Source organism: Macrotis lagotis, chromosome 1 (genome assembly GCF_037893015.1).
Source record: "Macrotis lagotis isolate mMagLag1 chromosome 1, bilby.v1.9.chrom.fasta, whole genome shotgun sequence".
In the NCBI taxonomy this organism is placed as follows: Eukaryota; Metazoa; Chordata; class Mammalia; order Peramelemorphia; family Peramelidae; genus Macrotis; species Macrotis lagotis.
The window spans coordinates 840,989,219-841,061,307 of record NC_133658.1 but is presented as its reverse complement, the minus strand read 5'-3'; the positions used below and the strand labels follow the sequence as shown (position 1 = coordinate 841,061,307).

The 72,089-nt window shown below is 35.0% G+C and overlaps 4 protein-coding genes and 1 pseudogene across 4 annotated transcripts; 2 read left to right on the top strand and 3 right to left on the bottom strand.

The window, feature by feature from the left end:
* Positions 1-20,512: 20,512 nt before the first annotated feature.
* On the bottom strand, positions 20,513-21,472 carry LOC141489803 (olfactory receptor 51L1-like). The gene has a single exon (XM_074190217.1). It carries the CDS (start codon positions 21,470-21,472, stop codon positions 20,513-20,515), a length of 960 nt encoding a protein of 319 aa, XP_074046318.1.
* An 8,194-nt stretch (positions 21,473-29,666) lies between these two features.
* On the bottom strand, positions 29,667-30,626 carry LOC141489792 (olfactory receptor 51G2-like). Its single transcript, XM_074190216.1, has one exon. It carries the CDS (start codon positions 30,624-30,626, stop codon positions 29,667-29,669), a length of 960 nt encoding a protein of 319 aa, XP_074046317.1.
* Positions 30,627-45,664: 15,038 nt separating this feature from the next.
* On the bottom strand, positions 45,665-46,844 carry LOC141489780 (ruvB-like 2 pseudogene; annotated as a pseudogene).
* A 6,737-nt stretch (positions 46,845-53,581) lies between these two features.
* Positions 53,582-54,532, top strand: LOC141489770 (olfactory receptor 52A5-like). The gene has a single exon (XM_074190209.1). The coding sequence runs from the start codon at positions 53,582-53,584 to the stop codon at positions 54,530-54,532; it is 951 nt and encodes a 316-aa protein (XP_074046310.1).
* A 10,717-nt stretch (positions 54,533-65,249) lies between these two features.
* On the top strand, positions 65,250-66,200 carry LOC141489760 (olfactory receptor 52P1-like). Its single transcript, XM_074190207.1, has one exon. It carries the CDS (start codon positions 65,250-65,252, stop codon positions 66,198-66,200), a length of 951 nt encoding a protein of 316 aa, XP_074046308.1.
* Positions 66,201-72,089: the final 5,889 nt, after the last annotated feature.

Below are 72,089 nucleotides of genomic sequence, written 5' to 3'. Positions count from 1 at the left end.
GTTATTATATTTATATCTATGCCCCATTAGAATGTAAGTTTCTTAAGGGAAAGATCTGTTTTTGCCTTTCATTTTGTCCCTAATTTTTACCCATTTTTGAATATTGTGGACAAGTTCACCTAATTCAGCAGTGTCCTTTCCAGGGAAATACACATTGACAATGAGGTTGACACACATATTACCAGAACTAGTTCAGTATTTGAGAGGCTTGAGGAAAAATATGGGAGAGAAGAGGTATTAGAATAACTACCAAACTGAAGATCTACAAAGCTGTTGCATTGACCTCATTGCTCTATGTCTGTGAAACCTCAACAGTCTACCAAAATCATGCCAGAAGACTGAATCACTTTCATTGAAATTATCTTAGGAAGATTATGGAGATCACCTGACAGGAGAAGATAGCAGACACTGAGGTCACTTTTTGAACTAAACTGCCAAGCATTCAAACATTACTACAGACAGTGCAACTATGATGGGTTGGACATGTTGTTAGAATGTCAGAAGTACCATTGCCAAAAAGACTACATTTTGGAGAAATCATATAAGGCAAGCATTCACAAAAGAAATGAAACAGGGACACCCTGAAGGTCTCTCTTAGGAACTTTAGAATTGATTGTACAGAATGGGAGAGATTGACATAGAACTATGACATGCCCTTCATTAGTGAGGGTACTGCACTCTATGAGGAAGGCATCACTGAAGCAACTCAAAGGACACATGGCAAAAGTAAGTTTAGAGTAAGCAGACCAGGTGTTCTTATGGTCTGTTTTTGCCTGACTTGTGGTAGAGCATTTGGAGATTGTATTGGACTAATCAGTCACAACTGGACACAATGTAATTTGTCTCAAGCATAGTGATGTCGTTTTATTCTTCTTTGAAAATAAAGGATAGGGGCAGCTAGATGGTGTAGTGGATAAAGCACCGGGCCCTGGAGTCTGGAGTACCTGGGTTCAAATTTGATCTCAGATACTTAATAATTACCTAGCTGTATGGCCTTGGGAAAGCCAATTAACCCCGTTTGCCTTGCAAAAAAGCAAAACAAACGACAATTTTTACCCTAATGCCAGGCACAAAGTAAGGGCTTAATAAGTACTTGTTAATTAATTTAAAAGTAGATAACTTCCTGCTATTGTCATCCTTTACTTCCCAGAGAAGAGATGATTACTATTTCATTATCTATTGCCTGGAATTATTTAATGTTTTTAATTGAAAAATGCTCAACTTCTTTTTACTGGTCTTTTTGTTTTTAACTGTTGTGGTCACTGGTTATTTTATTCTTTGGCTCTGTTTGTTTCATTCTGTATCAGTTCATTTAAATCTCCCCAGGGCCATCTAAATTCTTTAAGCTCCTCAGTCTTTCTTGAAAAGTAATATTCTATTGTATGCCACTATCACAGTATTTTCATTCAGCTTCCAGTTACAGGACACACCTGATTTCCAGGTTTCTGTTACCACAAAAAGTATTGCTATGAATATTTTATTATATATTTGACTTTTGTTTTTGTCTTTGACTTCTTTGAAGCATATACCCAAGTCATGGGATCGCTAAGTGACTGGATATGAACAGTTTAGTTCCTTTTCTTATGGAATTTCAAGTTCAACATTTTATCCACAGTCCATAAAATTGTACTTCCATAGATAAAATTACTGTTTCCTAATTCCCCACAGAAGTTCTTGTGTTAATTCATGTTTTATAATTTTTGTCAATTTGATAGGTACCAGATAAAGTCTCAAGAGTTGTTTTGATTTACATTTATGCCATTAATAGTGATTTAGAACATATCATGTAATAGGTAACTTGCATAAAACATTTCCTATGTTCTAGGTATAATGCTGACCACTTCATAATTATTATCTCTTTTTTGTTCAAATAATCATGAGAGCCAAGTGCTAGTATTATTTCCATTTTATATATGTAGAAACAGGCTTGGAGCTTAAGTGACTTGCTTAGAGTCACCCAACTAATGAGTTTCTAAGGTTGGATTTGAAATTAAGTCTATGTGAATTAAGCATCAGTGCTCTATCCACTGCAACACCTAGCTGTCCCCTATTTTTGGGTTTCTTAACAAAGATATTAGAGTGGTTTGCCATTTCCTTCTCCAGCTCAATTTTGAAAGGAGGAGCTGAGGCACATAGGATAAAATAAATTGACAGCAAATAATTGTCTAAGACCATATTTGAACACATGAAGTTGGGTCTTTTTGATTTCAAATACAATGCTCTAGTCACAGCACCACCTAGATTCCTCTTATGATCCCTTTTCTATGAGGAAATGACTCTTAAGATGATAGAATTTTACCTTGACATTATAGATTCTTTTACCTTTTTACATTTTCCATAAATAGATGTATATATATATATATATATATATATATATATATATAGCACAACTATTTTATCATTTTACCTTTATCCATATATGCACAGATTTACTCATTATTTGTTTAAGATTTCTTCTTTAAATATTTCTGTGATAGCCCCCTTTCTTTATCTGATCTTTTATTCTCCACTCTTTATTATTCAGAAATAGGAAAAAAGTGGTATATCTAGTGAATCTTGAATTATAAGAAGACTTAAAAGATAGTGTGATATAGGGGAAACCAAGATGTGTCCAGAATCAGAAGACTGGATTCACATTTCAACTCTATTCCTTACTGGCTGTGACCATAGGCAAGTTACTTAAAGGCTTAGCTCTCTGATCCTCAGTTATAAAAGGAGAAGGTAGCCAAATAATGTTAAGTATGTATTTTGTGCTAGGCACTCTCCTAAACTTTGGGGAAACTAAAATATGCAAAAGAAAATCCATGATCTCAAGAAGCTCACACTTTATTAAAGAGAAAATTTGCACGTAACCATTGAGCGTCAAATCAGGTGGAAGAGAATACAACTGAGATGGTATGGAAAAATTTCTTGCAGCTGTGGGATTTTAGCTGAGACCTAAAAGAATCCAAGGAAGCTCAGAGACTTGAAGTATGAAGAGATAGGGCATTTATAGGTATGGTTGTAAAGTCAGGCTAATTGGATAAGTTCTAGAAAGGTCCCTTACAGCTCAAAATCTGAGATCCTCCCAAGGCTATTAATAATGACAGTAACGATAATAATAATGCCAACACATCTATTTATCACTTTAAGACTTAGTAAGCTTTTTCTATGCAGCAATCAACTGCAAGCAATAGATCCAACTACCAACTAACATAATATTTTAACCCAGATTTCTCACTCCAACACCATTTTTAAGTTTCTTTTCTACAGAATACTGTGTAGTCTGAATAATTTGATGATCTATTAAGAGATTGAGGAATTTGTGAGAAGACTAAAGAAAAAAATACATGAAATGTTTTTGTGCTATACTTTCAATTGAAACCTTATCTTTATTGATGGTAGTAGAATATTAATTCACTATTAATGGAATGTCCTATGCCATCTTCTAGAAAGCCTCAGAAATTATTCTGTTTTAGAACCTTTAACTTCCTTTAGATTGGGAAAGGAAAAACTTGTGGTGCAGCAGAAGAAATGTAGTACTTAAAATGGAGAAGATGAGAACTTGAATCCTGCCTCAGATATATTTTGTTGTGACTGAATAATCCAAATAAGGATTTAGTTTCCATATTTATAAAAGGGGTATATATAACAAAATTTTCATGAACATCAAATAAGATAATATACATAAAACACTTTGCAAATCTCAAAGCACATACTGATACTAGTGATTATTACATGATGATTATGACTGGGATGAAAGAAGTTGGAATTAAAAGAATTAGCTTAGGACACATTCATCATAATGAATATATTTATGTCATTACCCTTACCACAATGGAAGACAAAACACAGGAGAACATAACCATGAAAATACTCTTTCTGGATTACTGCCTTGTTGGAATAGAGGGATTGAATGGGACAGAGGGGAATAAAACTATGAATTATTCAATGCAGGGGAACCCAAGATGGATAGGTCATAGTGATGAGTTCTGACTAATGGTGACCCATTAGAGACAGAAAAAGCAAATCAAGCCAATATCTTTGCCAAGAAAATTTTAGGGACCTATTATTTTAGCTAAAGGGTCAAAAATAGACAAACATGGGTTAGCTACGTGGTACAGTGGATAAAGCACCAGTCCTGGAGTCAGGAGGACCTGAGTTTAAATTTGGCCTAAGATCTTAATAATTACCTTGGGCAAGTCATTTAACCTCATTGCCTTCCAAAAACCAAAAGAAAAATAGACAGATTGGGCTGAACAGCTGAACCACAACAAATCATTACTAAAGAGAAGGGAAATGTTTGGTTGACTAATGTCTTATATAAGAAAGGAAGTAAAATGACAGGAGACAGAGTATGGGCACCACCAGTCAAAGCTTTGAATGGTGGATGGCAGGGAAACTGGACATCAGTTTTAAGATTGACTATGATGATTGAAATAAATATTCTTGTTTGTTCACTGGAACCTTAAGTTTTGAAGATACTAATATTCTTATCCTGCCTTAGGTTTAGTATAATGTCCTCTCAGGAAAATTATCTCCACAAAGTGTCTCCAGTATTTACTGGTAGTCACCAAGATGAAAGAATGGAAAGTTAATCCCTAGGATTAACTGTAAACTGGGTTTGAATGTACATTTTGCTACTGTCTAATTTGTGAACTTGGTCTAGTCACATCCTCTCTGGTTAACGGTTTTCTCCTAGGAAAAGGGAGATGGTTAACTTTGAAGATATTTTTAACAGGCATTAATGCTATGAAACCCCTAAAATAATTCTTTATGATTTGCACAAAAGTGGGTGAGAGGTTTTTGGCAACATATATTTGGGAAGGTCTGAACATGGATTAGGAAAGATAGAGATTCGCAGGTTTTGAGTGATTTCAGATTGGAGGCAAATCTTATATTCCTCCTGGACACAACCATCATTTTTACTTTAATGTATTTGATTTCAAGGGAGGTGGGGACAAAGTGAGGGAGATTTTTGTCTTTGATATGGCATGATCCCAAATGGATCTTCAGATTGAATTGAGAACCAAAAATGTTCAAGAGTACAAGTCCTACTCTTCCTTTCTCTTAGTCTACAAGACTAACTCAGGATCCCTAGTTTACTTCTCTATGTCTGAGCACACCTTTCCAACAACTTTGTCTCATTTTTACCTTCCAAAAACTCACACAGAAGCTAGAGGATATCTTCTTCTCACACGCTCCTTCTTGTTTGTAAGTTTGCAAGGCCAGTTCATTTAAATTCATCCCTAAGAATCTCTTGTTGGTCAGTGAACTATGCAAATCCCAAGGAAGGTAAGGCTCAGCCAAACATTTGAAGTTCTACACTTAAGGGACCTCATAGGTCCCTTGTGGTGGGAATTATACTCTCACTGAAATATAATTGAGAAACATTTGATAAAATAGAATCCATATTCTAATTTTCTTGTGCTTCATTTTTTAAGAACAATAATAACAATAACAAAACCCGAGTCAGTAAATCACAATCTTTTAATTGAAGTATTGCAAAAAGGCAACTATTGATCTTCCTGCTTTGAATGTTTCCCTCTATTGTCCATCCACCACAGAGTTGGTGAGCTGATGTTGATTCTAAAGCAAATTTTTTATTATTTCACTTTCATGAGCAAAATGCTTCAGTGATTCCTCTTCTGTCTAAGATAAACTCAAATGACGTTGATATATGTCAAACCTTACATAAACTGACTCCCAAGCTTGCCAAAGGCCACGCAACTAGGTAATTATTAAGTGTCTGAAACCAGATTTGAACCCAGGTACTCCTGACTCCAGGGCCGGTGCTTTAACCACTGCGCCACCTAGCTGGCCCTATTCAATTCTTTATATACTTAAGGAAATAAGATTGGATACAGGGAAATTTTTACTGATATTAAAAAACAAATTTATTAATAAAATCTATTTTGAAAAAAAAACATTCTGAGGGAAGAAGAAATTAATTTGAAATTAATTTTAGCTTCATCAAGAATAGGTCAAGCCAGAACAACCCAATTCCTTCCTTCCTTCCTTCCTTCCTTCCTTCCTTCCTTCCTTCCTTCCTTCCTTCCTTCCTTCCTTCCTTCCTTCCTTCCTTTCTCCCCTTTCTCTCATTTTGTATTTCTCTTTCCTTCTTTTAGTTTTTCTTTATTTCTCTCTCCCTTTCTCTTTCCCTCTTTGCTTCTCTTTTCCTTTCTTCTTTCTTTCTCTATTTTTGTCTTTCTTTCTTACTTCCTTCCTTTCTCTTTTTCACTCTTCTTATCTCTTTACTTCTTTCTTTATTTCTCTCTTCCTTCCTTCCCTCCTTTTCCCTTCCTTCTTTCTTCTTCCTTCCTTCCTTCCTTCCTTCCTTCCTTCCTTCCTTTCTTTCTTTCTTTTTTCCTCTTTCTGATAAATGATTGTTGATTGACTGCTTTATTCCTTCCTCCTTCAAGATTCAACTCAGCTGTTACCTATATGTATATAAGTCATTTGTGATTAATTCTCTTTGAATCTTCTCATTTCCAAGTTAAACATTCCAATTTTTTATCCATTCATTCAGCATTTCACAAATACTCAAGCTCCAACACTATAATATTTTCCATACTCTATATATTTTTCAGCTTATAAAGCCCCATCTGAAACTGGAGTATGAGTATTGAACATAACACACCACATGTGTTCTTCAGAGGGTTGCAAACAAAGGGTCTATGACTTCCTTGAGTGAAAAATCTACCTCTTTTCTAGCATTTTTTTTAGTTTATTTAGTATTACATTTTCCACAGACACATGTAAAAACAACTTTTAACATTCATTTTTAAAAATCTTTGAGTTCTAAATTATCTCCCTTTCTTCTTCCCCTCATTACACCCACCTTGTTAAGAAAGCAAACAATTCCTTATAGACTATCCATGTGTAGTCATGCAAAACATATCCATGATATTCGTGTTAATTAAAGAAAATACAGAGCCAAAAAACCCTCAAGAAAAATAATGAAATATTCAGAGCCCATGAGTTCATTCTCTGGAGATGGATATCATTTTAATTCATAAGTCCTTCAGAGTTACCTTGGATCATTTTATTGCTGAGAATAACTAAATCATCTACAGCTGATCATCTTACAATACTGCTGTTATTTTGATCACTGTGCATCAGCTCACATACACCTTCCCAGGTTTTCTGAGAACATCCTCTTTTAGAGCCCAATAGTATTCCATCATGTTCACATGGACTAACATGGCCTAATATGCCTAACATGGGGTAAAACATTCTGACTTTTATTGGTCTGATCAGTCACAGTCAGATATACTGCAACTTGATTCTAACATAGTGATGTTATTTTGCTTTTCTTTGAGAATGATGGATCCATCAAAATTACATAGTGTAATAGTTTTTCCAGTCATTTCTCCAATTGATTTTCATTACTCCCTTTCCCCTTTAATGTTTCATTTTCATTTTAACTTTACTTTTACTTTTGCCTTCCCTTTTATCACTCCCTTCTTCCCCTTTCTTTCCCTTGCCCCCTATTCCCCTGTTTTTATTTTTTGCAAGGCAATGGGGTTGAGTGGCTTGCCCAAGGCCACACAGCTGAGTAATTATTAAATGTCTGAGGCTGGATTTGAACTCAGGTACTCCTGACTCCAGGGCTGGTGCTATATCCACTGTGCCACCTAGCTGCCCTGAAGTGTAATTCTCAAAACTTGGTTGAATGCTAAGAAACATTCCATCATAGTCATTGTCCAGGTACACTCCCCTCTTTTGTCCCTTTAAAAATATAATTCTCAAGGATCATAAATAATATCATGGCATAATTAATTTATTCCATACTCTTTTCAAGTACCCTCTATAGACATGCAATCATAATGAGCTAAATTATCATGTAAAGCAAAATCACTTGATGAATTATTTATATCCTAACCTCCCAAGTACACTTCCTCTAATATGGGTAAAGTATCATGTAAAGCAAAATGATTTTGTGATCTCTTCATGTCTAGTCCCCTTAAGTACATTCTCTCCCTCTGGTCCTGTAATACTACAACCCTCATTAACTAAAGTATGCAGTAAGGCAAGGTCACTTCTTGATTTATTTCTGGCCAGTTTTTCTGAGTACACACACTCTCTCTCTCTCTGTCCCTATTGCCCTTATGTATTGAATACACTCCCTCCCTCTGTCCTTATGTTACTTCAACCCTAATCAACTAAAGTAATGAGTATATTCCCTCCCTCTGTCCCTATAGTAATAAAGCAGTCATTAACTAAAGTATCAAGTAAAGCAAGATAACTTTATGATTTAATGACGTACAGATCCTTTAAGTAAGCTTCCTCTCTCTATCTCATTATGAATCCAACTCTTCTAAGTATCATCACTTCATGAGCCATTTATATCCATACCCACTAAATACAATTCTTCCAATTATATACAACCCTCTTTATCTAAAGTATGGGCTCAACACTTATATGATCATCCTATACCATATCCTCTCTCTCTCTAAGTAGGTTTCTTTTAACTATCTTAAGAGAAATAAAATTCTCAAGAATTAAAAATATTATCTTCCCTTGTAGGGAGATATATATATATATATATATATATATATATATATATATATATTTCTACATTATTAGATAGATGTAGATATAGTTATAAATATAGACATAGATATAGATATATAGATATAGATGTGGATTTATAGATATATATGTATTATATATAAAATTCTATACATGCAGTTTTTTGATTTACTATGAAACACCTCCCTGCCCTTAATTTTTTTCTTTAATTCAAGTTTAAAATCTTATATTGATCTCTGATTTCAACTTACTAGATTCAATGTCTTGTTCTGGCTGCTCAAGATATTTGAAATACCAATCTCATATCAAAAATATTACCACAAGTTTTTGGAAACTTGATGACTATGTCATCTATGCCTTTATCCAAGTCATTGATTGAAAGAAAGAAAAATGGGAAGGCTTAGTGGTTCAGTGGATAGAGCACCCGCCTTGGAGTCAGGAGTACCTGAGTTCAAATCTGACCTCAGACACTAAATAATTATCTAGCTGTGTGGCCTTGGGCAAGCCACTTAACCCCATTGCCTTGCAAAAACTAAAAAAAAATGTTAAGTAGAATAGAGGCAATAATTGTACTCTGGGGAGTTACAACAAGTACATTACATTATATTTTTAAAGGCCACTCTGAGTTCTGTGCTTTAACCAATTCCAGAAACATGTAATTTTATTACATATTCTTTTCTGTTTTCCATAAGAATAGTGTGATTTTTTTAAAGTCTAGGAAAATTATACTTAAAGCATTGCCTAATTTTAGTGTCTAGTAACTATAAAAAAGAAATTACTAATTTTTTATGATCTGTTCTAGAGAGAACTATATCACCTTTTTGTAATCACCACATGCTATTCTATATGTTTTTCAAACATTTAATTAATGATCTATTCTAGAATATTCCCAGGAATCAGAGGCAAGTTCACTGGCTTATAATATGCAAGCATTATTTCTTCCCCTTTTACAAACATCAGAACAGCATTTATCCTTTTGAAATGCTATTAGTCACTATATACAAACACTACAAATAGTGGGATATTAATGATAACTACCAGTGCTTGAAATATATAAAAATGGAGTGATTTTTGACACAGATGACTTGAATTCATCAAGTACCCTTGTTACTTTCTTATGGAACCTGTCTTTAGCTTAGAAACTGACTCCATTTTAATCATATTTGTTCCATCATTGCCATTGCAAAGTTCATATTTCTCTTCTAATAATGCCAAATCTACAAATGAATTCAAGATTCAACTTTCCCTTGAAAGTTCATTTGTAGACTTTTAGCCAAGATGGTGGAGAGAAGACAGGCACAGTGCTAAAAATCTCCTTATATTCCCTGATATATAATATGAAACAAATCCCTTAACAGAAACCAGATCTATGAAAGTCAGAAAGAAAAGCCAGGAGAACATCTACCTCAGGATTTGTCTTCCAAGATTGTGGGTGAGTCCGGGCACAGAGGGTGGACTCTGATGGGAGCACAGAGCAGGTGAGAGCCTGGGAGCCTGGATTAGCCTCACATTAGCCTGATTAGCTGCTGGACTGGAACCTGGGAGCCTGAGGGTCTGTCAGTATTCAGAAACAAAATACTGGGGAATATGAATAATGTGAAAAGAGGTGGGGAATACAATCACAGGGAAGATAGCATGGAGGACAATAAAGAGTTATTAATTATGACTTTGAATGTGAATGATTTGATCTCTCCCTTAAAACATAAACAAATAGCAGAATGGGTCAAAAGCCAGAATCCTACAATATGCTGCTTACAAGAAATTAATTTGAAATAGAGAGATACATATAAAGTAAAGGCAAAAGGTTGGAGCAAAATATATTTTGCTTCAGCTGAAGTGAAAAAAACAGGGGTAGCAATCCTTATCTAAGAAAAAGAAGCTGCAAAAACAGATATCATTAGAAGCAATAAAGAAGAAAACTATATCCTCCTAAAAGGTATTATAGACAATAAAGTAATTTCAATACTCAATATGTATGTAACCAATGGAATAGCATCCAAATTCTTAGAGAGAAGTTGAAAGAACTACAGAAAGACATAGACAGCAAAAACTTTACTAGTAGGAGACCTCAACCTCCCACTCTAAGATTTTGGTAATTCTCTTCATAAAATAAACAAGAAAGAAGTTGAGGAGGTAAATAGTTTGTTAGAAAACCTAGATATGATAGACTTATGGAGGAAATTGAATGGGGCTAGAAAGGAATATTTTTTTCCTGCAGTACATGGCACTTACATAAAAATTGACCATGCACTAGGGCATAAAACCCTAATGATCAATTGCAGAAAGGCAAAATACATCTTTCTCAGATCATAATGCAATAAAAATCACATGCAATATTGGGCCAGGGAGATATAGACCCATAAATAATTGGAAACTAAATAACATAATTATAAAAAAATGAGTGTGTCAAACAACAGATTATAGAGAGAATTAACTATTTCATCCTAGATAATGACAATAATGAAACAACATACCAAAGCCTATGGGATTCATTCAAAGTGGCTGTCAGGGCATATATTATATCTTTAAATGCTTACATGAATAAATTAGAGAAAGAGGGAATCATTGAACTTAATATGCAACTAAAAAATTTGAGAAAGTACAAATTATAAACCCCCTTAAATACCAAATTATAAATTCTAAAAATTAAAGAAATTAATACAATTTAAAGCAAAAAACTATTGAATTAATAAATAAAACAAAGAATTGGTTTTATGAAAAAACAATAAAATTGATAAACCTCTGGTTAATTTGATTTAAAAAAAAGAAGAAAATCAAATTGCTAGTATCATAAACGAAAAAGGTCACCTCACCACCAATGAGGAGGAAATTAAAGTAATAATTCGGAATTATTTTGCCTAATTCTATGCCCCAATAAATTTGACAATCTAAGTGAAATGGATGAATATTTACAAAAAATAAATTGTCCAGATTAAATGAAGAGGAGATTTAACATAATTTTTCAAGGTTCAATGAAGAGGAGATTAAATACCTAAACAACCCTATCTCAGAAAAAGAAATTCAACAAGCCATAATTGAATTCCCTAATAAAAATGTTACAGGGCCTGATGGATTCACAAATGAATTCTATCAAACATTTAAGGAACAAATGGTTCCAATTCTATATGAAATCTTTGGAAAAAATAGGTGAAGGCAGAAACTCTGCCTAAATCTTTTTATGACACCAATATGGTGCTGATATCTAAACCAGGAAGAGTTAAAACAGACAGAGAAAATTGTAGACATACCTCCCTAATCGTTATAGATGCAAAAATCTTAAATAAAATCTTAGGAAAATGTTTACAAGTTTCCACTAATATAATAAATTATGAACAAATAGGATTTATCCCAGAAATTCAGGGTTGGTTCAATATTAGGAAAACTGTTAGTATAATTAATTATATCAATAATAAGCCTATCAGAAATCATATGACTATATCAATAGATGCTGAAAAAGCTTTTGACAAAATACAGCACCAATTCCTACTAAAAACACTAGAGAGTATAGGAATAAATGGACTTTTCTTAGAATAATAAGGATCAACAAGCATTACATTTAATGGGGATAGGCTAGAGGCATTCCCAATAAGATCAGCAATGAAACAAGGATGGCCATTATCACCTCTATTATTCGATATTAGATTTGAAATGGTAGCTTCAGCAATAAGAGAAGAAAAATAAATTAAGGGAATTAGAAGTGGGAAGGAAGAGACAAAACTCTCACTGTTTGCAGATGACATCATATTATACCTAGAGAATCCCAAAAGATCATCTAAAAAACTACTGGAAAAAATTAACAACTTTAGCAAAGTCACATGATATAAAATAAATCCACATAAATCCGCAACATATATATATATATGTATATATATATATATATATATATGACTAGCAAGATACATCAGGAAGAGCAAGAAAGAGAAATCATAATTCAAAGTAACCTCAGACAATTTAAAATACCTACTTGTCAAGGCAGACTCATAAACTTTTTGAAAACAATTACAAAACACTTCTCACACAAATAAAACCAGAGTTGAATAACTGGGCAAACATCAACTGCTCATGGATAGGTTGAACTAATATAATAAAAATGACAAAAACTAAACTGCCTGTTTAGTGCCCTGCAAATCAGAATTCCAAAAAATTACTTTAATGAGTTATAAAAACTTGTAAGTAAATTCATATGGAGGAATAAAAAGTGAAGGATTTCCAGGGATTCAATGAAAAAAGTGCAAAAGAAGAACTTAAAATAACTCAATACCAGCCTACCTGATCTAAAATTATATTATAAAGCATCAATCACCAAAACCATTTGGTACTGGCTAGGAAATAGAGTAGTAGACCAGTGAAATAGACTAGGTGCAATAGCAGGAAATGTTTATAGTAATTGGCTGTTTGATGAACCCAAAGAGTCCAGCTATTGGGATAAAAACTCTTTCTTTGATAAAAACTGTAGGGAAATTTGAAAGTTAGTATGGAAGAAACTTAGATTAGACCAACACCTCACACCCTTTAACAAGATAAGATCCAAATGGATACAGGATCTAGACATTAAAAAACAATATTATATGCAAACTAGAAGATCAAAGAATAGTTAACCTGTCAGATCTATGGAATTGGAAGCAGTTTATGATCAAGGCAGAGATGGAGAACATCACTAAGAACAAACTAGATGATTTTGACTAGAATAAATTAAAAAGCTTTTGAACAGACAAAACCACTGTAACCAAAATCAAAAGAAATGCAGTAAACTGGTAAAAAAAATCTTTACAATTAGCATTTCTGAGACAGGATTCATTTCTAAAATATACAAAGAACTGAGTCAAATTAAAAAAAAACTAAGCCATTCCCCAATTGAAAAGGATTTGCAAAGGCAATTTACAGATGAGGAAATTAAAGTGATACATAGTCATATGAAAAAATGCTCTAAATCATGACTTATTAGATAAATGCAAATTAATGCATCCATGGGGTACCACTTCACACCTCCCAGACTGACCAATATGACCAGAAAGGACAATGATCAATGTTGGAAGGGATGTGGGAAATCTAGGACACTAATACATTTCTGTTGGAGCTGTGAACTCATCCAACCTTTCTGGAGAGCAGTTTGGAGCTATGCCCAAAGGGCAAAAAAAATGTGCATACCCTTTGATCCAGCAATACCACTACTGGGTCTATACCCTGAAGAGATGATGAAAAAGGGTATAAACATCACTTTTACAAAAATATTCATAGCAGCCCTGTTTGTGGTGGCAAGAATAGGAAATCAAGTAAATGTCCTTAAGATGGGGAATGGCTTAGCCAACTGTAGTGTATGTATGTCATGGAACATTATTGTTCTATTAGAAACCAGGAGGAATGGGAATTCAGCGAAGCCTGGAGTGTTTTACATGAACAGATGCTGAGTGAGATCAGCAAAACCAGAAAAAAAACATTGTATGCTTTAATAGCAACGCAGGGTTGATGATCAAACTTGATGGAATTGCTCATTCCACCGGTGCAACAATCATGGGCAATTTCAGGCTATCTCTGATGGAAAATACCAACTGTATCCAGATAAAGAATTATGGAGTTTGAACAAAGACCAAGAACTAATACCTTTCATTTAGAAAAAAAAGACTGATATCTTATTATGTAATCTTGCTATCTCTTATACTTTATGTTTCTTCCTTAAGGATATGATTTTTCTCTCATCACATTCAATTTGGATCAGTGCATACCATGGAAACAATGTAAAGACTGGCAAATTGCCTTTTGTGTGGGATGGGATGAGGGAAGCAAGATAACGGGAAAATTGTAATTAAAAAAAATAAAATCTTTAAAAGGGAAAAAATGAATGTTTGCCTCAGTCAGTTGGGAAGAGGTTCAGACCTGAAACTATGTTGTTGAAATCCATCCTTCTTCAGTAATTCCTTGCCTTCTTTGTTCTCTTGACCTCCTTCATGAAAATCTGGGAGTCTGCTTTGGTCTGAGGATTTAAGCTTAATTCTTTTTCAACGTATTCTTCATCTTTATAATAAAAATTATGTGTGACTAGCAGACTACTCTATTTTGGTTAATTCTTTACAATCTCTTTACCTAAGCTATATACTTCTGTATATAATGCATGCTTCAACTATTCCTTCCTTAAGCAGTTTCAATAAAAGCACATAGTTTAAGAATATCCCTTTATGGACACACTATTCTATTCCTTTCTTCAAGCTATTTACCACAAGGTGCAAATTCAGGGGTTTCCTACAAGTATAGTAACCTAATAAATTTTGGATGATAACCCTGGATTTGTGTGTCTCTTTCCTTAGAATACCTATGGCACAAGTAGATACACTGGGGTGTTTCTGTATTCCAGTCTATGATATTTCTCCACTATTATTTCATTTTTTCTCTTCCTCTAGCTGAGATACCATTTTTCTACATGAAGTAGTAATGACTCCATATAATTTAAGCCCTTTTAATCACAGTTTTCATATGAGATGAGAATTATTTACATCTTTAAATCATTATTTAAGAGCCACAATCCCATATGAGATGAGAATTATTCTCCTGTGCCACAATGGAGTGTTAAAAGTGAGGGATCTGATGGTAAAACTAGGGGCTGGGGGGTACCTAGTTAGGATCAGTTTATATGAGGAGAATCAAATTTAATCTTAACATTTGGCAGAGTGAATTATCTTGGGAAAAAAAGAGGGATGATCCTTCTGTGAATCTGCTGGGTCTTCACATTGTGGGTTAGGGGGTTGAGAACAGGAGGCACCAGAAAGTGGATGTATGTCATGAAGATGTAGACAAGCATTCTAAAATGGTGGACAAGAGATAGAGCAATCTTGAGCACATGGAGAATGAGGACAGATGGGGGTGGCACATGTGTTGAGAGCCTTGAGCTTTTTCTTTTGGGATGCAGTACTTAGCACAGAATGGAGAATAAACATGTAAGAAACAGATTCAAATTCCCATAGAATAATGATAAAAATCAATCCTTAGATGACATTAAACTTAACACCAGCATAAGTTGAGTAAATCATGTCCTGATGTAAGCAGTAAGAGTGAGAGAGTGCATGGGAATAACAAAAGGGGAAGTATACAAGGAGGGGAAAAGTGGAGTCATGCAGTAATCCTGAAAAAGGCTGTTACTCCAACCTTGGCAATGCACTGGGAGGGGTAAGAATGATAGAACACCTCAGTGGGCAACAGATTGTTGCATAACAGTCAAAGGCTATTGTTAGGATTACTGGAAATTCTATGATGGAGAAGATATGATTGAAGAGCATCTGTATCACACAGGTATTGAATTCAATCTTCCTGGATATGGACCACAGAACTCTGAAAAGAGATACAGGGGTGAAAGTGGACATACCCATATAAGTGAGAGACAACATGACCAAGAAATAGAACTGGGTTCATGCAAATTTGCATGTCTGGATGATATAAAGGATGATAGTGAAGATGCAGAAAGGAATGGAAATCCAGTGGTATATTATCTCATAGACAGGAATTCCATTGAAGTAGAATGTGGTAGATAGGGTACGATTGTCATTGAAGTTTTCCTTGGAGCTTCTTCTCAGAGCCATAATACCATCTCATACCCACTCCTATAAAGTAGTGTAAAAATTGCTTTAATATATATGTTGTTACTGTAATTTGAAGTTTTCTTTATCATTTTTATTTACTCCTATATTTCTTTAAATTCTTTATTTTTTTTTAAGAAAATGGGGTTAAATGGCTTGCCCAAGGCCACACAGCTAGGTAATTATGAAGTGTCTGAGGTCAGACCTAGATAGGATCAATCCATATGAGGAGAATCAGGTGATTAACCTTAGAGTTTGAATGAAACATTTTCTTTGTTCCTTGTTTGAATACCCTGACCCAGGGAATTATTCAAGTAGTTACAGAAGTCAACCTGATTGGTAAATTAGTAGTCCTTTTGAGACTGATCACTCAAAGATTCTTGGAGACAGCATTGCTGTTTATTAAATTAGGCCAATGTTCCTCTACACCCTCCTCTCTCCTATTTTTGTGCTCTCTATTGCTGTTATCTTTAGAATTGAATCAGATACCTATACCTATATCTGTTACTATAAATAGGCAGCCATCACTGATTTCCTGTTACATAAGGTTATATGATCACTTGAACCAAACAGTTGAACCAAACTGAACTGAAAATAAGTTTTGTGTTTAAAAATCTATAATGTTAGATTGTTGTTAGATTTTTAATTTTCTTGTGTTGTGATTTTTGAGAAATCATTTGATGAGCAAATATTGCTAATTTGAAAAATGATACCCAAGAGAGTGTTGTAAATTTATAAAAAATATAAAATCCTCTTTTGATAGACTGCTATCATTTCTGATTAAAAATCCCAAAATATCAAGTATTTCATTGAAGCTTTCTGGCTTTAAAATGAGTAAAAATAATAATACTATGGGGCAGTACCACAGACTTTGTAAATATATGTGAAGTTCTTTGGGTATTATCAAAGTTAATTTTTATAGCCTGCACTACTGACCAATGCCTAAAATTCTAAATCTGTAACTAAGGATTATGATTCTGGAATTTCTACCTCTCTTGTTGCTCATTCTTCAAACAATCACAGAAAGACAGAAAATTAGAAATGGGAAACCTGGATAGATTTATTTGTGAGAATCACATAGGTTTCTGGTATTTGTTAAATATAAAAACAGATGAGGGAGGGAGGGAGGGGGAGAGAGAGAGAGAGAGAGAGAGAGAGAGAGAGAGAGAGAGAGAGAGAGAGAGAGAGAGAGAGAGAGAGAGAGAGAGAGATCTCCTTTACACAATGTAAATATGAGTTATTTGTGAGCAAATATGTAGACTGATTTGCACTAGAAATATTATTGACCCCCTAATTCCTTTTAATGTATAATACTCGCTCTCTCTGTTTAGGTAGTCATCTAGGATAAATGACCTCCATCTATAGATTTCTTGGGAAATCTTAGAGAATAGACATCATGTCTAATATATTTCTGTTATTTTGTTTAATTCTAAATTTTTAAGTTTTACAGTATATTATAGAATTTTAGTTCCCTTAATCTTCAGACTTAGTGAGGTTATAACATTTTATTAACTCTGAGAAAAGTTTCTGAAAAAATATTGTGAAGTTCTAAATTAATGACATGTTTGAATGAAAAACAAAGACCTCACACAACTCAAGAATCTTTGAGTGATCAATCTCAAAATGACTACTAATTTACCAATCAGGTTGACTTCTGTAACTACTTGAATAATTCCCTGGGTCAGGGTATTCAAACAAGGAACAAAGAAACTTCTCTTGGGTCTCAGGTCTGGAATGTTGGAATCCTCTCTCTCTCTCTCTCTCTCTCTCTCTCTCTCTCTCTCTCTCTCTCTCTCTCTCTCTCTCTCTCTCCCTTTTGGAATGTATTAAATGGCACATATTAAGCACTAATACATACTTCTTTAATTGACTGCTTGATGGCAGCCTCCTTCAAGATTCAACTCAGGTGTTACCTACAAGTAGAAGCCTTTACTATATTGATTTGAAGTAAACATTAAAGATTAACCAATATTTACCTGAGGGACAAAGTAATATACACATGAGGTAAGTATAAAGAAATAAAGCTTATAGCAAGATTATAGCAAAAATAATTTAATATCTTTCATAGAAGCCTATTTAATAAATGTTTGCATAAATATCCAAGTTCTCTCCACACACTATCACACCACTTTTGAATGACCAAAATATTATATTCTTCCCAAATGCTTTCACGCAAAACACTAGCCCGTGGGTTTATTTATTGCTTCAATAAGTCTTGCTTGTCACAAAAAGCCCAAACAGTCTTTTCTAAAAAGCATCTTAGATGACTTGTCCAGGAAAGTGTCTTTCCACTGTATAATTTCAAAGAGATATGAGAATAAGAGGCTTGACAGAGAATAATATGAAAATCATTGGATACAATTGGGGAAAAAGGTAGTTTTAACTCCTTCAAATGTCTAAATTCTTGGCTGTCAGTATCGATTGGAATGTTGTACTTTCTCCCATCTATATTCTTTTGATCAGGTTGTTACTACCACTCATTCCACCTTTAATTGAAATATTCTTCCTTCTCATATCTGTCTCTTGGAACCCATATCTATTTTCAATGCTCAACTGAAGGACTACCTCATTCAAGAATACTTTCTAGATTTACTCATTTAATCCAACCCATCACAATTGTTTACTTTTCAGAAAAATCTTCTACATATCCTTTATAAGCTTAGGAAAAGGGAGTCATTAATCCAAGATCCAGTCACACTGACTTATTAGACTTCTATAGCAAGACATTTTCTCATCATTTTCCTAGGAGTACAGTTGATAAAGAACATTTTTATAATGCTATGTAGTTTGAGTTCTTATTCTGTATATTTTTACCAATAACAATTGATAGTGAGAAGGATAATAATTTAATTTAACCAATTAATATCTATTAACTTTTCAAAGGTACATTTACTGAGGAGACAGCTGTGTCAATGTTGTCCTCCATCAGTAGAAAATGGAAATGACATTCATAGAATTTTACAGTCTTAAAAAACTTGGTAGCTATTGAGTTTAACTTCTACTTGACAAGAAATCCCCTCTGTAACATTTCAGTTAATGCTCATCTAAGTAAAATGTGGTAAAAACTTCTAATAAATAGAAATCTACTTCCTTATCCCCTCTTCCCCTCCTCCCTCCATTGGTGGACAAACCTGAAATAACCACCCTACCATTAGATAATTATATTTGAGGGCATTTTTTTTCTTTATTTTAATATTTTTCCCTGTTAAGCCTAAATTTATTTATTTTTCCTATCTTCCAATCATTATTCCTGGTTCTAAACCTTTGAACTAAATAGAACAATTCCAGTTCCTCTTCTATATAGCAATTCTTCAAATTCTATTCAGTAGTATTTGACTCTTTTTGATGTTTTCTCAGAAAAGATACTCAAATGCTTTGCCATTTCCTTCTCCAACCCATTTTTTACAGATGAGGAAACTGAGGTGAACAGGCTTAAGTAATCACATAGCTAGCTAGTGTCTGAGACCAGATGTGAACTCAGATTGTTTTGACTCCAAGACCAGTCTTCTGTCTGCCACCTACTTGCCCTTGTCTTTGTTTGTTTCTAAATTTAAGTCACAGACTTTACATTTATCTCTGTTTGATATCAGTTTACTAAATTAAGCATAATGTTCTGGCTTCTCAAGATATTTAGTCACCTAATATCTAAAATATCATTCCAAATTCTTTGCCTTCTAAAAATTGGATGTGCCTGTCATCTATTCCTAGATACAAGTCATTGATTGAAAGAAAAAAAATAGGTTAAGCTGCATAGGGCCAAGAACAATATCCTGGAGCACTATAACAAATACCTTGTGACAAATTGATTTAAACTACACTTTTAAAAATACTCTGAGTTCAGTATTTTAACCACTTTCTGATACATATTCTATAAGAATAGTTTGATTTGCCAAAATCTAAGTCAATTATATTTAAAACATTTCCCTATTTTAGTATTTATTAATTATCCAAAAGAAATATTATTTTTTCATGACACCCATGCTAGTTCTTTATAATTAATACATCCATCTATCATTTTAGTGATCTATTCTAGAACTTTTTAAGGAATCACTCAAGCTCATTGGCCTATAGTTTGCAGACTTTATTCTTTTCCCTTTTTTGAAAATGAGGATAAAGTTGTATTCTGAAGAGATGACTTAATAGTAACTGAGACCCATAGAATAAAGGTCCATGGATCATTCTAGGTGACTCTCTCCACTTTTATCCCCTTAGTAGAAGTACTATTTTCTTTCCCTCTCATAAAAGCCATACTGTAAGGGTGACTATGTGTGTGTTATCTGTGGGTGAGTGTGTATGTGAATTTCTGTTTGCTCATAAATGAATGTATGCATATGTATATGAGGCCATTAGGATTGATGAGACTACTATATCTTTCAACACTCATCTCAGGTCATCAGAATGACAAGTCTCTTGTGATTGTCTATTAGTGGTGATTACTTCAGTGTAGCGTGCATTGTATTGGGGATGATAAGACGGATAATGCCTCTACGAATTTTCTTATTTTTCACACTATAGATGATTGGGTTAAGAACCGGGGGTACTAGCAGATAAATGTGAGCCATAAGGACATGCACAAGGGGAGAGGCATGCTTGGCAAAACGGTGGACAATTGAAAGGCCAATCATGGGCACATAAAGGATGAGGACAGCACAGATATGAGAAGCACACGTGTTCAGGGCCTTGAGCCTCTCCTCCCAGGATGCAATGTTCAACACAGAGTGAAGGATGAAGATGTAAGACACCAAAATGCCCAATGAATCGCAACCCCAGAATAGAGTGACGAGAATTAACCCATAGATAAAATTGAATTTGGTGTCTGCACAAGCCAGGCGTATTATATCCTGATGCAGGCAATAAGAATGAGAGAGAGTATGAGAATGACAAAATGGGAAGTATGTCAGGCGAATCATCAATGGAATGACAGGCAGGGAACTCCTAAGAACAGCCAATATTCCAATTCTTGCAATACGCTGTGGGGTGAGGATAGTGGTATACCTTAATGGATGGCAGATAGCCACATAGCGGTCAAAGGCCATTGCTAGGAGCACTCCTGATTCTGTGAAAGAAAAGGAATGGATGAAAAACATCTGTATCACACAGGTGTTGAATTCAATCTCCCTGGATATGGACCACAACACTTGGAGGACAGATATAAGGGTGGGAAGAGACATGCCCATATCTGCAAAGGACAACATGGCCAAGAAATAATACATGGGTTCATGGAGGCTTGGGTCAGTCCGGATAGCATGAAGAATGGTGCAGTTACCCACTATTCCAATAAAGTAGAGAATGCAGAAGGGGATAGAGATCCAGTGATGTATCGCCTCATAACCAGGAATTCCAGTAAGGTAGAATGTGGAGGGATGGATACTACTGGAATTGAAATCTGCCATAGACACAGCCCCCAGGGCCACAATCCTATTTCCTTAAATAAGATGAAAGAAACATTAAAAGTTAAAATGAGCACTACTATATATCTGGATACTGTTCTTCATTATAACAACTCACCTCTATTCATCCTCTTATTTTTTCATTGTGTATCTCTATTACTCATCTCCCTTTATCTAATATTCATAAAACAATTCTGGGATTTAAGGTTCTTAAACTTGTTTAGTCTGATATTGATATTAATTAGAAAATTACATTCTAAGTCAGTCTGACCTCATTGCCTACATTGTCTCTGCAATGTGCTCTATTAATATTTTCGTTTAAATTTTATATATTAGTCAAATATTTATCTTTGTAGTTTTCTCTTTTCAAACAACTAAATTGCCAGAATCTGAAAGAGGCACATCTCAATATAGAAAAGGTGTGAAACTAAAGAGAATAGCCATCTCTCTACCAAGAGAAGGGAAAGAAGGAATATGTATACACGAGAGAGTAAAAAGGGAAGTGGAGTCGACACTGAGCAGCTAGTAAAATATCAAATTAAGCAGGCAGAAATATCTTTTGTTCCATAATGGCACAAGGTCTAAAGATTTTATCTTTATCCATTTAAAATTATAGTAGCTAGACGTTTATTTTTTTTTTAGCAAAAGTGATCTTTTTGATCTTTACTGACAGAGGGAGAATCTACCCTTTCTTAATATGAGTTATTAAGTTTTAGAATAAACTTCTACTTTACCATGAATGGACAGTTATATGAAACTAGAAATTACACCTTCATTTTTCCCAGTTTTTATTATTCAAGAAAATTCAAAAGACAATATAGACAATATCCTGTACTCTTTACCCTTCTCAAGAACACAACAATTGACCCCCCCAGGATGGTAATCCCCATTGTGAACCCTGTATGATGATGATGTGTTTACTCTGTCCTATAATTGCCATGGAGTGGGGGGGGGACTAAAAGGGGGAGTGAGAAAGAATGTTTAATCTAGATTCCCATTTGTTCTATAGCTTTAATTTCTATATGTACTTGCATTTATATTTACTTATTTTTAATATTTTAAAATTATTATTTCATTAAATATATTAAATTATTATATATTTAAAATATATTTACTTTCTTTATTGATGCTTCTCTGACTCATGATAACCATGGATGAAAGAAAGACTTTTCTTTCTGCTCTCAGTTGTTATAATGGAGTTTTCTTCTATGACACAGTCTATAATGTTTTCAGTATTTAGTGAAAATGGGAAAGATAGCATGATAGAATAACTACTATATTTGGAGTTAAACGATCTGGAATTCATTTCCATTTGTATTACAGTGAACTCAGGGAAGTTATTTAATTATCTAGACCTCAATTTCCTCATGGATAAAACAGAGAGATTCTTTTTAGTAAATAAGTCCCCTCTAATTCTATATCCTATGAAAAAGTACAAAGTACAGACTCCTCTATCTCTTAACAGGCCAAATCATCTATTCTATGCCTAATCTCTTTATGATACTGAATCATTGAACAATGGTAAACTGTGACTTCTGGATGGAGTAATGTCTGGCTGTCTAGGTATTTTCTTTGCTATGTTAAAGATCTAGATGGAAAGGTTATGAGGCAAGAGAGAGTTTTATTTTTTTTATAATTTTTGTTGCCTAGCATTTTATTTCCCTGGAGGACAATAAGGAATTAACTCCTCCCCCTAGAACCAACATTTCTTTTTAGTGAATTGACTTCTATTCACAGTTAATACTCTTTCTACTCTATCTCTATTTATTTCCATTTTAATATAATATTCAAATGCAAAGGAATGCAAGAGATCATGATTGTATTGAGTATGATTTGCAGGAATCATTGCCCCATAAATCCCCATAAAACAATTCTGTTTTAAAGTGAGTCCAATCCCTTCATCCCAAAGAGAACTTCCTGTGATGGACAATAAACTTCTTCTGGCAATGCCCACTTCACTTTTGAATTTATCTCATTGTTAACAAGTTTTACTTTTCATTAATCTAAATACATTTTTTCTGAAATTTCTATATCTTATTCATAATTCTATATCTTATTCATAATTCAACCTTCTGAAGAAAAGTAAAGTAGTTCTAACACCTAATCAAAATGACAGTTCTTTAAATAATGTGTATTATATAATTCATCTCTCTTAATTTTTCTTTCCTGTAGTTTCTTCAGATCTGTCATTATACTTGTTATCTATTCCAGAAGTTATAGGTTATCAGTCACTGGAGAGTAACTCAGCTCTGCATAGGGTATTCTAGATATGGTCTGAGTAGAGCAATGTATAATAAAAATAAAATTAGATTTTTTTTAAGAAAAGGTCTTAAACTACAAAAGACCCGAGATGTAATCTTAACTAACTGCTTAATTTTCCTCACTTTAATAATATTCTTCTAATGTCACATCAAATAGTTGTAGGATTTTTTTTTCTTTTGTTATTTTATTTGCCGTAACACACTGTTCATAAATATTGACCAGGCAGTTCCATAAGATCCTCCTTTGATTTTCTCCTCACAATAATTGTTGTTTACTCATAATTCCTAAACTTTATCCTCACAAAATCTATTTTTGGAGCCATATAATTAACATTCATTTTATTAAGTTTTAATTTGACTCATTTGATTAACTGCCCATGTAATTTAATATACTAATTATATGAATTATATATTTTATGAATTATATATTAGGCCTTTTTCAACCTTATAACATCTGCAATTTTGATTAGTGTCTCACATAATCACTTCTCCTAAGGCATTGCTAAAACTGTTTGCACTCCATTATGTTATTTTGTATTTTTTATACTGTCTTGTATGTGTACATGTTGTTTTGCTCTGAGAATGTAGAATTTAAATTCTTTACCTATTTACCCTATAATACAAGTCTATATTCTCAATTTTACACTTAAACAATCATGTTTCTTTTCCTATTCCTGAGTCTTTTCTTTGCCTATACCTGGTTCTTATTTCCCCTATGTGAACTCACACAGTTGCAGGATCGATGCTCTCAGCTTAGACAGATTCCTTCCTATGTCCTTAACTTGGGAGATTGAGTTGTAGTTTTCTGACTTTCCAAGGTTATGTCTGATGGTAGAATACCAGGCAAGGAAAGCAGGTCAGTGCTCATGCTTCAGGAAAAAACACTACTTTATGGAACTGTTTTTTTTTCCCTTGTGGAAAGAAACTTTTTTTCCCTAATGAAAATGAGAAACCACAGGAACTCCCTTGGTGAGCAGTGTTTCTCTTCACAACTTTCTTGCCTTTTCTATGAAATCCTTTTAGGATTATAGGACTCTTAACTCTCCATTTTCAATCCCTGACAAGAGGACCCCATTGAAGTATAGTTAATATTCCAGACACATATTCATGGGTCATATTAAATGGGTCATCAGCATGTTTTAGAAATTGGAACTAGAAGGTACTTTAGAGATCATTAGAATAAATCCCATAATATTACAGATTAATAAATTAAGTTTTAGGGGTAACACTGACCCTGGAGTAAGAAAAAAACTAAGTTCAAAACTCAGACACCTAATGATTACCTTGTTGTGTGACCTTGGGTAAGTTGCTTAACCCCATTGACTTGCAACACTCACCAAAAAAATTTTGGCAGTGGTAAGTAGCACAGAAGGGATTTAAATTCAGTTCTGATTTCAAAATGCTCTCTCCTCTAAATTATGGAACTATCAATCAGACAAGCATGTGCTGACTATTTGCCCAATCCTGTCCTAGGTACTGAGAGCAAGTGGAGGCAAAATGTATATGCCAAGGTAGTGTGTATATATTTATATATATATATATACTCTTTTCAGGAGTGTACAGACTGCTCTGAAGATGATTAGTGATTGCAATACAATATAATTAAACATGATACAAGCATACAAGCAGCAAGAGTTCAGAGCAAGATGATGAAGAAAAGTGTAATCAGGAAGGACTTTTCAAATGATTCTGAATTTCAATTGGGGAACATTTTGAAAGATGAAAAAGACATGAGAAAAAATTAACTTTGTGGGGTAAATAGGAGAAAAGATTAAATTCTACATTCTCAGAGGAAAACAATATGTGCACATACAAAACAATATAAAAATACAAAATAACATAGTGGAGTGCAAACAAGAAAATCAAGAAATTTTAAAGGAAGCCAGAAATTTCATATCAAGATAAGGAGAGAAAGCTTTCCAAGGAGAGAAGGAATTTAAAAAGCACATGCACAGATGATGGAATGATTTAAATGGAAATATTAAGTAGATCAATTTGGAAGGGTCATAAAGTAAAAGAAAGATGAGAAATTACTCTTGGGAGATAAGCTGAAGTCATATTGGAAATGATCTTAAATGCCAAAAAGACTAATTCAAGTTTTTATTTGTTTATTCTTTGATTTTTTTTTTCTCCCTTAGAAGAAGCCTTGGGATTTTCTTGAGTAAGGCTAACATAGAATTGTGCTTTGTTAATTATTTCACAAAGTTATTATCAGAAAACAAATCATAAACTTTTAATTGTGCTACAAAAAATGAGTTGTTATGTAGAATTTGAAAAAGGAGAAGTCTTGGGGAAAAACACATTTGAGTGATTGTTAATCTTTTTTTGTGATATTCTGTCTCTGTATCACTTTTTTCACTCTTAGTGTCACTTCTCTATTACTCTCTATACCTGAAATGTTCATTGGCTACAATTTTCCAGTTTCCTAGCTAATAGGCATTTCCATATGCTTGCTTTATTAGATGTAGAAAACTAATTAGCTCTCTCAGATGCCCTTATTTTCCCTATAAAACAAAGCCCTTGATCCTCATTGGATGTGAATTATCTCAGGAAGTGGGATGCTTTAGACCATCCTAAAAAAGTGGATTGTTAACAGTATGATTCACTGTGGTAAAGAATGTAGGATTATTTGATGCTTTGTTTATGATACTCGCACTTAGAGTTAACTTACTGTACTAATGTTGGAAAGGCACCATTTTTTTTCCTAATGGATGAGACAAAATTCCATCTATCTTCTATCATGATGAGGAAAATATGCAGAAAGTTAAATAATAGCTTCTTACTGTACTATCATGTATTTACCTTCATCTCCCATTTCTGGTCTGAAATTCCCAACCAGACTAACACCCTGGGTATACTGCCCTATCTGTATCCTTATCTTTGCCTTTGCCCCTATGATCTTGGGAGCCACTTTTTAGCCTTCCTGTAAATATTAAAGCAAAAGATATTAGCATTAGATATGTAAGAACTCTTATGCAGAGTCCTCTTTAACTTACTTTATGGAGATTATAAAAACATATTGGAGAAGAAAAAGTAAGAAACTGAAGCATTTAAAAAGTAATAGAACTGAGTAAGACAGTAGAGGCTTCACCAGCTCCAAGTTTCCTGATCTGCAAGGTACTGTATGTCCCAAAGTACCTCATTTGGAACCTCGTAGACTTGAGTGCAAAGTAATCTAAAGAGTATAAGAGGACAACAAAAGGACTGAACTAAGGATCAGGAGAGCTGGGTGCTCATTTTCAGCTACTTCATTAAATTATTATATGACTTTAGCGTGGGGCTTGATAGGATGGTTCCAAGGTCTTTTCCAGTTCTGTCAAACTATGACATAGGCTCTGAACTTGTGACATGTCAGTCAGTCCATCAGTAAACAAATATTTGCACTTGAGATTTGAGGAAAGATAAATGACAGAATAAGGGGGCAGCTAGGTGGTACAGTGGACAGAGCATCAGATCTGTAATTAGAAGGAATTGATTTCAAATCTGACCTCAGACACTTGATATTTGCTTAGCTGTGTGACCCTAGACAAGTCACTTAACCCCATTGCCTTGCAAAAAAAATAACAAATGACAGAATAAGGAGCCTGGACTTTTTTTGTGTGTCTTGAATGATTGAATCCTATCCTAGGTTGTAATAAAAGAATATTACAAAGGTTTTGAGTTTTATAATTTTTCTCCCTCTCACCTCCCCCTGAAGAAATATAGACTCTACATAATTGTGCTAACCATGATAAACATAATTACATGCAATTATACTAAACATAATCACATTGTGAAAGAAGAATCAAATCCAGACTGAACAAAAAAATGAGAGGGAAAAATGACATATCTTAGGCAATTTTTAAAAATTGAAGATCGGAAAATTTGGTCTGCATTTAAAATCCACAACTCCCTCTCTGAATATGGATGGTATTTTTCATCACAAGTGTTTTAGAATTATCTTTGATTATCATACTGTTGAAATGAACAAGTCAATCATAGTTGATCGTCATTCAATATTGTTAATGTATATAAATGTTCTTCTGTTTCTGCTCATTTCACTCACCATCGGTTAATGTAAATCTTTTCAGGTTTTTCTGAAGTCCCCTCCCTCATGTTTCTTATAGAACAATATTGTTCCATCACATTCATATAGCACAGTTTGTTCAACCATTCCCCAATTGATGGGCATTCCCTCAATTTCCAATTCACTGCCACTTTGAATAAAGTGATATATTCTTCCTCTAAAAGATGAACTACCTGGTAACCTTATGTAACTCTGATATGGGAAAGGAGATTATAAAACTTCAGTCACCATATCAGAAATCAAACTACATCAGAAAATCATATTCCTTTTGCATAATATCCTTTAATGGAGAGATCACTTGGAACAACTATATTTCTTTTAATCTGAGAAATTGAAATTTGAGCTTGCATTCTAGTCACATGGCCACAAGTACTCAATACCTAAAACCTTTCACCTTGATGTTGACTTACTATTTCAGGGCTACATAAAAAGGTGGAATGCAGGTAACTTTCAGCTGCTATGACCTTTAAATGCTACATATATAAGCAAGTAAGCTTTCTAAAATAGAGAAAAGATGAAATATTACATGTGAAAGAATCCTGCATGAGTATTAGTCCAGAATATGAACATGCAGTTTTCAGACAAAGAAATCATAACTATCTAAAGTCATATAAAAAATACTTTAAGTTACTATTGATTAGAGAAATAAAAATTAAAACAACTCTGAGGTACTACCTCGCACTTATCAAATTGGCTAATATGACAAAAATTAAAATTATGGATGTTGGAAAGCTGCACTGTTGGTGAAGTTGTGAACTCTTCCAACCATATTTCAGAGAAATTTGGAAATATTCCTGAACGACTATAAAATTGTGCATACCCTTTGATTCACAAATACCACTTCTAGATCTATATCCCATATACATCAAAAAAGGGAAATAAACTATTTGTACAAAAATATAGCATGATCTTTTAAGAATTGGAAGTTAAAGCTGCAGTCATCACATTGGAAAGCAATCAAATGAAATATTATTGTACTATAAGAAGTGACAAGAAAATCCTGGCAAGACTTACCTAAATTCATGTAAGGTGAACTAAGTAGAATCAGAACATTGTACTCTGTAACAACAATATTATTTGATGAGGAACTGAGAATGACTTAGTTATTCTCAGCAATATAGCGACTGAAGACAAAACCAAACTTAATGATGATATATACTATCTGCCTCAAGAGAAAGAACTTATATTATTTGAATACAGACTGAAACATGCTGGTTTAGACTTTATTTTTTGTTTTTCTTTGATTCAAATAATCTTGTGCAAAATGACTTTACATGATTGCACGCTTAAAACCCATATCTGATTCTTTACCATTTCACACAGAGGGAAGGAGAGAAGGGGAAGGAGAAACAGAATTTGGGGCTGAAAGTATTAAAATACTGTAAAATGTTTTAACATGTACTTAAGAGGAAATAAAATATATTTTTAAAAGAGTTGGACTGAAAGTGAGAAAAAATTAAGATTTTCTTGAAAAGTATGAAGAATCTTGGGGAAGAAAACACTACAAATCAGTTGCTAAACTCATGGCTTATGGGTAAGTGTCCAAATTAGATTAAACTGCCAATAGAAAATGAGTAACTTTGATTATTTAAAATTAATATAAATAAAACAAACATAGGAGAAGTTAATTTGTAATTTCATAATGAAATATGAAGTCAAATGGGTTCTATTCTATTTGAATTTGACTACATTGCTGTGTAGCTCCTTCTTTCACTATAAAAGAGTCTCTTCTAGTACTGCTATTTTATCTTCCCACTGAACTTCACTTGATTGGGAGAAGGGTTATGATGCTCATATAATAATACACCTTCACCTCTGAGTCTCAGTACATCATAGGGTCAGTTATCTTGGATATTATTTCTTAACTTACCTACCCCAAGACAGAATGGATTTTCTTAGGGGCAAGTAAACGTATGACCCCTCTACGTATCTGCTTGGTCTTTACACTGTAGATGATGGGATTGAGCACAGGTGGTACCAGCAGGTAGATATGGGCCATAAGGATATGAACAAGAGGGGAAGCATGGTTTGCAAATCGGTGGACTATGGACAGGCCAATCATTGGCACATAAAGAATGAGGACAGCACAGATGTGAGAAGCACATGTATTCAGGGCTTTGAGTCTCTCCTCTCGGGATGCAATGGTCAGCACAGAACGGAGAATAAAAATATAAGACACCAAGATACCCAGGGAGTCAAATCCCCATAGTACAGTTATTAAAACCAATCCATATATGACATTAAACTTGATATCAGCACAAGCCAAGCGAATCATGTCCTGATGTAAACAGTAAGAATGGGAGAGAACATGGGAACGACAAAAGGGGAAGTAAGGAAGGCGGGCCAATAGTGGAATCATGCACAATGCACTCCTAAGGAAAGCTGCTGCTCCAATCTTGGCAATGCGCTGTGGGGTGAGGATGCTGGAATATCTCAGGGGGTGGCAGATGGCTACATAGCGGTCAAAGGCCATTGCCAGGAGAACTGCTGATTCTGTGAAGGAGAATGTATGGATAAAGAACATCTGCATCACACAGGTGTTGAATTCAATCTCCCTGGAGATGGACCACAAGACTCGGAAAAGAGATACAAGGGTGGGAAGGGACATGCCCATATCAGTTAGAGATAACATGGCTAAGAAATAGTACATGGGTTCATGAAGGCTTGGATCAGTGCGGACTATATGAAGGATGATACAGTTGCCCACTATCCCAACCAGGTAGAGCATGCAGAAAGGAATGGAGATCCAATGGTGTAATGTCTCATGACCAGGAATTCCAGTGAGATAGAATGTAGTAGATAGGGCACTACTGACATTGAACTCAGTCATAGTTCTTTACAGAGGCACAAAACCATCTCACAGCAAATCAATCCTACAAGAAAATGAAAGAGCAAACATACAAAGGGCTTCATTAGATATCATCACACAGTACTCATTATATTGACATTTGTCTCCCATATTCTTGCTTTGTCTTTCTCCATCATTTCCTATTATACTGAGGATGACTGCTTTTTCAGTTAAATGATCCATTTCATCCTTGTACAGACCCAAGCATCTCTCATCAGCTTTATGATTTACAAATGTCATTGGAAGTTAAGTAAACACTGGGTCATAATTCAACAACCTGGTTTGAAACTAGACATTATTTAGTACCTATGTGATCTTAAGTATCCATGTAACCACTCTGCACTTCATTTTATTCATCTTGTTCTTATGAAAACTATGAATGACATTGGAAGAGTGCTTTAAGCTTTCCAAAAGAAAAGAAAACAAAAAATGAAGTGCTTTTTCTCTGTTATAGAAAAGTGAGTTTGATGGGGTATTCTGGGATCTGGATTGGGGTAGGGGGGATCTCTTTCAGAAAGGAATGTCTTTAGTTGAATTCAATTAATTAACATTCTAACAGCATACTCTGTTTCCTTTCCTCCATGTTTTTATGTCTACTGTCTTCTGATGCTTCAGCAGGATTCTACTGAAGGTTAATTACAGTCCAATGTCTTCCATTTGTCCTAGGGACAAAATATAAATTATTTGCTCTGAATCTCAAGGATTCTCTCCCCTCCCCATTCCCTTCAAGTTGAGAATCCTTCACTGTGTATATGTCAATCTGTCAAGACCTCCTTAGGAAACAAGTCCCTTCCCACATCTCCAGTCCCAGTTTCTTTCCTATAAACTCCTGATTCTCCCACTTTTCTCATCCTGTACGATCCATCCTCTTATTCTAGCTACATATTCTTCTAGCCCCATTATAAATAATACACAGAAAAAAAGGAGTTGCTTAGATGGAATCTGCATTGTATATGGGTTCCCATTTTTATATTGTCCACCAAAAGACCCTCTATTCTATTCTTAAAGTCTGAATCATAGTGAACCTTTGATACCCTCCCCCCAATTTCCTAGAGACAGAGAAGGAAACCTCCCCACCAACCCCTGCTGACACATCCTTTTCCTCCTTAGTTCAAATAAGACAAGATTAGAATTTTTTCAAAGTGAACCTTTCCTAAGATACTTAAGAAAAACAAAACATCTAAGAGAGGAGGTGACAGAGTCCAGAATTTTGATATTAATATGATTAAATTAGAGCCCATTGTACTCTTTGCTAATGTAACTTACAAGACAATTCCATTCTCTTCTTGCATCATCCTGAGGGCTCCTAGAATCCATGTTTCTGTGTTTCACAATGAGTTATTTTCCCCATTCCTTTTTTAATTTCTCTTATATTCTCCACCACTCCAATCATGGTAAAGTTGATACTCTAGCCACAAAACCTGGGGCAACTAGGTGGCACAGTGGATAGATCACTGGCCCTCAAGTCAGGAAGACCTGAGTTTAAATCTGATCTCAGACACTTAATATTTAACTTTGTCACCATGGGCAGCTCACTTAACCCCATTGCCTTGCAACCCCCCCCAAAATAACCAAAGCAAACCCCACACAAAATCTAATAATATACCCCAATCAAAAATTGTAATAGATGCTAAATAGACCCCAAAAGATTCTGGAAAAGTTTAATGAATTACCTTTATTATACTTCATTAAAACAAGAGAGGGAAATATTTCAGACTGGCATTCAGACTCTCTGAAATACTGGCTGATGAATTGATTTTCCTTAAATAACCCTTTTTGAACATCTTGGGTTGCTAATTTCACATTTTCCTATCCTAACAACCCTATCTTTATTCTCTATTCTCCCTAAACAGATTCTCTGCATCCTCTCTCAAGTTACTCCCTGTGCCTACTCTTTTGGGAAGGTTCCATATAGTGTTTGTTTCCTCAAACTTTGTATGCCACAAATCCTATCCCACTACCTTTATCCCCTACCTTTCTGGATCTACTCTCCATTCATTCCTATTCCCATTATGTTCCATCTATATCCAATTACTATTAATTATTTCAGTGAATCGCAGAACTTAACATTAGAAAGGATTTCAGAAATCCAACCAATTCCAGAGAGGAGTCCTCTCTATGATATCCTCAATAAGTGTTATTCCAGTATCCTAGTTCATGATGGAACATCTCCAGTAGAGCAGAAGATAGAACATTAGGCCTGGAGTTATGAACTCATGAGTTCAAATCTTGTCTCAGATTCTTACCAACTATATGATCCTGGACAAGTCCTAGAACCACTATCTATCTCAGTTTCCTCATTCATTAAATAGAAATAATAATAAATAATAATAATAATAATAACATTATTCTCCCAGTATTGTTGTGAGAATCAGATAAAATAGTATTGATAAGTTACTGTGGAAATTATAGATAGATATGATGATTACTATTATTATATTCTTTGCAATATTAATAACAATTATAATGATGATAATTATTTCATGGGGTAGCATGTTACATTTATAAATAGCTTGAATTGTTAGGCAGTTTTCCTTATAATAAGCCTAAATCTGCTTCTCTGCAATTTCCATTTATGGTTCCTCTTTTTTTCCCCGTAAAGCTAATCACTCCTACATGCGAGAGTTCTTTGAATAACTGAAGACAGCTCTTCTTAAATACATTGTGTTCTATACCAAACTCTCTGAATGCTTAACTTCCTGCAGTAAATCTATAGTCCTCTTTTCATCCTGGTCGACCTTTTCTGATTTACCCCCATCTGTACTTCATTCTTAAGCTGTGATGTAAAGATAATACTGGGCAAGGTAAAATATAGAGATCCTACAAAATTACCTTTCTCATTTTGTGCCCTATGGTTCTATTAATCTTCTCTAAGCATGTATAATACTATTGTCTTAAGAAACTCACTTTCAATTGCATTCAATAAATGACTGCCCACTACATATCACTGCTTTAGTAAAACCAGATTTTTTTTATTTTCAAATGAATTGCCATCTCCTTATAGTTGACTTTTTTACCTAAATATAAGCCTGTATATTTTCCCCACTAAATGTAATATTAGATTCTACTCATTTTTCTAGTCTTTCAAGTTCAGTTTGAATCCCAGCTCTAGTGAGATGTGATCAAACATAAAATCTATTACTTTTGGTTTTATGTCACCTGAAATTTCACATACATGCAATTTATACCTTTATCCAAATCATTATTAAAAATGTTCAACAGCAGATTTCCTTCCTTCTTCTTTCCACTTTCTCTCCATGCTATTCTCATTTCTTTGTTCCTTCCTCACATCATTTTCCACTCATACACTCAGAATCAAGAAAATGACTGATCTGAGTCTAGCTAGATGCACCTGAGCTGGGGGTTTGGCATATATTATATTTCTTTCCTGGAAACCTCAAGAGAATATGAAATCATGATTGAATCCCAAGGTGGTCAGTGCCCATGAATCAAGCAAGCATAAGTTGCCCTTCTTATCCCAGAGGAGGGAGAACTTTCTATAGGATTGGGAGAGCAACTGGGAATTCTCACAGGAAAAAGGATCTATATGATTCAACTTTCATTTTATTTTTCTTTATTTCTCACATTAACAATAACTCGCAAGGAAGACATTTAATTTTAAGAAATTTATATCATCGATTGGATCATAAACACAAACATAAACACATGGAGGGTTAGGCCTACAGGACAATCATCTTGGCAGTTCTGTGAATGATAAACTAAAGGGTGGAAAGATTTGAAGTTTAGCATTCTGGAAATAGGTATACAAAGTCTAAGGGAAAGGTGAAAGGACATGAACTAGGATAATGACTATGTGAGTGGGGAAAAGGAATATCTCCTAATGTAGGAAACATAAGATCTGACACCTGACATAATATGTAAAGTGAATGATAATGACAGAAAGATGACTTCATGGATGTAGATTTAGTATCCACTGGATCATATTTGTGGGATATCTTGAAATAGAATAACTACTACAGCACATTGTAATAGAATACCATTTTGAGCTCAACGGTACCTTGGAGATCAAAAAGTATAATATTTTCATTATATAAATGATGAAAGAAAGATAAAAAAAGAAATTTGACTCATGAAAGGTCATTGATGTATCAGCAAATAACAACCAAGTTTTTCCAAGTCTTCTGATTCTAGATTCAGTATTCTTTTCACTCTATAATGGTTTCTGAATTAAATATTTAAAAAAGCATTTACTGAGGAGGAAAGGACCCAGCCCTATAAAGTGTGATGGGGATAGAAAAAGTATCAAAGACAGTGCATAGTATAGACAGGTAATGGACCCAAGTTTTCCTGACTCTGGCTCTATGACTAACTCTCCTTCCATCACAAAATATTTCCTTCTAAAGCAAACCGTTATATACATGATTAATTAGATTATTGTCAAAATAGACAATTGGATGATATATCATATATATATATATATATATATATATATATATATATATAGAGAGAGAGAGAGAGAGAGAGAGAGAGAGAGAGAGGACTTTGCAAATGTAATGACCTATTTTAATATGCCTTATTAAAGAAAAACTGGAAATCAGTATTTGCAAACGTATGCTTATGTGTGGTGATTAAGAAAATATTGATCAAAGGCAAAACAATTATCTTGTGATTGAAGGTGAAGGTCATTTCATTTTTGAATGTCACAAAATTTCTAAAATAAGTTTAAAGCAAATAATTCTACATTAGAGATCTTTAAAATTCAGGTACATCATAATAAGTGATCAAAATTCAAAAGAACACTGACCCAATCATCAAAAATTACTTTACTGAACTCAACAAAATAGCTAATAATTCAATCATTCAATCAACAGGAATAAAGCTCAATAATCCTTTGGGAAATGATTTAATAGGTGGGAACAAAGGGAGCATACTAATACTTCATCTTAAGTCATGTTACAACGTTCCAAAGTCCTACAACTATTTTGACCCAGAATAAAAAAAGTTGATTAATGAAATCAATTTGAAGCTCAAATATCAGCAAAAATTAACTAAAATAGTGCAGAGTTTAATAAATCAAGAATACTAACTCATGATAAAAGTTCTCAGGATCCAACAGAACTTCTAGGAATGCTGTAAATAGACTGGCAGAAATTGGGTTTACATCAATATCTCATAAAGAAAACAAGGGAGCCAGGTGGCACAGTGGATAGAAGGATTAGAATCAGGAAATCTCAAGATCATGAATTCAAATTCACTTTAAAAAATTATTAACTATGTGAACCAGACCATATCATTTAACTTTTTTTCCTCTGTTTATTTATCTGGAAAAAGAACTGGAAAAAGAAATGGCAAACCACTCCAGTATTGTTGCTAAGAAAACACCAAATGAGGTCACAGAAAATCAGGCACAACTGAAAATAGCAACAGCAAAATATACCCTATAATAATAAACATCAAATAGACATAAGAGAGATATGTCATGTCACAGAAAATCAAAAATAGAAAGAAAGTCAACCAATGAAACAACCACTTCTGAACCATACTTTCTATACTCTGGACATTCTACAAAGGGGTTGGTATGAGAAATGACTGAGTGATCAGTAAAAACAGACAAATCATTAAAGCTTTCAAAAAAACGGTTCTGGCATTGTGTTCATAGATTATGGAGGGTTGCAGGTTTCAAAAAAAACCTCATCTTCCTGATTTCAAATTTGGACTCAGATGCTTATGAACTGTTTAACCCTGGATAAGATCCTTAACTGTTAGCTTCAGTTTCCTCACATGTAAAAAGAGCTGTAAAAGGAAATGTCAAACCATTGCATTATCTTTGCCAAGAAAATCCTTAATGGGGGTCACTAAAAGTTATTCATCATGGATTGTATTGTAAAAAAGAGAAATTTATATCTATATCATATATATATATATATATATATATATATATATCTACACATATATGTATATACATACATGTGTATGTATAATTATACATATAATAAAGATCCCTTAACTTCTCTAACTTGACAATTTCTTAAACTACTCAGTTTCAATGGTCTCCCTTTCACCTTAGATATACAGAAAGATGATCATGCCCCTGATCTTACTATCACCTAGATGAGTTTTACTTCCATTTTCATGAAGTCTGAAATACATTAATTTGATCATCATTCCTTATCATTTCATCTTTCCCTTCATCTTACATCTTTTAGACCCCTTCTTTTTCATCACCATAACCTCCAATGTCTTTATTCTCTTGTTCTTTCTCACATTGGTTACATCTATCTCTCTTTCCAATGTACCCTTTGATGCATTGTTGCAAGTTACACATTCCTCTACACTTTATTTACATGCTCCTTTCCCAACTCTAAGACTGTATTTGGATCCTGCAATTTCATTTAATCTAAACAGCAAGGATTTTATGCTCCCAAATTGTTTCCTATTCTACTCACACAATTATCCCAATTCTATTTATTCTTTCTTGTCTCCTATTGTACCTCCTCATGCTCTCAGCTAAGGACCTCATTTCATACTAAATGGCAATATTGGGCTATCTAGGTGATGCAGTGGATAGAGCATTTACCCTTAAGTCATAAGAACTTGTGTTCAAATCTAGTCACAGACACTTACTAGCTCTGTGATCCCAAAGAATTAGCTCTCCTCCAGCAGTTCCTCAATTGACAGTTGCTTAAAGGATATGAGCAGGTTGTAATATTTTTTTTTTTTGCAGGGCAATGGCATTAAGTGACTTGCCCAAGGCCACACACAGCTAGGTAGTAATTAAGCATCTGAGGTCAGATTTGAACTCAGGTACTCCTGAGTCCAGGGCTGGTGCTCTATCCACTGCACCACCTAGCCACACCTGAGTCAGTTGTTATTAAGAGGAGAAATTCTTGTCCTCTCTTTGACACATTCACAATCAAAATAAAGACATTCAAAGCAACCAGGTTGTGGACATCTCAGAAAATGCTGATATTTCTCTGAAGGATCAGACAGTTATTATGAAGGGGTCCAGAGGAATATATATAGATGATATGGATATAGATATAGATTAGATATCGATATTGATATAGATATAGATAGATATGATATGGATATGCATATGGATATAGGTATGGATATAGGTATAGGTATAGATTAGAGATAGAGATAGAGATAGAGACAGAGAAAGACATAGAAATAGAGATAGAGACAGAGACAGAGATATGAAGATGATATAGAGATAGAGATAGAGATGCAGAGATAGAGATAGAGATAGATAGATATAGATATAGATATAGATGGTATAGATATAGATATAGATATAGATGCTATAGATATAGATGTAAATTTTAACATCTTTCAAAGTACAGTTGATTTCTAACTTTATCCATGAAGTTTTCTCTAATGTCATCAGTTCAAAGATATCCCTTATTCAGATTTGATTGCAGATCTTTGAATATACCACATTTCTTATTCACTTATTGTCTTTTAATTTGCATCATAGTTATTTGTATATGTCTTTTATTTCCTCACTGAACTATAAGATTATAAAGAGAAAACATCATTCGATTTATAGTTGTGACCCTACTAAAATGGTACAAAGCTTCACATTTAATAAATATTACATATACAGTTTTCTATAGGACTCAAAAGGTCTAAATTTTAAAAATAATGCTTTTATTTTATTTTTCTCAATTAAATGTAAAACAATTTTAACATTTTTTAATATAATTTTTGAGCTTCAATCCCTCCCTTCCTCACTTCCCCTTCTCCTTGAAAGGCAAGCATCTTTCTATAGATTATCCAGATTTTCATATTAGTTATATTGCAAAAAAAGAACAAAAAACCCCAAAATAAATAAAGTCAAGAAAAATAAATAAGGAAAAATATGCTTCAATCTTTCTTTCTATGGAAGTAGATTGTATCTTAAAAATCAATGTGGGTCAAATTAAAAAAAAGCAATTCAGAAAGGTCAGTGAGGAGAAGAATGCCTTAGAAAGCAAAACTGGCCAGATGGAAAAGTAGATACAAAAGCCTTCTGAAGAAATTAATTCCTTTCAGTGTATAATAGAGCTAAAAGAGGCTGATGACTTTGTGAGAAATCAAGAAACAATAAAGGAAAACCAAAAGAATGAAAATCTAGAAGAAAATTGAAATATGTCATTGGAAAAACTGTCAGAAAACAGATTCAGGAGAGAAAATTTTAAAAAATTATTGGACTAACTGAATGTCATGACAAAAATAAAACCTAGACTTCATTTTTCAAGAAATCTTCCAGGAAAACTATACTGATATCCTAGAAGCAGATTCAATGATCATCTCCTGAATGAGATCCTAAACTGAAAACTGCCAGGAATATAATAGTTAAATTTCAGAACTTCCAAGTCAAAGAAAAATATTACAAACTTCCAGAAAGAAACAATTCAAATTTCTGGAGCTACAGTCAGGATAACCCAAGATTTAGCACCTTCTATATTGAGGACTCCTAGGGTTTGTAATATGTTATTCTGCAAGGCAAAAGAGCTTTGATTACAACCAAGAATCAACTGCCTAACAAAATTAAACTTATTCTTTCAGGGGGAAAAGATGGATATTCAATAAATTAGGGGATTTTTAAATTTTCTTGATGAAAAGATGAGTGCTGAGCATAAAATTTGATCTTCAAGTACAGGACTCAGATGAAGCATAGAGAGGGTAGACAGGGAGGGCAAATCATAAGGGTCTTAATTCTCTATTGAACTGCTTGTATTTCTGCATGGGAAAATGATATTGACAACTCATTTGAACCTTCTCATTAGGGGAGAAAAGAGGAGTAAATATACAAGGCACAGGAAGGAGATGAATTTAAAGTAATAAGATATTAAAAAGATACAGTTAAGGGCAGCTAGGTGGTGCAGTGGATAGAGCACCGGTCCTGGGGTCAGGAGTACCTGAGCTCAAATCTGAAATCAGACACTTAATAATTACCTGGCCACTTAACCCCCTCGCCTTGCCAAAAATAAAAACCCTAAAAAAAGATGCAGTTAAGGAGGGGAAGAACTGAATGTACTTAAAGAAATGTAAAGGATAGGTAGAATGTAGAAAGTTATTTCACATAAAAGAGACAAGAAAAAGCTATTGCAGTGGAGGGGAAGATAGAGAAGGTGAGGGGAGAGTGAGTGAACCTTACTCTCATCAGAAGTGCTCAGAAAGGGAATTATTATATATACACTCAATTGGGTTTAAAAATCTATCTTATCTTAGAAGCAAATAGGAGAGGAAATGGATGGGAGAATGGGAAAAAGGGGAGGGAGAGGAGTGTACGTGATAGAAGTTTGGGAAGATCATGTGAAAGGATAGTCAGATGCAACACAATTTTGAGGAGGGACAAAGGAGAGAGAGAATAGACCAAATGGTGGGGTGGATAGAAATGAGGGAAATATAGCTAGCTATAGAAAGTGTAGGGAAAAGCATTGAAGTAATTTCTCTGATGGACTTTTGAATGCTATCCATCACAAAGACAGAGTTGATGGTGTCTGAATACAGACTTAAGCATTCGTTTTTTTCCTCTCTTTAATGTTCTTAAGGTTTCTCTCTCTGTGGTGGGGTATGTTTACTTTTACAATATGACAATTGTTGTAATGTTTTTCATGGCTACACATTTTTAAGCTGCAATAAGTACCTTACTTTCTCAATGAGGGGTGTAGAGTGAGAGAAAGGGGGAGAATTTGGAACTCAAGATTTTGAATTGGAATATGATATTCTTGTTTTTGCAAGTTTAAAGAGAAGAAGAAGAAAAGAAAATGGCATTTATTTTATTTATTTTTCCAACTATATGTAAAGATAGTTTTTTAACAATCATTTTTGCAAGATTTTGAGTTTCACATTTTTCCCACCTTCCCTTCCCTCTCAGACAGAAATCAATCTAATATAGATTATAGAAGTATATTAAGAATAAATCCACACTAATCATGTTGTGAAAGATAAATCAAACCAAAAAGGGGGAAAATGAGAGGAAAATATCCATGATACATAAAATCTTTTAAATGGAATAAAGTAAACTAAATTGAGACTCCATAGTTGCTTCTCTGGAAGTGAATGGTATTTCTCATCGCATGTCCTTTAGAAATGGCTTTGACTATTGTTTTGCTGAAAACAAGGCCATCATACCTGATCATCACAGAATGTTGCTCTTAGTGTGTTCCAGTGTTCTTCTGGTTCTGCTCACTTCACTTAACATCATTCATATCAAACAAGTCTCTAGGCATGTTTTATTAAAAATTATTTTATTTTTCAAATTGCAGGTAAAATTAGCTTTCACCATTTATGCATTTGAAAGTTTGTGAATTCCTCATTTTTCTACCATCCTCCTTTCCCTCCCTCTTCCCCATGGCAGGGAACAATCTGGTAAAAGTTATACATATTCACTCATGTTTAACATAATTTCAAATTAATCATGTTGTGAAGGAGGAATTAGAAATAAGGGGGAAAATTATAACGGGAAATAAAAAAATGCACACACATTTATAGTTACAACTACTAATTCTTATTCCCCTCTTATTTCTCTCTGTTTATATTTTTTATTTTCCTTTTTCTAATCACTCTGAACCAAGGTTTTTTTTTTCTTCTGATTGTTGCCTCTTGATCAGCACTTCTAGCAACCCTTTCCACTTTAGTTTTCCCTTTCCACTTTAACTTTTTAACTTTTCTTTTTTTCCCCTTTTCCAGGTCACTTTATTTATTTATTTATTTATTTATTTATTTATTTAATTTTATTTTTTAATTCTCATTTTGTACAAATGTTTTTTTACATTAATAAAATATTCTTAAGAGTAAACAAAATAACACTCCCCTATGAATATAGAATTGCTTGGGCGATAAAGGGGAGAGAAAAAAATTAAAATTAAAAAAGAATAATAGTAATAATTGTAGGTATGGCCAGGTGGCGCAATAGACGAAGCACCAGCCCTGGAGCCACAAGCATCCGAGTCCACATCCAGCCCCGTAGACCCAGCAATCACCCAGCCATGTGACATGCAAGCCACCCGATCCCCACTGCCCTGCAAAAACCTAAAAGAAGAGAAAAGACCCAAAATAAAATAAAATAATAATAATATTAGGGGTGGCTGGGTGGCAGACAGAGCATTGGCCCTTGAGTCAGGAGCACCCAGGTCCAAATCCAGCTCCAGACACCCAAAGATCACCCTGCTATGTGGCCCCAGGTAGGCCACCCAGCCCCATTTGCCCTGCACCCTCCCCCAAATAATAATAATAAAAATGTGCTTCAGTCTTTGTTCCAACACCAATAACACTGTTATGGGTGGATTGCATTCTTTATGGTAAGTCCATCGTAAAATTTACTTCTATATTTTTCCAATGTTGCCATTGCTAATCGCAACTCCCTCCTTTCTTATTTCTCTACTACCATGTACTATATTTTCTCTCTTCTTTCACTCTGACTCTTCTGTAGGGTCACTGAGTGGTGCAGCAGACAGATCCCTGGTCCTGGCACCAAGAAGCCCTGAGCCCCCATACCAGCCCTTAGGCCCAGAATCCATCTGGCCCTATGGTCCTGGACAGGCCTTCCAATCCCAGCCCCTTGAAAGAAGTAAAAAAGAAAATGTGTTATATCTGACCACTCTCCCACCATGGTCCATCCTCTCCTCCTTTATTCACATCCCCACCCCTTCCCTATGCTCCCCCCTTCTTACTCCAGATGCCTATACCCCATTGAGTATATATGCTGTTTCCTCTCCTAGCCACCTCTGATGAGAGCAAAGGTTCCCTCATTCCCCCTTGCTTCCCCACTTCCATATCATTGCAATAGCTCATTGTAATAATAAAAAACATCTTATTATATGAAATATCTTGGCCTACCCCCAATCTCCTTTTTCTTTCTCCCATTACATTTCCCTTTTTTTCTATTGACTCCATTTTTACATCATATTTTATCTTCAAATTCAGCTTTCGCCTGTGCTTCAACTATAAAAGCTCCCTCTATCTGCTCTATTAACTGAGGAGGTTCATATGAATATTATCAGTATCATTTTTCTATGCAGGAATACATGCAGTTCATCATCATTAAGTCTCTCATATTTCCCCCCTCTCCTCCAATCTCCAGGTTTCACCTGAGTCCTGTATCTCAAGATCAAACCTTCTGTTCAGCTCTGGCCATTCCAAAAGGAACATTTGAAATTCCCCTGGTTCATTGAAAGTCCATCTTTTTCCCTGGAAGAGGACATTCAGCCATGCTGGGTAGTTCATTCTTGGCTGCATTCTAAGCTCTTTTGCCTTCCAGTATATTATATTCCAAGCCCTATGAGCTTCCAATGTAGTTGTTGCTCAGGGCTGAGGTAGGGGTGCCTTGCTGTTCTATGGCAGGGCCTAGACTGCGATCAGGATCTGAATGTGGTCAGAGCCCCAGAGTCCTGTTCCAGGGGCAGAGGACAGAGCTCAGCAGTCTCTCTTCACTCCCTTCCCTAAGCTCAATGGGCTCATGCCCTGGAGGCTCCTGCTTACCTGCTCTGCCTGCTTCTGTTTCCTGGATCAGGGCTGGGGAAAGACCAAGCTGCTAGCTGTGTGCCCTGAGGGCTGGGTTCCACATGCTCACTCTGGCAGAGGTCCCCGCTGTTCCCCCATTTTGTGCCCGGTGCTCCCCGGGGTGCAGCTCATGAGATTCCCCAACTGCTGTGAGCCATGGCTCCCAGCACCCTTGGGCTGCTTCCGGGAGGCTGAAGTTCTTTGGCTCTGGCGGGCCACCCCTCTGGTGGGCCTCCCCTCCGACCCCGGGGAGCAGAGCCTTTCTGCTCTTTTCCAAGTTACCTTGAGTAGGAGAACTGCCTCACTGGTTCCCTTTGTGGGTTCTGTCTCTCGAAAGTTTAGTTAGAGTCCTTAGGTTCATGTTTTTATCAGAGAGTGCCTAAGACTTGATCCCTTCTTGTTGCCATCTTGGCTCCACCCCCTTAACTTTTTTTTAACTTTACTTTTACCCTCCTTTTTTCTCAATTCCTTCTTCCCTTTTCTTTCCCTTCCCCCCACCTTTCCCTGTTGGGGAATATACATTTTTAAACTCAATTGGGAATGTATATTATTACCTTTCTGGACTAATTCTGTTGAGAGTAAGATTTATTCAGTGCTCACAACCTCCCTTCTTTCCTTTTCTTTTAATAAGTGTTTGTGCTTCTTCATGTTGTGTTATACCAATGCCTTACTTTCTCCTAGTATAATTCTTCCTTTAATGTCTGGATTGTTTTAAAGATGTCTTATATTCACAACTTCCAACAAGATATATTCCTTTTATTATTTCTGATAAAAGTGCAATTGCCAAAGTTTGATTATAAGCAGCATTATCTCATAGTAGGCTCACACCCACAGCCTCTGTCCAAGTATTCTCTGTCCCATTAGAAATATAGTTCTTGCAAACCACAAACATCATCAAATTATAATGAATTCATACCACACCTTCTTTCCAAGTACTTTTTATAGAAATATAATCATCATGAGCTAAAGTATAATGTAAAGCAAAATCACTTAAGAACTAAAAGTTTGATGACATCATAATCAATTAATATTCCCACTTTCTCCAACAGAATTACATTTATCTGGAGCAGATAGGTAGAATAGTGGATAGTACATGAATTCAAATGTGGCCTCAGACATTTAATAATTGCCTAGCTGTATGATGTTGGGCAAGTCACTGAAAACTCATTGCCTTAAATAAATAAAAATTAAAAAAAAAGTCATCATTTCCCCAGAAAGAACAGGCTGAATTTTATAGACTAGTTGATTCTTGGTTGTAATCTAAGCTCCTTTGCCCTCCAGAATATCATATACCAAGTCCTCCATTTCATTATTGTCAAAGCCGAAAAGTCCTTCATAATTCTACTTGTGGGATCCTGGTAATTAAATTGCTTCTTTTTTGACTGCTTGCATTATTTTTCTTCTTTTCTGAGAATCTTGGAATTTGATTACAGTAGTACTTAGAGTTTTTATTTTGAGCTCTTCTCCTAGAGATGTTCAATGGATTCTTTCAAGGACTATTTTATCTTCTTGTTTTAGGATATCAGGCAGTTTTACATGATAATTTCCTGTACTATATTATCCAAACTCTTTTTCTGATCGTGGCTTTCAGATGGACCAGTAATTCATAAATTCTCTCTCCTGGATCTGTTTTCCAGAGCAGTCATTTTTCCTAAAATGTACTTTAAATTTTATTCTATGTTTCCAGTCTTCTGATTTTGTTTGATGAAATTTTGATGTTTCACAGTCATTCATTTCAATTGTCCAATGTTAACTTTTTTAGATTTTATTTTCTTCAGTTGGCACTTTTGTTTCCTTTTCTAATCAATTTTAAGTTGACTTTCAAAATTTTAATTTTCTTCAGGTAATTTTTCATATTTCTTTTTCATGAATCACTTATTTTCTCCATTTTTCTTTTTCCTCTCCTCTGGTTTTTAAAGTCCATTTTGAGTTCTTCCAAAGGGTCATTTTGGTATTGAGACCAGCTCAAGAGACTTCACAACTTTCCTATCAGGATAGTAGATGTATAAGGTTAATGTTTTTTGTTTTGTTTTATTGTGTTCTTCTGGTCATTTTGTCAGTTGAACTCTGTTCCTGTGATATAGGGTGTGTAGTTCCAAGCTATAATTCCTTTTCGGGAAGCTGGAGTTCTGATCCCTGGTTTTCCACTCTGGGACATCCAGTTTGCTCCCTGCATTAGGGTAGCCTGAAGTCTCATCAACTTTCCAAGGTTTGAAATCTTGCTTTCTGATCTGGAGATGGTAACTTCTCTGATGACAGAGCTGTCCTGGGACCTTAGCTGCATTTGATTAAAAGACTTTTAAAAATTTTTTTAAATAAAAAACTTTAAAAGGACTTTTTCTGGTTTCCCAGTCTCCCACCTCCCCTAGTATATGTTATTCTTCTGTGCACACATGATTGGCCTTTTTCTGAAGTTCCTCCAAGATAACTCACTGAACAGTTGTTTCAATTTTCTTTTGAGGTTTCAAGAACAATTTTTATAGAAAGTCACAATATCAGCACTCAGGTTAAAAAAACAAGAGGAAGTGATGGTGGGAGGAGTTAAATGCATATTTCTGGGAGGCTCAGGAGGTGTCCATGGCCTCACTTTTGAGCTCATTAAAAAGAAAAGCATCTATCCTGTACTACTTTAAGTACTGTGTGTAACAGCATTCATCCAGGAAGAGAGAGTAGACCTGTTTAATGTCATCCACCTGGACTCGCTCCCTTATGCTTTTAGCACACCAGGCTGGCAGTTGTGATGTGCTTGATGGTAGAGTGCAGAAGGGTCTACAGTTCCATCTGAGATAACACTGAGTAAGTATCTTCACTCATATCCACATTTCCCTCCTCATGCTGGATTCAGAGAATCTGGTGTCCTCACTGTAAGCAGTAGTAGAGGGGATGAGCAGTGAGTCCAGTGGATTCTGGTGATGCCATGTTTTGTAGCTATAATGAGCATGGGAACCATGTCACTCATCAGACCGATTTGAGGAAAGAGAAGCTCTTGATGTGGGCTTCTGGGCCACTTTAAGCAGTGATTTGCTCTGGCACATCCTACTTGATCTCTCCCATGTTGCTTGAGAAGAGGAGCAAGAAGCCCTGTCTGCAGAACTGATGGTATAGATCTCATAGAGACATACTGTGTGGACAAATTCTTTTCTCTTCTGTAATCCCACATTCTAGACACAAAACAAAGTTGGTCTGGGAGCCCTCGGCATCATAATCCTCGGCATGGGTATAGAAACAGCCCAATTTAGATAGCTTTGCCTTGTTGATGGTGATGTCTGCTTCTTGAAGGACTCAATCATCTTGGTGTCAAGATTGTAGATGATCTCCCTCTCCATTATTTTTAGCTCTCCCACCTTGGATCCAGTGCCTATAAATAGGCCAATGATCCAGCTTTCTACCCCTTCCCCTTCAATAATTTCTGTCTATTCCTTTATTCTGGCCCCAATGGGTCAAGACCTCAGTCTTGATCATCTCCAAAATGATGTCAACAATGGTATGTCAGGTCCCAGTACCTGGGCCATACCCATGGTTATGGCCATCTCCCTGTGCCAGGCTACCCAGCAATGAGCACCACCTGCCCAGTTAACTTTTCCTCCTGGTTCATACCACCATCTGACATCCAGTGGCCACACCAATCCCTGGGACACTTGTCTGGATACCAAAGCATCATCCATGGGCGTGAGCAGCAATGCACTCAATTTGCATCATGCCCCGCATTGTGGGAACCTTGGTAGTGAGGGTGGTAGTTTCCATGCTGGGCTCCTGTTTCATTTTTTAATGGGTTCTGTCACTTTGGGATCTATTTAGAGCCTTCTTCAAAATTGTTTTAGGAAAGGCTTCAGGAACTTCCTAGCTTTGCACCACTATCTTGGTCCATTATTCTTCTGGAATTTAACAAAAAACTATAGTAATAATGATAATATCTAGCATTTAATTTTTTAATTTTTTTAGGTTTTTGCAAGGCAAATGGAGTTAAGTAGCTTACCCAAGGCCACACAGCTAGGTAATTATTAAGTGTTTGAGATCAGATTTGAACCCAGGTACTCCTGACTCCAGGCCTTGTGCTCTATCCACTGCACCACCTAGCTGCCCCACTAGCATTTATTCTAATAGTAATTTAATGTATATTAAGATCTTAGTAAAGGCAAGATACTGTGCTAAATGCTACATCCAGGCTGAGAAATTATGAGGTGACTGCACTTAAGTCTCTTTCTCATATGGTAGAGGATAATGGAGGGTCTCTCTCCTGCTCACCTTTCACCCTTTCCATTCAGAGGAAAAGAGTGACCAGGGAGCTAGGGTTACTAAGGAGGTATTTATTTCAAAATTAATGTAATGTTGCAATTTGATGAATTTCTAGAGACCATGAAATATAGGAGAGTAAATAAGTGGGAAATAAGTCACACAAGTCATCCCTATTTTACAAATGAAAACACTGAAGCTCACACAGTCTCCGAAGCTGAACTTGAATCAGACGACCTTAGTTCAAATCATGTACTCCCTAATGAATAGAATGCTTTTTCTCTTCTAATAAATAAATCACTGTGCAAAGGAGATTCTAACTTTTGTCTCTTTCTTTGCAGCAACCAAAACACTTTATTCTCTACCTATTGATATTTAAACTTGAGTGCCCTGACATTCAGGAATTAGTGTTTTCCAAAAAAACAGCATAGATCTAATGGGGTGTTATCAATAGATTGACCATGAGATTATGGATCTTTCAGTCATCAGGTTTTGAAGACTAAATAGTACATCAGTATCCAGTTATGTACACAGATGGGCAGAATAAATATTCACAAAAATTACAAATTATTGAGACATTATAGTTAAACATGTTCATAAATTGCCCTCATTGCTTTTTTCTCCTGATGTCCTTCAAATTTTAATTCATACCACATAATTTTTTTTTAGATTTTTGCAAGGTAAATGGGGTAAAGTGGCTTGCCCAAGGCCACACAAATATTAAGTGTCTGAGGCCAGATTTGAACTCAGGTATTCCTGACTCCAGGGGTGGTGCTCTATCCACTGTGCCACCTAACTGCCCCTATACCATATCATTTTGCAAGAAATAGGCCTTTCCCAGTTCTTCTTAATACTAATGTATTCACATTATTATTTTCAATTCATACTGCAAAATATTTGTTTGTACATTTTAATTTTTATATTGTTTCCCCATTTAAATTGTGACTTCATTCAAGGCAGGGATTATTTTTTGATTTTCTTGGAATCCACAATATATTATGATGACTAAAACAGAGTAGATACTTAATATATTCTTATTGACTTGACTTGACTTGATAGTTCTAAGAATTCATAAAGTTACAAGTTTCTCATCTCTAGAGGTATTCAAGTGAAAGTTGGATGATCACCTACTTGAGAAAGGATGATTTTTTTCAGGATCCTTTTAATTTTCAACTTAACTCAAATTGGTAAACTTTTATGTTATGTCCACCAGGTGTATGGTACTATACTATATTTAAAAAGATGTTCATCATCTTTCAGTTTTAATTACTTGCCAATTTTTGTCAATTTTCAACAATTTTTCTTGAATTTATTTCCTTCTTCCTATGCACATGGTTACAAAGCAAGTTCAAATTGTCATTTCTTCTTACATGGATTATTACAATAACCTCCTAATTAGTGTCTATTCACTAATTCTGCTCTCAAGAACCTGAAAATTTTATCGAATAAAGAGAGTGTATATAAATAGAATAATTTATAAAGAGATTGTTTTAACCTAAAGATTTCTTGGAATTATTTTTCATGAACCAAATAGGCTTTTAAAGATGAAAAGATGACAATAGAAAAAAGAAAAATTATGAAAGGACCTTAAGACAATAGGTATACTATTAATGGAACTGTCAATTGTTCCATCTATTCAGAAAAGCATTTTAGAACTATTGCTGAAAGTTACAAAACTGTTCATATATTATGACCAGCTATACTACTGGGACTATATATCCAATGCCAGATTTTTCACGTTGAAATTACTATTCTCTGACTCGGGGGAAAGTAGTGGAGGCAATTAGTGTGTCAGAGTAGGGAAAATTATCCAAGAATTTTCCCTTGAGGTCTTGAGCATCCTGAAGCTCCACCTCCAAGAGTCCTGGACTAATCTGTACTCAAATGTGCTCCCTAGATCTGAATTTTCCTGATCCTTCAGAATTACTGAGTCTCTTGGCATATGTCCTGGATGAAGGTGAGTCTTCACCTATTTTTGAGTATTTGAGAGTGAAAATAGCTGTGACAGTGGAATAGAGAAAAGGATATATCACTGTAGTTATTTATTTATTGTTTTACCCAAATAAGGAATATGTAAATGCCTTTTAATGCTATATAGAAAACAACATCAAATTGTATTGTCCCTAGACAAGTCTAAAAAATATAACTGAAATTCTAACATTAGACATCCACTTAAGGGTTTGGTTTTTTAAAAAATTCTTTTCATTTTTTTCTTAGAATGTATTCCCCTAAAATGGTTTCACATTCGCTTCCCTCTTTCCTTCAGGCAGTTTTGAGAGCTTTTTCCTCTCTAAAACAAAAGAAGAGAAAATCTAGAGGAGAATGTTATCTGAAAAACAGCTGCAAAAGTCCTATGGCATTAGTGTTTATAGAGAAATGACTAGAACACTAAAGGGAATATACCCTCCTTACCCTGATATGATCTTGTTTTAAACAAGAAGTATCAGCATTTTTTTTAAAGATTTTACAAGGCAAATGGGGTTAAGTGGCTTTCCTAAGGCCATACAGCTAGGTAATTATTAACTGTCTGAGGTCAGATTTGACTCCAGAGCCAGTGCTCTATCCACTATGCAACCTAGCCAGACCATCAGCATTTTTTAAAAGATATTTCCTCATGTACCTTTTTGCATCAGTCTGGCGTATGAAGCTGTGCAACAGTCAAGAAACCTATTATCACGTGGTACAAAGAGTATGCATTAGAAATTTTGTATTTGGTCATAGAGAGTAGGAGCAACATATGGAAATTAGGAAAAGTTTCTTAACAATTAGAATTAGCAGAAACATATAATGAGATAATCACAAAAAGCCTGAATGGCTTCATATTTAGTGGTTATTAAGGGGATTCTTTTTGAGGTGTGGGGTTGATCTGAAGTTCGTTGGTGTTCCTTAGAACTCTGAAATTTTATACTCTGAATAAATATAGTTTGTGAAGATTTAAAGATTTTAAAAGATTGATATAGTGCTATCTAGAAGAAAGAATAAAATAAGAATCTAGAAAATGTACCCAATCCTCCAGAGGATGATCTAGAGTTTAATTCTTGTTAGATAGTGAAATATGGGGGAATTCTAAAGGAAGTACCATGGAATCCATACATAATACCATGTGGACCATACTTGGCCTTCTAAGAAAAGTGAATAATGGGAGCCAGGGTACATACCCAGAGAAAATAACCAGTTGTACAGTACCTAATACAACTGTAAAAGCAATAAAATTTAATAGCCTCCCTGTTCTGTATCCTTCTACTCTTGTGCTCTCTTCTTGCCCATTTCTAGAATCCAAATCTTTTGTTTATTGCTCCTTACCACATTCACATTGAATATGAGAACAATCATTGATTCAGGAGAATCAATAGATTTTTTTCTCCAGCAGTTCACCAGAATCAAAGCCTTCAATTGAAGAAATGAGACTCTGATGTGGAATTGTAGATATTAGTCTGGGTAGAGATGAAGTAAGGGTTTTGCGTGCGCGCATGTGCGTGCGTGAGTGTGTGTGTATGTGTGTGTGTGTGTGTGTGTGTGTGTGTGTGTGTGTGTGTGTTTGTGTGTGTGGGTGTGGATGTGTGTGGGTGTTTATTGTTGTTTTGAGCATTCAGGGCCTTCCTAATCCAAATACCATGTCAGTCAACGTTATAGGCTAACCATGCCTTTGTATGTCTCACCCTAATAGTCACACAATGTATCCTTACATGCAAAATTATTAAACCTTTCCCTGCTATCTCCCTCTTTTAAATGGTTATCGCCTATAGGGCTGAGGTACAGGAAACAGCTTCATCATGTGGCAATCAATTGTTCTTGATGTTCTTACAGAATAGCCATATGATAGGTCAGGTTTTGTTCCAAAAATCTATTAATCAGAATGTCTTCTCTAGAGATGGGATTTACATTCAGGTAGGCAATACCATACTGAATCTGACCACAATTTAATCATGACCTGGTTTTTTCTAACTCCTTGATTCTGATGCACAGTGTGGAGAAGCCTAAGTCAAAATTATGAACTGAAACTAACAAACACAAATGATTCATCACTGTAAAATATTCCTCAATCCTTTGACTGATCTCTATTTTGTATTCCCTTATCTTCTCACATAAAGAAATGGTGGGTTTAAAATGATTATATCAACGTATTTTATATGATTGGGTTCCCTTAAATATTTCAGTGATAATACCAGAAATGTCAACTTCTATAAGTTCAACTGATTTCTATAGGCCAAGAACTATAAGGGATCATTTCAGGAGAATCTCTCATAAAAGTAAGGAGTTAGGGTCCTGGTCTATTTTACTGTTTTTTTTTTTCAGGTGAAGCTTCCCCAGATGGTTTTTCAGGGAAAAGAACTGTAACAAAATGATTTAAATCCTGAATTTTCACTCCTTCTCTTTCCATCTTCAACCATTTCTACTCTCCAGACTCTTAAGACCTCCTCAACACATCCATATATTCTGACAGGATGAGAGAAAAAAAGAGAGTATTTAAAGGAAGACTTCTTAGGAATTCTTCAGATTGTAATCAGACCCCAAGAATTAATTCTCTAGAAATATAAATATCAAACAATGGACAATGATTGTTTTCCAAGTGTTTGTGCAGAGGCTACAGAGGCTAAAGGATAATTTCTCAGGAATATTCTGCTGGAAAATTGAGGTGATATGAATTTTCCATGCTCATAAAGCTGGTAAACATCAGGGGAAGGAATGTACCTGGTCTTCTGATGCTAAGAACAACCTTATATTTACTATGTCACACTGCCTTTCTTTTAACATTTCTTGCAAATTTAAAATATAGGTTTTCTATCATCTACCCCTAAATGAAGTCATCATTTGGGACAGAGCATACTTACCAATCGTATTTATTTCTTAAGGAAATTACATGAAGGAAGTGTTTTCACAAACACTCCTATTTCCATTTAGTGCTATTGCCTAAGTAAAGTAAAAGGAGAGCAGTAATAATAAGGCAAAGTCTCTCATTGAACTTATGTTCTTCCTCTTCCTTCTCTTTGCAGTAAAGGGAAGAATCATATATAAGTGAGTCTGTTTTCTAATTGAACTGGAATATTCAGGTAAACAATAGATAAAGAAAAAGACTGGCAGTCTGTTGTCCAAATATGAAAGGGATAAATGGGGAATAAGAGAAAGTGAGTAAAGGAAGCAGAATATGTCTTAGAAAACTGGTAGAAATGTTATTATGCAGAGATTTATCAGGTGAGATAAAAGTGTGGAGAGGAAACAATTGTGAGTGGGAGTCAAAAAAATTTCTAATATAGTCATGGACAAATTTGGAATAGAAGTAAACTGAAATAGAGGGAGAATTTAGAGGCATAAACAGCCTGCTTATTCTTCTGATTCTTATCTCAGGAAATAGAGTGTATATACATATATATATATATATGTATATATATGCATATATATGTATGCATATATATATGGAAGTAGGAAAAATCCAGCCATACAAGAAATTTCAAGAGAAAATAATATACAGGGAAAGGACTTGAATTTGAAGGGTAATTGACTATAGCATTCTTAAGGCCTTTGACTCAATCATATTCCAAATAATGAAAACCTGAGCTTTTTATCTGACAATACTTTGACCACTTGTCTTTGCTAAATCAACTAGATTAGGACTGTATCCTGGTCAAATTTTATGAAAAGAGGGGGGAAAAAGCATACCCAGATAAATGACAAACCCAAGCATAATGATAGTATTTTAGAATTGCTTTAGAAATAGAATAAAGACATTGGAAAGAAGGATGAAGGGATAAAGGTGATTGTAATGAAGGTAATCAGGGAAATGGAAGTGAACTGCAAAATCAAGAAATTTGGAAATGAAGGTCTGGGGAATAAGAACAGAGGAGATGGTAGTACTGATGAGATAAGATAGATGAGATGAGTGAAAGATATGGGAACCTGAGAACATTATTGCCAAAAGATTTAGGAGATAGTCCAAAGGTCATAGAGCTAAGGGATTCCTCTAATTTCAATAATAATGGCAAGAGAATGATATTGATAAGTCTTACAACTTGGTGTAGGTATCCTATTCAGTCATGTAAGGAATGGCAAGTCCTAAATAAAAAGTTAGAGAAGATAAAAGAGTCAGCCATGTTTTGGGAAATTCATGTACATTTAATAATACCTATAATGCATATATAAAATGAGTACCTCTTATTTTTAAGTCAACAGGACAGAAGACAAAAGAAAAATTTATGAAGCAATTCTTCTAAGCAGTTTTCATTCTTCAGTTTAAATATACCAGTCCTAATATGATTATAACCAATGGCACAGTGTTTATGCCATCCATACTGACACTGATTGGGATCCCTGGCCTGGAGTCTGTGCAGTGTTGGATTGGAATTCCATTCTGTGCTATATATGTCATTGCTCTCATTGGGAATTACTTGCTGCTGGTGATCATCCAATCTGAGCATAGCCTCCACAAGCCCATGTACCTCTTTCTGGCCATGCTGGGAATCACTGACATTGCCCTTAGCACCTGCATCCTTCCCAAGATGTTGGGTATCTTTTGGTTTCATTTGCAGGAGATCCAATTTGATGTATGCCTGCTGCAGATGTGGCTTATCCACACATTTCAGTGTATAGAGTCTGGCATCCTCTTGGCCATGGCTATGGACCGCTATGTAGCCATCTGTGACCCTCTGAGACATGCCACCATCTTCACCTCACAACTCCTAACTCAGATAGGGGCTGGAGTCACTCTGAGAGCAGGTATCCTCATGGCCCCGTGTCTTTTGCTCATCAAATGTCGACTGAAATATTACCGAACCACTGTCATCTCCCACTCCTATTGTGAGCATATGGCTGTTGTGAAGCTGGCTGCTGAGGACATCCAAGTCAACAAGTCTTATGGTCTGTTTGTAGCCTTCTTTATCCTGGGATTTGATGTCATCTTGATCCTCTTGTCCTATGTTCGAATCTTTATTGCTGTCTTCTATCTACCTCAGAAGGAGGCTCGAATCAAGGCCTTTAACACTTGCATTGCCCATATTTTTGTCTTTTTGGAGTTCTACATTCTTGCCTTCTTCTCCTTTTTCACTCACAGGTTTGGGTTCAGTATCCCCCCCTATGTTCACATCCTTCTCTCTAACCTCTATCTCCTAGTTCCACCTCTTCTTAACCCCATTGTTTATGGAGTAAAAACTAAGGAAATAAGGCATCAAGTAGTTAAAATGATCAATGTGAAGAATACAGCCTAATCCTTTGTATGTCAAATAAGGTAGGGGAAGACTAAGAGACTAGACAACCACAGCATGTTTTAAGTTTGTCCCTTTTCTTGGTTGTGTGAATCCTGAGATATATCACTTTTGGAGCTGTCACCCAGAGTTTTCAGGTAAGAGTAAAGGGTACAGTTTCCATCATTTCTGATGATCTGAGGAAAATTTATGGTTACGTGAATATAAAGCTGTAAACTCATGTGTAGATGCAGAAGACATAGATCATTCCAAGGCATTATCATAGTTGTTGCCCTTCTTTATGTTTCATATCAAAAGGTACCTGCTCCTAGAAGTATTACCTATGTTTCTGATGATGACATAGATTTTTAGGGCTTCTATCAACTAAGAATCTTGACCTCCTAGAGTTAATATCTTTTCTCTCAATACCTAGCAGATCTCATCCATTTCATATTTTTCATTTATAATTCTCATCAAATTAGAAGCAGTTTTATAACCAAAAGATAAGCCTGACATTGAAGCCCCTACTTAGTTTTTTCTCTTTATGAGCTCTCCATTTTAGTCATAAAGTTACTCTATCAGAGCATCACTGAAGTGACAGCTTCTCCATAAGATATTCCCTCTTAAAATGACTTCATATAAATTTTTAACATATTTTGTATTTACTTCTCTAGTTTCAAGATGTATTATTCCAGTTAGAATATAGATTCTTGAGCCCCCAAATTGTTATGGTCTTATATCTCCCATAAGGCATTATTCTTTGCCATAACAATTCCTTGAGATTATAAATCATAGATCTGCATATAAAATCATAGATATGGAGATGGAAGGGACCTTGGAAGCCATCTTGTTTTTTCCTCTCATTTTTACAAATGAGAAAACTGGAAAAGGGAATAAAATTACTGATGAAATCACACAAGTATTAAAACCCCAGACTTCTAAGGAAGGCAAAAGAATCCAGTAAAATGAGCACTGACTTAGGAATCAGAAAACCAGGATTAAAAATTCTACTTCTGGTTGTCTGTTGTAGAAATTATTTGTAAAAGTCTTTGTTTCTTGCTTGTACTGTCAGAGTAGTTCATTTGATAATATCTTCTGTATATGTACTTGGGATGATGTAGTTAATTTGCATATTTTTATTACAGATTTATGAAAGGTTGTGACCCATTCTTCTGTCAAACTCAACTAAGACATTTGATAAGTCAAATTAGTCTATTTTCACTGGTGTATTAATTTGGTGAATAATGCTTATTGTATTCTTTAAGTAATGACTTTCAGTGGTTATGATTCTGAAACAGTGATGAATGACACAATTATCTATTTACTTTTCATGTCTCATTTCTTTTCATCAGTAGTTTGTTTAAATGATTCAGTTTGAAATTGCCAGAATTTTATGCTCTTTGTGCCTTTTTTCTAATTTGATGCTTATTTTCCCTTTTACTTCAACCAGTTGATGGTCTAGCTGCACTCAGGCAGCCAAATCTGATACTCCCATGCCCATAAATCAATTTTTTCTCTGTTAAAAGCAGTTCCCTTTTTTTGTTATTGTTGTTTTGTCCTAAATGCATAGGATACCAAAAAAGATCGAAAATGTCCTTATGTCATGGAGCTCATAGTCCAATGGGGTAGATAATCTATCAAAAACTATATACAATTAAGATATTAAAAGAATAAATTGGGGATGGGCTTAGAAGTTGCTAAAAATAAAGAGGGCTGAAAGAAGTTATAGCAGAAAGTGGGAAGTTAGCCTAAACTTGAAGGAATTCTGGCAAGCTGGGAGGTAAAAATGAAGAGAAAGAATATTCTGGCCATGGGGGCTGGGGGACAGTAAATGAAAATTCTCAGAGTAGGAAAATGGATCATTGTATTAAAGAAATATCAACATCAGTGGCACTGGATCAAAGAATACACAGAGTTTTAAGGTGTAGGAAGATTGGAAAGGAAGGAGGGAAGGGACCAGGTTATGAAGGAATTTAAAAAACAAACAGTTAATTTTATATTTGAATCTGGAAAGGAAAGGGAGTCATTATATTTTGTTGAATAAGGGAGAGAAAATGATTTGATCAAACCTGCATTTCAGGGAGATAAGTTTCATAATTGAGTATATGATGGATTGGATTATGGAGACATTTGTGTTCAGGAGATGAGTTAGAAAGTTGTTGAAATAGTTCAGATCCAAACTTATAAGAACCTATACCAGAATGATGGCAATATCAAAGACAAAAAATTTCTTAAATAAGAGATAATTTCAAAGCATAAACTACAGAACTTGACAACTTATTGAATATGACGAGTGAGAGTAAGGACTTAAGGATGACTATTTGACCCCCTTTTTTCAATGATAATATCACTGATAATAAGTGATATATTATATATATATATATAATATATGCACATAATTGTATATCATATAAGCACAAATACTAGTGTTTTGAAAATGACAGTCAGTTGTCTATCCCTCAACCCCTTTGGGGCATAGCATCCCCTCTACTGTTATCTGCTCCAAACAGAATGATAAGCAAAATTCCAGGCTTACTTCAAACTCTCCAACTCTTTTTGTTTTGGAAAGAAAAGACTCATTATATCCCAAAGGCTATGTCCTTATTTCCCTGCTCGGTCCTATTATGAATCTTCTCCTTCCTGATCCCCAAAAGCGTGTCTAGCTAGACAGAAGAATCAACTTGTGAGCAGCCCAGACCCAGAGCAGGATACAGGATCTAATCCACCCTTAACAGGGCTCTGGTAGGCCAGTTTGATCCACAGCATTAGATAAACCTAATGGAGCCTTAAGGCAGGAGACATGGCTAGATCAACAGATAGTGAACAGGCAGCTTAATCAGCACAATGACCTTCAGCAGGAGACAAGGTCAGACTAGTATATAGACAATACAATGATCAGACATAATCATAAAGCCATTGCTGGAGATAAGGCCATGCCAGTATCTAGATTGCCCAGTTTCTACCCAGTAATAAGTCTCCAAACTCTGAAAAAGGACATAGGCAGTCTAGGCCCAAAGCACATATACCCAGGGATCCTAGTACCTAGGCAGATTTGTCCAAATCCCAGAAGGAGCTGCAGCAAGAGAAAGGGCATGGAAAGTGAGGATTCTAGGATATTACAGGAGATGAGATAAAGCAAATATCAATAATCAATAATATTAGTTGGGGTCTGTCATCATAGCAACAAGTTTTAGAGCCAAGTCCAGTTCAGGGTTGAGAAAGGAAAAGGAAAAAGGAATAGGAACAATGCCAAAAAAATCTAAATTAATTGATTAGGAGACCAAAGTGTAGGATGAAGAATAAAAGTCCTTAGGTACTGTATATAGGACAAAACATGTACTTTACCAAACAACTAGAAAATTGTATCAGGAATTTCCAAAGAACCAGAGGGATAAAACTTTTATTTTACTGTTGTACTTTTCCCCTATGTGCCTTTTATCTATAATATCTACTTATCAAAGGGGAATTGCCCCTTCTGTTTTAGTCAAAATATCTTTCCCTTTTCCTTTTACATTGTCTCCTCTCATAAACCCCATACCTAGAAACCCTTTATGAAGTGTTTGTCATATCAGTTAGTGATTCATTGAGGACACAGCACCTCTGAATAGAATCAGATGAAGGAATGAGAGAAATGATTATTAATGACCAATGATTTGAAAAGATTCAGAAGTGCTAGGTATACCTAAAGGATAGAAGTAATTCTCTGCTCTCAAGCAACTCAGAATAAAAAAAGAGAAGATAACAAGAAAATAAATATGTACAAACAAACTAGAGGATAAAATTTGGAAATGTCTAAGGAGAAAAGTATTTCACTGAGCTTCATTAATAGTTTGAGGGTTGGGAACAGAGAAAGAAAGAAAGAGAAAACAAATTGACAATGTTAAAGAGAGAATAGACTTGGAATCTTCTATTCTGTCTGTGATTTATTTCTAGAAATTCTCATGCCTCTTCTCCTTTCTATAATGTGTTCTAACAACAGTATTATTTATTTTTCTCCTTTGATCTGTCTTTGATTAAACATTCTTCACTATTCTTCCTATATACATTTCTTTAATTCTCTTGCTCCACATGTCTATGTCTGTCTGCCTTTCTATTTGTCTATCTCTATCTATCTCTGTCTCTGTCTATACATGTGTTCATTTGTCTTCCTACATGTTTATATGTGTGTAAATGTATATAATGTGTGTACATAATACTTACAAATATAAATAGAGAGATATACATAGATATTTCTAGAAACACATATATAGACATTTGAGCATATGATTCCATATTCATTGACATATATCTATCATTTGCATGTGCATGTGTTTATGCATTATATCTATATATATTTATTTCTATTTCTAATATAAAATGCTCTTTTTTTATCTTTTCTGTACCTTTGGAATAAAATATATCCCACCATAATAAAGATTCTTTCAGGATTACCATGTCTCAAAATTCTCATAAATCAATTTTTGCCTCATTGTGTAGCATATGTAGTACACCCTGTTTATTACCCATAATTTGAGTATTTCTCTATAGATATCTGAGGTCATAACTTTAACGTCTGGCTCACTTCTTGGTTATTTTCATTTGCAAATTCTTCTCTGTACCTAGTCTTCCTTAATTTTCCTTATTATTCTTTATTCTAGATAGTTTTCCAGATATATTTGAACAATTTTTCATTTTCCCTTTCATTGATTGCTTAAAGACCTTTTGACTTGGTTCACAACAATCCAGCTAAAAATTTTTACTCAATCTATTGAAGTGTATTCCATGCTGATAGATACCCCTCATTAATGTGCCCCTTACTGATGCAACTGTCTGGTTGTACATCTTGTCCTTTATCTCTGAGATCTAGGCAAAAAAGAGAGATGAACATGCAAGACTGGAATAACTTTAGGGACCTTTCCATATTACACATATTAGGAGGTCTTTAAATAGGGCCAAACACAGTACTTCTTGCCCTCATTCTCTTACTGATAGAATGTGTCCTCTTATCTTTGGAAAGAGACATAGAAAAGAGAGTGGTGATAAATTAGGAGCAGTGGGATTCCTGTGGTCAGTCCTTTGACATTTCAAAGACAGAAATTTACCTGAAGGAGTGTCAGGAATTAACTCTATTCTCTATGGCCATAACAAGTTGGGAGTCTCATAAGTCAAAGCTTCTATCCCTTGTAACCTTGAACTCTTCCATTAAAATTATATTTGAGGAGTAGGAAGCAGAAAAGGGCTTAAGGGATTTGGAAATACAGTGACTTGTAATTTTGTATAGTAACTTTTACAATGGAAAATTCTATTTCACTTTAATAAAATTTTATTTGATACATCACATTGCCTGTCACATAATAAATGCATAATAAATATATGATTGATTGATCTGAGGGAATTCTTTGGGACTAACCTGAAAGGGAATGAAGTTTGTGATCCCAAGTGGGTGAAACAATTATAAGTAAAGGAAAATTATGATTTGGAAAGCAGAGAATTATATTCCACATTTCTAAATAGGAATATAGATTTCAGGACACTAAGAAAAGGCTGCATGTTTAGTGGAAGTGAGGACATAAGAATTCAAATCCTGAATTGTTCCAGGATTTAATATTTTTGTTCCCTTTGAAAAGTCATTTAGCAGAACTAGTAAAGTGAGATAAAAGGGCAAGGCCAACAGCAATAAAAAAATTAAAAGAAAAGAAAGGCAGAAACCTGAAGGCTGTGTAAGATTAGAGCAAAAGATATTTTCCTGTGTTGTTAATCCTCTTCTTGACAATGTTTAGTCTATGTAGATCTTAGCCATATCAATAAATAGATGGGGTAATTTAGAACAGCTCCTTGTGCCTCAAGTTCTATCTCAGAACTTAGAGCTTTTCTCCATATATATATATATATATATATATATATATATATATATATATGTATTGTATTTTTTTATAAAACAAAAAATAAAACCACATCACGTTATACAGGTCCAAACAGCTATACTGACAACTCTTGCTGTCCCCCTCTACATCTGCCTCGCATAGATCTATAGGGATCTTTCTTCATCCTTATCCTGTAAGGGTGCTAGCCTATTCTCCAGAGGGTTTGAGCCCTTCTGCCAATCTGGAACTGTTCCTGCCCAGGCAATTCTAGCCTGACTCTGAAGCAGTAAATTAGATGGGCATCAGAGTAACTAGGTCTTAGAGGAACCCTATACCTTGGGGAATTTGCAGCCCAGGGATGTCACAGCTACTAATCTGTCCCTGATCTCCAGTCCTACTTCTTCTTTTATACCTCTTACCTTATGGATGTGAGAAACAGCAGAGAAGGCATGGGATCTTCCTGTAGCCAGGAAAATAGACTGCAGGGACAATTTTTGTTTGAAAGTATACACTTCCTACTGAGACTGGCCATATGGAGCTCTCTGCTTAATAGTTTTCTGTTTCCTTATGCCAGCAAATGACTCCTAGGTAAGTAAATATATCTAGGTGGCAAATTCATTGACTATCCAACATCAATATATTGAGATTTGGCAGGGCAAAAATAAAGAGGAGACAGAGCATAGGAAGACTTGGGGAGAAGTAAGCAGGGAAATTACCACTTAATATTGCTTACTGACCAAAATTTACCTAGAGCAGATTTTAGAAATATAAGAGTCTCTAGTGGTCATTTAATCCAACTCCAATACTAAGCAAGGATGCTACCACTTATAGCATTCACGAAGATAATACCAAGAAGTATTCATCTTGCTTACCAGGTACCCACCTTGATTTATCTATCTACCTGTTCATACTATTCAGGAGTTCTTTATAACATCTGATTCTATAACTCCCCTTCATTTTTTTTTATCTTCCTGTACTCTGGGGCTCTTGATGAACCTAAAGTAAGAGTCAGATATGAGGAAAATATTGGAATATTATCAGCAAAACTATTTTGCTCAAAGACCACAGTGTCATGTTCATTCCTTCCTGGAATCTGTCAACAGCACTCATTCTCAATTTTGAACAATGTGGGATTCATTGTAAGGAGCTTGTCTGAATGCTAACCAGTGGAGTAATGTCTTACCCAAAGCAATGTGGAAAATAGGGCCAGCTCCTTCCATGTAGCTCAGTCCTCACCCAGAAGAGATGTGAATCCTTAAATGGAGAAATCAGAGAAGGGACATTTCTTCAATGATGGGGTGAATGGGATGTCTTGAATACTTCCATTGCTGATTACATAGAATAGGTGATAGATCAAAAATACCCAAATATCTTTCTATCCTATATATTGAAGAATTAATTTCTTGAGCTCAAGTAAAAGTCAATGCATATAAGGGAAAATAAAGTAAATGGGATCAATACATGACAAGCTGTGAAGTCTCGGGTTGTTACTGTCATATTACTGGTATTAAGAGTAAAAGTTCTCAAATGAGATTTCCAATAAAATACTAGGTAAACTATATGATTTTTGTAACTGTCAATAATAATAATACCAAGAATAAATAACCATCAAACATTCATTAAGTATCTACTATGTTCTTGATATTGTGTTAGGTATTGTGAAACAAACATAAAGAATGAAAAAAACAACAAAATCATATGAAATCGCAAGGAACTTACATAATAATGAGGAGGTAAAGTACATATAAAAATTTCAGTAAATACATATAGATAAAATAAGTTCATATACATTTTAAAAATAGTATAATATGCTAGGTTTTTAGAGAAGGCAAGAATGAGCTTTTGGCAGGGGAAGCAGAAAAATTGTATTTAATAAAAATAGCATTTTACTAGAAGGAAAAAAAGCCCCCCCAAATTATTTGAGGAAATGATCATTGATTTAGAAGTGTACCCATCCTCATAGATTACAGAATTCAATTTCCTTGTTGAAGTCACCAACTCAAAAAAAAAAATGAATGACTTGCATTACATAAATGCCAGATTCTCTGTTTAAAAATAACTCAATCGAAAAATAATTGCCCATATATGTGAATTTTACATATAAGTGAAGTTTAGTGCTAACATTTTAGGTTTTAACAAATCTGAATGGAAATCTTTTGACAGTCTCTCTGTCCTAGGAAATAATGGATAATGAGCATATTTATATTTTTATGGAGACTCTTTATCATCAAATGATAAACTTTCATTTCCAGGCTCTGTGTTCTATATATGACCTTGGGACTAAAGAACTGCAGAGATAAACCAGAAGTAACTAGCATAGCATCAAAGGGTCTTTAGTCCAGAGCACTGGAAGCCAGTAAGGTATACATTCTCTGCACAATGATCAATAAGGTATTTCAGAAATGTAGAAGATAACCAGTTGACGATGATCCCCAGAGTTACATTGTTAAAGCATGCTTCTGGTACAAAGACTGGATTTTTGATGGATAGATCATGCCATCTTAACATAACTTAAGCCATCATGGAATGATCCTCATTGCTTCCTTTTCTCATCTTTTCTCCTGGCATACCCTCAAATAGAGAGTTGTTAGACTTTTCTTATTTTTAGGTTTTTTGCAAAGTAAATGGGTTTAAGTGGCTTGCCCAAGGCCACACAGCTAGGTAATTATTAAGTGTCTGTACTCCTGACTCCAGGACCACCTAACTGCCCCTAGACTTTTCTCAGGGATGCTGCAACCTCTTACACCAACATACCTGAAGTCAGTCTTTCCTCTTAACTATTGTCTTCCCAGCTCTACTTTCCTATATAAGTGAATTTGCCCAAGACACTAGTTACAAGCTCTGGCAGTGTGAATGTGTCTGCATTCATTCATGCTAAATTGCTGGACATTTAAAATTCTCGTGACTGTTTTTATGGTGCTATTTCTTGCTCTAAGGTACCCTTTTTCCTCTTCCCATAAGAGTTCACTTCTATCAATGACATCATTCCTTTAGTTCTCTAATTCCTCTATCTGCAATGCTTACTCTGCCCTAATGTGGTGTGGATGAGCATGTGTGATCTCCATCCATCTGCCTAGAATACATATAATCTTGTTGAAACATGATTGATCCTTCCTCTAAACAAATATTTCCAAATATTTTCTAAAAGGTTATAGATATTCCAATTCAACTCAATGAGCAATTATCAAGTGCATACTATGTGGATGGCAGCATAGTGTAGTAGTTAGGAAGTTGACAACAAGGCCAGCAAGACCTGGGTTCAATTCTTGCTTCTGATACAGACCAGCAGTGTGACTCTGGGCAAGTCAACTTAACCTATTGATGTTCTATGTAGTCTTCTAAGAGTAGATGTTTCAGAGAAGGTGCTAACTTAATTTGAAGGGGAGTTAACTCATTTGAAATTCTTATAACAATGAAACCATACATCTAGTTGTTAACCCTGTATTTATTTACATGGAAGCTCTAATGATAGGTGCTGGGATACAAAGTAAAAATAATCACTGTCCTCAGGAAGCTTAGGGTATACTAGGAGGGGAGAGGAACATTAAAACATGTAAATAAATTATATGTGTGTAAACCACATACATAAATATGTTTATACTCATATGATACATATGTACATATATGCATTGACAGTGAATGTAAATGTGTGTGTATTATAGAGAAAAGAGAGCTAATAAATAAGTGTATTAAGGAAGACAAAAGTTTCAGTGAGTAAAATATATGAGTGTGAGAAAAGACAATTGTACATTATTTCAGAAAACAATTGTATAAAATTCACCCTGACAATTCTTCAGGCACCAAATCACTGTGAAAAGATGACTGACTCTGGAATCAGAGGTAATAAGTTCAAATCTTGCTTATGAAATTTATTTCCTGAGTGATTAGAACAGATTGTTTAATCTGTTCTATTACATGATTTGATAATTTTTTTGTAATTTTAATGATTTATCCATTTGCAAATTTATGAGTTAAACATTTTTCTACCTCTCCTTGTCTTTCCTCTCCCCTCTCCCCTTCCCATGGTAGCAGTTTAGTAAAAGTTGTACATATACAATTTTGTTTAACCTATTTACATATTAGTCATTTTATGTATGAGGAATTAGAATTAATAAAATAATAAAATAAAAATTAATAAAATAAAGAAAATCACGAGCTAGGAAGGAAAAAACATAGGAAAAGTTTTAAAAAGGTAATAGAGCATGAATTCAGATTCTGTGTCTTTTTCCTCTGGATGAGGGTCACATCATCCATAGCGGATCTCTCAGGATTGACCTTGATCTCTGAATTGCTGAGAGGAGCTGCATTCATCATATTTGGATCAACTATCAAGGTTGTTGTTAATGTGTTCAATGTTCTCTTGGTTCCGCTAAGGTTTTCTGTTTTAATACTTGTAAATGAGGGAATTGTACCATGGCCTTTGAGCTCTTTCCATTCTTATATCTGTGACTATTGTTGAGGAAGAAGCAGACTCCTTGCACCATTTCACAATGTTTTGTTTGGCTAGATGTTCCTTTCTACAATAATAACTTTCATCTTAATAATTTTATGTTTGATTTGCCACTGAATATGAAGTGAAAATTAAAGAAGAAATTGAAACAACCACCCCGAGAATAAGAGTATATTGGTAGTTTTCTGATTTTATGCTATCTTTATTTTAAGGCATCATCTTCATCTTTATTCTTATAGTTAAAAGTACCAAGGGGCTTTATTGTCATGGGACTGAATAATGTGGTAACTGGTCACTACTATATGCTTCAGTGACCTTTAGTCTAATTCCTAAACCTCTAACATTCTGTTTGTCTATGTGTTTGTTTGTGTTATTTTCCATTCTTCTGCATAGTACTGGTCTGGACCAGATAATTAAAACCTGAGTATGCTGCCCCTGAGATCTCATCATGATCAAAAATACCTTAGAACGCAATTTCTCAGCTTTCTTCCTGGTTGGAATTCCTGGCCTGGAGGCCTTCCACTGCTGGCTGAGTATTCCCGTTTTCCTCCTGTATACTCTGACTCTACTGGGGAACACCCTCATCATCCTCACTGTCAAGCTGGAGCCTAGCCTCCACCAACCCATGTTCTATTTTCTCTGTATGTTGGGTCTCAATGATGTAGCCATTGCCTCAGTCACAGCCCCCAAGATGCTTAGCATCTTCTGGCTGGATGCCCACCTTATAGCATTTGATGACTGCCTGGTACAGATGTACTTTATCCACACTTTCTGCATCATTGAGTCTGCCTTATTGGTTTCTATGGCCTTTGATCGATATGTGGCCATCTGCCATCCTCTACGCTATGCCACTATCCTAACCACCCCTCTGGTTATTAGGATGGGATTGGTTGGAGCTGCCCGAGCCATTTTCATGGTTCTTCCTTGTCCATTGCTCATATTAAGACTACCCTACTGCACCAAGTATATCATCAGACATGCCTATTGTGAGCATATGGCCATAGTTAAACTGGCATGTGCCAATACCTTGATTAATCGAGCATATGGCATCTCTGTTGCACTATCTGTCATGGTTCTAGACCTAGCACTTATAACCATGTCCTACATTAAAATCCTCCAGGCTGTCTTCCGGCTCTCCTCCAAGGATGCCCGATCCAAAGCCATGGGTACATGTGCTGCCCACATTGCCACAATTTTGGTTTCTTACATACCTGCCCTTTTTAGCTTCCTCACTCATCGCATTGGCAAGAAAGTGCCACCATCCCTCCACATTATTTTTGCCAGTATCTACCTTCTGGTACCTCCTTCGGTTAACCCCTTAATCTATGGTGTGAAAACAAAACAGATCCGTGACCGAGTAATGGAACTCTTCTTCCCAAACCAGAAGGCTGGGAAATAACTGTGTAAAAGACATAAGGATGCTTAAAGGATGAGGAGCCAATTTGCTATTTATTAAGGTTTCAATAAGTAAAAGGTATAGTGTGAGGCAGTGGATCTATTCAGTAGTCTCACGTGGATCTGATATCATATTGAATCAGAAATTTCTCAAGAAATAGAGATTTCAACTCAATCTCATTTACCTGTCCTGTGTAACTCTTATACAGGTCCTCCCATAAGCTTCCTCCCATTGTACAGGAGGTCTTGTTCATTTCCTTTGATACAACAAGATTACTAGTGTAGTCCTATAAATATTCCCTGATTATTCATTGCCCTTCCTTGTGAACAATCCAACTTCTTGTTCTCTCATGTAGCTACATGAATATGTGTTTCTCCTTTGTGCTCTGTATGATGTACATTTTTATTCTTAAGAAACTGTTGGATTTCATGTCTTCCTCTCATAGAATATTGGCATTAAAACATAGGCCTTTATTTTCATAATAAGTTCAGAGTCATTAAAGGAGTTTATCAGTTTTCTGAAGTCAATTAAGTCTATGATCTTCTTGCTCCTCCAATCTAAATCCAACCCTTTTCCATCTGTAATGTCCAATAAATATGCACACTGATAGATAAAGGTTGTTTATTCAAAAGTTTCTGTATTACAGAAAAGAGACATTATTTATTTACTTGGTATATATTGTGTGGATGAACAGGTCAAGCCTCTTTTAGTAATCCCACACCTCTTCTCTGAGACTATGCAATGTTCTAGAATTTAATGCAAACAACATTGCACCAGTCACAAAGAGGACAACATCAATTACAGGAAATCCTTGCTCAATTTGTATCTGGACAGGTCTTGCTTTTCTAATCTTCTTGAAATTTACTTCTCACAACGAATAAGTCCAGAAAATCACCTTCATGCTGTTCTTCACATAAGACATTCCTTCTTCTACCTTCATAAATTTTCACTATCGCCAGTGTTTCAAATTTCTTACTTCCTCATGTTTGCCTCCTGGGTTTTCTGCCTTCCTTTACAGCCTCACTAAAATCCCACCTTTTGCAAAAAACTATTTCTTCCCCCACTTAACACTAGGGTCATCTATCTACTGATTATCTATAATTTACCTATTTTTACCTGGTTAATCTCATGTTATCTCCCCCATTAGATTCATAAACTCCTTGAAATCATGGACTATTTTTGGTTTGGTTTATTTTGTCTTTGTTTATATTTCCAATGCTTAGCACAGTGTCTGCAATATAGAAGATACTCAATAAATGATTAATTATTCCTGCCTTAATCTGACATAATCTCTCTTAATGTCTTGGTGATGTCTAAGAGCAGAAGATCATTGAACAAAGTAAGCTGAAAATTGATAGAACAAAGTATGATATAGGAATTTAGCGCAATATTATTTTGCTATAAGGAATGATAAAAAGAGATAGTTTCCAAAATATTGTAACATATGTACATAGTCCAGCAAGACAAAGGTCCAAGTGGTAAAATAACAAATGGATATGGGTGGGGATTGACTTTAACAAGCTCCAGCAAAAAGGGTTGGGAAAGAAAGACTCACAAGAGTCATTCAACTGATATTCAAGCATTTGCTAAGTCCTTATGAGGTGATATGCACTGTACTAAGCACTTTACAAAAATTACCTCATTTGATTTCCACACTAATCCTGAGAGGTAGTTACTACTATCACCACAATTATATATTTAAGGAAATTGAGTCAGGCAATGGTTAAGTGACTTGCCTATAGTGGTAAACTGGTGTCAGAGGCTAAATTTGAACTCAATTATTCCTGACTCTAAGTTCAATGTTCTATCATCTGCACTGCAATATTCTGTTGTTCCGTCATTCAATTTTGTCTAATTCTTCAAGACCATATCCCACTAACACAATTCTTGTGTGTGTGTGTGTGTGTGTGTGTGTGTGTGTGTGTGTGTGTGTGTGTGCTTGTGAAGGCTATTATCAAAGATACTGGAGTGGCTTGCCATTTCCTTCTTCAGTGGATTAAGGTAAATAGAAAGTAAGTGCCTTACCCATGATCACACAGCTAGTAAGAATCTGGAGTCATATTTAAATTTAGATCTTCTAGACTCAAACTCTAATCACCAAGCAACCTAGCTGTCTCTTATCTGCAATATTTAGCTATCTCTAATGGATAACCCAAACACAGAGGGAACTCAAAATTTAATTAGAACAAATAGATTTATAAACCACATACATATAAGTACTTCCCTCAGGAGAAGGGAAGGGCATCACTGGGGCTGTTTTTCTCAATCACCCAAAATTTGGCCTTCACTGCTGTTTATGTTTAAACATTTTTATTGCATCTCTTTTTTGTACTGGCACAGAATTGGAAATTGAGAGAACTTAGAGAACTATTGTTCTCTGTTGAGGGCCAGCTTCCATAGGAGTGAGAACAAACATGTATTCTTGCTCACTAAGAGTTTCATTGGTTCACCAGTGAACCCTGACCTAAACATCTGCAGAGTTAGAGGTGTGGGGATAACGAAGAGGTGATAAGGAAGTCCATAGACTTCAAAGGATAAATATCATAAATTTAATCAGGGAAACTATATAGCTGGGTTCTGTCTGACTTGTTATGTCTGAGATAAGTTTTGATATAAAAGTCTGGATATTCAGCAATAAAATTGAGATTGTTTTCATAACATTAAGTGTTGGTGGCTTTCATGACATCTAAATTGGTATAATATCTCTTCAACCTGGCCATCAATCAATGTTCAGATGCACACCTAAGTTGTAGCAGCCAATAACTGGTGCCTGAACAGGGGACAACCTGAAGGGGATTCGTCTTAAAAAAAGACACTCTCTGGTCACCCTGCATGTCATAGAGCATGGTACATTGGGGATATATATATATATATATATATATATATATATATATATATATATATATATATAAAGTTTTTCACCAGCTTTAAAACAGAGAGCATTTATAAGGGATGAGTCAATCTAAGGATAGAGGACATTATTTGAGAATGTTAAAGAAGAAAGTTAAAGAAAAAGGCTTGTTAATAATTGGAAGAATTTACTGAATGTGTACAAAAATGTCCTCCAGTAAAAGGAATGCTAATACTGAAAAATGGGAGACTGTGAGAAGAGAGATGAGTGAGCATTTCAGACAGGAAGGTCAGGAGACATTTCCTATAGGAGTCTTTTCATTGTGGAATATTTTAAAAGTCTATATGACTCCACCTGGAGATGTTTCTTTAGATGTAGATGTTCAAACTATTCAACAAGAAGATAAGAGTAAAAAAGAAAAGAAGGAAGAAGAATGGTGGCCTTTATCCATCAATGCAACAACCCGGGGCAATTTGGGACTATCTGCAATAGAGAATATCATTTGTTTCCAGAGAAAGAATTCTGGAGTTTGAACAAAGACCAAAGACTACTACCTTTAATTTAGAAAAAAAATTGTTAACTTATTATGTAATTTTGTTATCTCTAATACTTTATTTTTTTCCTTAAGGATATGATTTCTCTCCCATGCCATTCAACTGAAATCAGTGTATACAATGGAAACAATGTAAAGACAATCAGAATGCCTTCTGTGGAGGGGGGGGGGAGGGAAGCAAGCATGCGGGGAAAATTGTAAAACTCAAAATTAATAAAATATTTCTTAAAAAATGAATGGTGGTCTTTCCCTCCAATGCCACCTCCTCCAACCTTAACAACCTACCTTCTGCTCTTTTATGATCAAAAGAAGAAAACACTAACAAAAATAAGGGCATATGAATGTTGTTCAGAAGGCTGCTCAAAAAGTAATGGATAAAGCAGAGGAGATTCAATGGGACATGAAAAAGTTATTGTTCTCCTTTGCCATATTTAAGAGACCTGATACAAAGAATGCAGAGAATGTTTTGAAAGAATACAATAATCTAGATTTTAAAACATTTAAGGAAATAAAATCAGAAACAAGCATGTATGGAAATACTAGCCCATATGTTTTAACTATGATAGAAACGTTAGCCAGATTAGCCCCACAAGACTAGACTATGATAGCAAAAACTGCTCTCATACCAGGAGATTACTAAAAATGGAAAACTGAATTTTTTTGAGAATTTTACTAGTAAAGTTAAAAGAAATGAATCATCAGGCTTAACCATAAAATTTGAAATGCTCACTCGCCCTGATCCATGGGCAGGAGTAAATAAACAAATGGTATAGTTTACAAGTATACCAACATATATATATTGCTGCAAAACAGACATGGCTAAAATTGCCCGAAAAGAAAGGAGGCAATACTTCATTTACAAAAATAAAACAAAGCTAATGAAGATTTTGCACAGTTTCTTGCTAGGTTGCAACAAGCAGTTTGAAGGAGTGTGAGAGACCAGACAGTTTGCTTGCTTGTGGCTCCTTTATTTCAATCTTGAATTTAGCAGAAAGAGGAATTCAGAAAAGAGACTAGCTAAGAGAGAGAGAATTCTTTCATGAAGACTTGGTTAAAAATAAAATTAAAAAAATGTTAAAAATGGAATTTATTTGAAGTTGTAGAAACAGAGAAAAAGACAGTGAGTATTTGTAGATGAGAAAAGTATGTGCTAAATAACTGCAAACGAAATGCTATTTGACATTTAAAAAGCTTTGAGGAAGTAGATTCCAGAAAGACAAGTGAATCAGGTCCATTCCAAAGTACATAATTTGATTATTACAGAAAATAATGGAACAATTGAGCATTGAGAAACAGACCCCCTCCAGGGAAGATTTAGGACTGTTCCTGTAAAAAGAAGTTATTTGGTTTACTTAGATTTGTCAGCTTTGGTGGCGTTTGTTTTTGTTCTCTGGCCAGAGTATTTAGAGATTTAGTTCTAGAATGTACAGGTTTATCTGGCACCCTGCTGTCTTTGTTTGTATAGTGTTTAGGGGACCCTCTAGTGTGAGAGCAAGGAAGGGTTTTCGCCAGAGTTCAGGGGTCTCTTTGGTTCAAAATACTTTACCTCTGTTTATGTGTTTTATATGTGTTTATTTTAAATTACAAGCAGAGGGAAGCTCTCAGCTGTCTCTGTATGGTCAGGCCTGCTGTCATCTCTGTGTTCTGATTGGCCAATCTTCTTTCCATTCTCTCTTTTCAAAATTGGATCTTTTTCTTTTCTTAAAACTGAAGATTTGGAAGTCCAGGACAGCTTTTCTTGAAAATCATGCTGTTTGGGGGGGGGGGGGGCAGAAGGATGTTCTATTATTTTCTCTTATTTTCTGTTATTTATTTTCTGGTCTGTTTGGCTAACAGGGTTTTATTTACTGATTTGGCAAATTATACTCATAAAGAAATTGAAATTGTCCCTAAAATTATTTTGACAGGTCTTAATTAGCTTGTTAATAAAGAAGATTTTTGATTATAATGTTTTATGGCCCCTCCAGAGTCATAGGTAAAAAAAGAACTAATGGATATGCTAAAATAGATGGGCCAGACTGGCTTTGATAGAGACTGGGAGTCTGCCAAAACCATTGTCAGCACAGACTTGTGAGTTATGTGCTATTAATCAGGGTTTAAAATTGCTAAAAAAGGGGGAGATAATATTTACACAGATTCAAAATATTCTTGGGGTGTAGTTCATACATTTGAAAAATTTAGGGTAAGCGAGGTATGATAAACATTAGGTAAAGAATTAGTACATACTATCTTGTTATCTCACAATATCTCAAATCCAACTCCCAGAACATCATTTTGTCAGTGAGGATAGAAAGTTTTTATAAGTTAGAGCACTGAGAAGTTAGAATAGCACTGATACAGATTAGACGAATTTGTTAACATGTTTTTAAAAGTAAAATAATTTAAGGTAATTTTGAATATGTGTTTTGGAAATTTTAAGATTGCTAAGAGAAATGTAAAGAAAATCTTGTAATAATGAAAAGAGACTTTTAGAAACATCTGGTCTTAA

Bases quoted from the DNA above. Each gene is read 5' to 3' on its own strand.
- LOC141489803 (XM_074190217.1), bottom strand. From the start codon at position 21,472: ATGGCAGATTTCAATTCCAGTAGTATCCATCCCTCCACATTCTACCTT.
- LOC141489792 (XM_074190216.1), bottom strand. From the start codon at position 30,626: ATGACTGAGTTCAATGTCAGTAGTGCCCTATCTACTACATTCTATCTC.
- LOC141489770 (XM_074190209.1), top strand. From the start codon at position 53,582: ATGATTATAACCAATGGCACAGTGTTTATGCCATCCATACTGACACTG.
- LOC141489760 (XM_074190207.1), top strand. From the start codon at position 65,250: ATGATCAAAAATACCTTAGAACGCAATTTCTCAGCTTTCTTCCTGGTT.